This window comes from Lactuca virosa, chromosome 4, assembly GCF_052849685.1.
Source record: "Lactuca virosa cultivar CGN04683 chromosome 4, Lactuca_virosa_CGN04683_v6, whole genome shotgun sequence".
NCBI lineage: Eukaryota > Viridiplantae > Streptophyta > Magnoliopsida > Asterales > Asteraceae > Lactuca > Lactuca virosa.
The window spans coordinates 82,132,147-82,204,235 of NC_136429.1; the positions used below are offsets into that span (position 1 = coordinate 82,132,147).

General features: G+C 37.1%; 2 protein-coding genes and 1 non-coding gene across 3 annotated transcripts; 1 reads left to right on the top strand and 2 right to left on the bottom strand.

The window, feature by feature from the left end:
• Positions 1-30,761: 30,761 nt before the first annotated feature.
• On the bottom strand, positions 30,762-31,265 carry LOC145104687 (uncharacterized). The gene has a single exon (XM_079041884.1). It carries the CDS (start codon positions 31,263-31,265, stop codon positions 30,762-30,764), a length of 504 nt encoding a protein of 167 aa, XP_078898010.1.
• Positions 31,266-37,801: 6,536 nt separating this feature from the next.
• Positions 37,802-37,904, bottom strand: LOC145110121 (small nucleolar RNA R71). Its single transcript, XR_013709501.1, has one exon. It is a non-coding gene; the product is annotated as a small nucleolar RNA R71 (small nucleolar RNA).
• A 4,419-nt stretch (positions 37,905-42,323) lies between these two features.
• Positions 42,324-42,653, top strand: LOC145104688 (uncharacterized). The gene has a single exon (XM_079041885.1). It carries the CDS (start codon positions 42,324-42,326, stop codon positions 42,651-42,653), a length of 330 nt encoding a protein of 109 aa, XP_078898011.1.
• Positions 42,654-72,089: the final 29,436 nt, after the last annotated feature.

The following is a 72,089-nucleotide window of genomic DNA, read 5'->3' on the forward strand; positions in this document are numbered from 1 at the left end:
CCCGCATCATCATTTTATGCCAATGAAAGAAAAGGGAGAGAGAGAGAGAGAGAGAGAGAGAGAGAGAGAGAACGTTGGGGCGGGAGAGAGTTTGGTAAGGATGAAATAGAAAGGTCTTTCAAAGAAACATCAAACCCAAGTCTACCTGATACAAACACACCTATTGCGCCAAGAACAGAAGCTACAACAATTATGTGGGTTAAGCTATTATTTAGGAGATCAGGTAATCCACCATCACTTAGAGAGCTTGTAACTTCGGTAATATTATCATCTTTGTCACAACTATATTAAACAATCAAGTTTTTATGCATTCACATATACAAATCATTAAGAAAATGCAGTTGAATTGTGTTTTAGATGGTTAATTAGGGTTTATCGTCAACTAACTGAAATAACTTCCATATATGATCTTAAAAGTGCTTTGCTTCAATTCACCTAAACTATCAACTCTATAGTTCAATTTGGTTCTAAAATGCTAAAGATGTTTTTAAATCAATTGATGTTCTTCAACAATTACACTTGAATTTCGATGTCAAAACAGTCAAATTCATGATTGAAACAATATCTTATTTACATCAAATATCGAGCAAGTTCTCGTTGGCAATTATCCCTCCCTTTTGGTTTTGTCAGAATTCCAGATGTACAGGGGGTCCGAAGAGGGAGGGGTGACGGAGATGGCTTGGTTTTTGATGAAAAAGTTGAAGATCAGACCTCATTTTTGATGGACACAATGAAGATCAAATATGGGGTTCTTCTTGAAATCTAGGTTTATCAACACACACATGAACTTAAATATAAAATGGGATCTAAAATGGAGGTTGAAGATCGAAGAGCACAAGAATTTGGTGATGAAAATGAATTTATTTCTCATGGAAACTATTTTGTTGAAGTATGATTGCACCATTTTTATAGTTTATAAGAAAAACACAGATTTTGTAAGTTGTAGTTTTACATAGACTTCTAAGACACATTTTTATGAGAGAGAGAGAGAGAGAGAGAAAGGAGGTGTGGGCCCCATATTTATCATTAATAGAACTTTAAAGTAAATAAAAACATAAAATATATATGAGGAGGGAAATTTAGTCCTTTTAGTTTATTGAGGGACTAAAAATCCAACGAAACTAGTTCAAAATGACCACCAATCCCAAGAGTTTACTGGCTTGGATATTTTTCTGAAAACATGCATACCACAAGGACCATTTTTGCAGTTTTGTCTTGTAATATTTATGACTAGAAGTTTACATTCATCGTTTTAGTCATAAAGTTGTCATAGAAAAACAAAGTGCTTTTTATATAATTTTGAGTATATATATATATATATATATATATATATATATATATATATATATATATTCTTCCCATTCTTTCCAAATCTTGAGTTATAAAGCTCACAAGATGGTATGTTAAAAATGTGTGATGTCCATCAGGTTTGAGAAACTTTTCTATCAACTTTCCCGATTCTCTTCGCATTTTTTTGACCTATATGACCTCTTTCCATTCCAAAATTTCTTATCTCTAAGACTTGTATTAGATTAGCTCACTAAAGCTCCAAAGTTGTCACTTTCATCATTGGATGTGATATTCAATTCTTTTTACCATTTTTCACATTGTATTCACAAAACTCATTTGTAATGGACCATGGAGCTTTAAATAACCTAAATAAAGGCCATAACTATCAAAATTTCATATTTTTATCATTTTGAGCAATTTACCCTTTTTCATTTTAATTACATATAAAAAATGATTTTAACTTCATTCATTATCAACAACTTATAACAACATAACTTTTAAAAAAAATTAGTTTGTTAAATAACTTCTCTCTCTCTCTCTATCTCTCTCTCTCTCTCTCTATATATATATATATATATATATATATATATATATATATATATATATATATATATATATATTGTTAAAACCGTTGTCGTGCATGATTTAAACAAATAAAATATAAATAAAATTGTTCTTTTGCACTAACAGGTAGTACTAGTAAGCAGGGTCGGATCCTCAGGGACACGTCCTAAAGTCTTTGCCTATTTGCGTAAGGCACGAACTAAATTTTGACAAGTGAATAAAACATAAAGGGGGGGGGGGGGGAGTTTATTTCTAAAAATTTAAACGAATAAGAATCAAAAAAATGATAAAAGATTAACTGAATTTAAAAGTAGAGAAAATTCAAATAAGAGAAAGCAATTCCAGTTTAGTGGTGACTCCCCTGATCGTATAATTAACCTTCAACACAATATTTGACTGTGCACTTCTTCAAACTGGTACTGAAGTTCATTAACAAGCTCTAATGACCTCTATTACAAAAATTATTTAATCAAAATAAGTTCTCTGAATTAAACCTAACTTTTTACTAAATTAACCAAACAAGCTCTTGATTAACAAAGAAAAGTTGCATTAAACACAATGTAATTTCCCAGTAAAGTCCAATACCTCTCATAAGCTTGGAGGCGTAAAAACTTGTTTGATCAATCCATATTACAGTTAACCCTAAACGCAGAATTAATCTAATATATGTCACTTTTTACCAATTAATCTAGACAATTATGGATCTAAACAATTAGATGACTAGAATGATTCACAAACAATTTAAGTGGCCAACAGAAATTGAAATCAAAATCAAACACTCAATTAAACACAGAATTGATCAAACTAAACAGTAATCACAGTCAAACATAGTGCCTAATGATTAATCATATGAAAAGGTTATGTCTTGCGAAACTGCAATCTGAGTTTTTAGCCTCACATGGCTAAAAACGGATTACAAACAGTAGAAAATAGAGTCTAAACGACAAATCTTACTAAACAATGAAAAGAAATTAAATCGTCTCCTTTAGATTTGCGTTCTTCACTTGAAACCCTCTGAAAATCGCCTTAGAATCGCCAAGAATTTCGCCAAATTAGGGTTACTGGATGAGTATGGGGCTCTATTTATATGTCCAACTGTAAAAATGTCGTACCTGCGATCGCACACACTATACCTGCGATCGCATGTATCACCCAAAACGTGTCACGAGCCTTTTTAATGAAGTACAATACCAATTCGATGCATTTTGGCCAACCTGCGATCGCATGTATCTCTTTTTCACAGCCTGATGAATTTTTGGCACGAAAAAACCACGAAGCGAAGCTGCGAGCCAACCTGCGATCGCATAGGGACAACATGCGATCGCATGTTGTCATTTTCGCGTCTTTTGATCGTCGTTCCTCCTTCCAAGCAGTTCTTGATCATTTCTCGGCATCCTTCCTCGGTCTAGACTCCAGTTAAGCTCCAAAGCATCCACTAACGCATCCCGAACTCGCGCAATCATCCATGTGCTCCAATTACCCTGAAAAGTCATAATAAAAGTGACCAGTACGGGCATTCTACAAAATAATCACGAAACACGAAATACATAAGAATAATCGAGAGTTAGTTAGCTTTTTATAACGAAATACCAAGGAAATTGTGCTTAAAGATGCATATATATATATATATATATATATATATATATATATATATATATATATATATATATATATATATATATATATATATATATATATATCGGATGAGTACGTTTTAAGGTGAGGACTCGTGAGGACATCTTAAAAAAATTGAAAAAAAAAATCTAAAAAAAAATACAAATCATAAAATTGAGCATAGTACTATATCGGAGAGAAAAAAAATTGGAAAATTTTTTTGGGATAATTTAAGCATGATTCATTTTTATGATCCATGATTCAATTTTATGATCCATGATTCAATTTTAATGATCCATGATTTAACTTTTATGATTCATGATCTAAAATGGAAGTTGAAGATCGGAGAGCACAAGAATTTGATGATGAAAATGAATTTATTTCTCATGGAAACTATTTTGTTGAAGTATGATTGCACCATTTTTATAGTTTGTAAGAAAAACACAGATTTTGTAAGTTGTAGTTTTACATAGACTTCTAAGACACATTTTTCTCTGTGTGTGTGTGTGTGAGAGAGAGAGAGAGAGAGAGAGAGAGAGAGAGAGAGAGAGAGAGAGAGAAAGGAGGTGTGGGCTGCATATTTATTATTAATAAAACTTTAAATTAAATAAAAATATAAAATATATATGAGGAGGGAAATTTAGTCTTTTTAGTTTTTTGAGTGAATAAAAATCCAACGAAACTAGTTCAAAAAGACCACCAATCCAAAAGTTTAGTGGTTTGGATATTTTTCTGAAAACATGCATACCACAAGGATCATTTTTTGTAGTTTTGTCTTTTTATTTTTAAGACTAGAAGTTTACATTCATCTTTTTAGTCATAAAAATTGTTTTACAAAAACAAAATGTTGTTTTATATAATTTTGAGTATATATATATATATATATATATATATATATATATATATATATATATATATATATATCATGGTTGTCAAAATCGTCATCCTTATCGTAGGATCGTACGACACTATGATCCTAGGTAGGAAAAACGAGTCGGATCGTGAACGGATCGTATTTGAGGTAGGATCGCAGGTAGGATCGTAAGATTGTAGGTAGGATCGTATGATCGGGATCCGATCCGATCCTACCTGGCCTTTTTTTTTTGCAAATGCATTTTTACCACTTTATCTCTATTACCTTTACCAATTTACCGTTTATCATTCTGTGTTGTGAGTTACAGATAATATTTTGAAGTTTTTGTAATTTATGAACAAAAAATTGAATGATTGAAATATTTTTCATGTTTTAAAATTATAAATTATAAATATGTTTTATTTTGTGGGTTTGCAAGATCCCGATCCCGATCTTACAAACCCAAAAACGATCCTAGGTTGGATCCTGATCTTAACAACCTTTATATATATATATATATATATATATATATATATATATATATATATATATATATATATATATATATATATATATATATATATATATATTGTAAGATCCATAAAAATCATGCCAAATTTAAACTTTTTAAAACATTTCAAAACCAATGATTATTACAAAACTTGTTTTCAAAATAGTATAATGTCAGAGTATCCCAAAATCAAATCATGAAAACATAAGGAGGTGTACGATCACGCCGTCGCCTTCCCGCGATCATCAGAAGTACCTGAAACAAAATCAACAACTGTAAGCCCGAAGCTTAGTGAGTTCCCCCAAAATACCAACGCCATACAATCATAATCATATCATATAAACAAACAGCATGCATAATGAGCCTTCCGCCTGACTGGACTGCCTCGCAGGGCCTTCACCCTATCTGGACCACTCCCGAGACTTCGGCACGTCTGGACCGCCTCACAGGGCCTATAGCCTATCCGGACCGCTCGTCGGGCCTTCGGCCTGACTAGACCGCCTCGCAGGGCCTTTAGTCTATTCGGACCGGCCTGGGTATGTTGGCCTTCAGCATAAAGGAGGACCGCGTCAACCCAACCCCCAATTAAACAATCATGTACACATAAATATCATGCTCTGGCATATATAACAGTCAAACCGATCTAACAGATCACTAATCATAGCAACATCTTATAACCAAGATACAGACCTAACCGGTCACTAACATAGCATCATCCTATATACCAGGATACCGACCTAACCAGGTCACTAAGCATATCACCATCCTAACTACCAGGATGTAAATCAATAAGCATATTATGCAATAACCCAGATACAAATCCGAAAAAGGACCGACATTGGTGCCTTAGACCCTGTTGATATAGTGAAAAGAACTCACCCTTAAAAGTAGCTCGGAGTGATAAAGTCTAACTCCACCAAATACAGCTTCAACTCGAACACCTACATCCACCAATGATCCACTTCCATAAATTCCCAAATTACCAAAATATCCCCAAAAGTCAAACTGGTCAACCGTTGGTCAAAGTCAAAGTCAACGGTCAAGGTCAACAGTCCATGTTGACCCAACTCGTCGAGTGCAGCTAGCAAATTGTCGAGTTCCTTAAGAACTCAGGAAATCATAAAACCCTAATTGACTCGCCGAGTTTCCAGACAACTCCCCGAATCCATGCGGGGTCCAAATGTCGGGAAAACCCTAACTAATTCGTCGAGTCCTCTTACTGACTCGCCGAGTTCATGCAGAACCAATACATGAAATCTTCAACCGACTCGTCGAGTCGGCTATGCGACTCGTTGAGTCCCTTTAGTCCATTCCTTATCCAGATGTTTCTAAGCTACTCAAAGATTCATATTGCAGATCTAACCTCGTAGGACATGGTTTCCACGTAAAGTTGCAAACTTTACGTACATGCATGGTCCTAAATGCCAATACCAAGCTAAGAGAAAGGTTTAACCCAAAGAGAAGGGCCCAAGCTTACTAAATCTGATAACTTTATGGCTATAGTGACTTAGAGAAGTCCAGATCTGAAGTTACAACTTCATATCATGACCAATACCCGAAATCGTTCACATATATGTCAAAATGGCCCTAAACTTAAGCATGGAGAGATCTAGCTAGAGGGAAGTCAAGGTAACGACTTATTACCTTCAAAATGATGGCAAGATGAAGTAGAGTCAGATCCACAAGCTTTTCTTAGCTCCAAGCTCCTTAGACTTCAATCCTTCTTCACAAAAATCACATTCCAAGCTTCTTCACACACATAAATGGATTGTATTCGAGATTAGGGTTTTCTAGACTCAAGGGGGACGGTAAGGGAGGATGAGGGAGGCTAATGACCCTTTAAATAGGGTGAAAAACCCCATAAATTAGGGTTTCATTTTCCAGCTCCTACTCGTCGAGTCAGGGTCCTCCGACTCGCCGAGTAGGTCCAATAATCCACGCGGGCTAACCCGCATCTACACGACGAGTTGGGGCAACCAACTTGTCGAGCTTGTCCATAAACATGTATATAAGGTATTAAAACTTATACCTGGGAGTCGGGTTGTTATAATTCTCCCCCACTTGAACTAGACTTCATCCTCGAAGTCTGTTGCGGCGAACAATTCTGGATAGTGCTCCCGCATCTCTGCCTCCGGCTCCCACGTCCACTCGGATCCCCTCCTGTGCTCCCACTGTACCTTTACCAGAGTTACTTCCTTGTTCCGTAGAACCTTTACCTTCCTCTCAAGAATGGCCACCGGCCTCTCCACGTAATTCAGGCACTCATCAACTTGAATATCATCTAACGACACTACCGCCTCCTCATCCGGTACACACTTTCGCAACTACGAAACGTGAAAAGGGTTGTGAATCTGACTAAGCTCCTCTGGGAGGTCCAGTCTATATGTCACCTTGCCAACCCTGGCTCTGATCCTGAATGGCCCGATGTATCGGGGACCCAAATTCCCCCTCTTCCTGAAGAGAATCACACCCTTCCAGGGTGAGACCTTTAGGAGTACCATGTCACCGACCTGAAACTCCAACTCAGATCAGCGCCGGTCGTCGTAACTCTTCTATCGACTATGTGCGGTCTGCAACCGCTATCTGACCTGTTGAATCATCTCGGTAGTCTGCAGGACTACCTCGGTCCGACCCATCACCCTGTGACCAACCTCGCCCGAACAGACTGGGGTGCGACATATCCGCCCATACAGCAGCTCATATGGTGGAGCACCAATACTGGAATGAAAGTTGTTGTTGTAGGAGAACTCTGCAAGGGGGTAGGTAGGAGTCCCAATTCCCACCGAAGTCAATAATGTGGGCTCTCAGCATATCTACGAGAGTCTATATGGTCCGTTCACTCTGGATGTCCGCCTGTGGATGATAGGTTGTACTGAAGTGCAGCCGCGTGCCCAGTTCCTTATGGAACTTCTGCAAGAAACGGGAGCTGAACCGAACATCGCAGTCTGAGATAATAGAGACCGGCACCCCATGGCGAGCAACGATCTCATAGATATACACATCGGCCAGCTTCTCGGCCGATGAACTCTCCTGTATCGCTAAAAATGGGGCCTCTTGGTCAATCAATCCACGATTACCCAAATAGCTTCGAAGCCCTTCGCCGTCCTCGGCAGCTTGGTGATAAAATCCATCGTTATCTGTTCCCACTTCCACATGGGAACCTCTAGAGGCTGCAGCTTTCCATGCGGCCTCTGGTGCTCGGCCTTGACCATCCTACATGTCAAGCACCTCTCCACGTACCAAGCGATTTCTCGCTTCATGCACGAGCACCAGTAACTCAATCGCAAATCCCGGTACATCTTGGTGGCCCCCGGGTGAATAGAGAAGCGAGACTTATGAGCCTCCTCCAGTATAATCTGTCTGACCCCACCAGACATCGGAACCCAGACCCGACCGCAACGGGTCAATAATCCCCGACTATCCTGCACAAACCGGGTGTTCTCACCCCTAATCCTCTCAAGCTTCCAGTTCTCTTGACGCATACCCTCTGCCTGAGCTTCCCTAATCAAGCTCATAAGTGGAGAATCGACGAATATCCTCATACATGCCACTGGGGTAGAAGATCCAGCTGACTTGCAGCTCATAGCGTCCACAACCGCGATCGCTTTACCTGGGTGGTAAAGGATCTCACAATCGTAGTCCTTGACTACATCCAGCCACCTATGCTGTCTCATGTTCAGGTTCGGCTGATCCATGATGTGTCTCAGGCTCTTGTGGTCCATGTATATGGTACAGTGGACCCCATAGAGGTAATGTCTCCAAACTGTTTATGGATAATTTTATGAGAATTGTATACTTACGATTTATTAATATATTATAAGTTATAATATATTAATATAAAGTCATGTTATTTAATTAGTTTTAATCTTGAATTAATTATGAATTGATTTAGTGATTAAAAGGAAGACTAATTAAATCATGGGCTATTGTATTTATATGGTGTGGGCTAATGCTCATTTGTTAATGGGCTAAGCTTATATGGAAGTCCATGGATGATCCATGGAGCTTTTAACCCATGGATCCTTGGAAGAGGAAAAGACATGGGTTATTAGGGTTTCACCCTAACCATGCACACTATATAAACAAGCTTATGTTGCATGAAAAACACCCTAGTGTGTGTGTAATAGTGGTGGCCGATTTCTAAGTGTTAGTATACTCTCTCATACATTTTCCAAGTTTGTGGTGATTTGTGATTTCCATTTGAGGCATTCACATTATTGGTGCTTGGCTCTCAAACTCCAAGGAATCAACAATCAACAAAAGGTATGTAATTCATCTAGTCCTTTTATGTTTAAAAGTACCCCATGCCATGCTAGATAGGTTATAAACGTTGGAAATTAATATTTTGCATGTACCTTAGACAAACATAGATCCAAGGTTTATTAGGGTTGCATGTACACTTAGGAAGTGTTAGAATGCTCAAAACCCAACAGTGGTATCAGAGACTAGGCTTGTTTGTTTGATACTTGATGCAAAATAGTGATAAAAAGTCGATTTTTTGCTGTCTGACTGATGAACTCGCCGAGTCCATGGGGGGACTCGCCGAGTTCATGTGTAAACTCATCCTACTCGCCGAGTAGGTTCGTGCACTCGGCGAGTAGGAGCCTCAGAATGCAGATTTTCGACTTTTGCTGCTGGAAATGGACTAGAAACATTACCCTAAACTGTTTTGGTGTTTTAAAACTTGTTTTAGTTGGTGTAATGGTAGTTCTAATCCATTTACAATAGCTTATATCAAAATTTCATGCTTTGTATGTGTTCATATAATTCTTGAAACTTTGATGATCATGTTCATGTTCTTATGAATTTAGAAGATGATATGAATTATTTGCTGAATTGTTTAGGATTAATTCTTGATCATTTATGTGTTTTAATGGAGTCCATAATTTGTCCTCAAGTTATGGATATCCAAAGGTCACTTCTTTTAAACACACACTTAAAACACACAAGTTACATAAAATGAAGAGTCTTCATTTTTATGAACCTTTAATTCATAAGTTATGAAATGAAAAGTTTTGGATAGTTACAAAACTTGCCCTCAAGTTTTGGAATGTGTAAAGTTTCACACACTTTAATAAACTTTAATTCCAAACCCTTAGAGTTTTAAAAGTTAAAATTCAACCCTTATACTATTTATAACATTAATGGTTAATTATTATATATATGTATAAGATCAAGTCGTTTTACCGTTAGTAGGCCTCATTCACGAAGCCGGTCTATAAGGGGGGTATAAGGTTGTTGCCTATAAAATGTCAACTTAATGGGTGTCCATTCTCACCCACCGCTTCCTTGATCGGTGGAGGGTCGTTAGCCGAACGGGTAGGACAATGACTTTAAATTCTCATTAAAAGTATAATGAATATTATAAAGTAACTAAACCTTTTATAAATTTCCAATCTTAGTTACTTTAGGAAAATGTGAATATGGTGCTAACCCATGAAATTCACACTTTGTACCTTACCAAGTCGTTGGTGGAGCGTGTGTGGTTAACCGGCACACTAACTTGGACTAGTAAGGATCACGAAGGGTGACTTAATGTTTATCATAGATCGGTGGAGCGTGTGTGGTTAACCGGCACATCGATTAAGTGATAATATTAAGGGTACCAAGTGAGTTTGCATGGTTATTCACACCTTGTTTTGTGATCCTCGGCATCCCAGTCACAAAACCTGAAGGGCACAATCGAGATTGAAACATGCCATTGAAAAGTTCAATGAATCTCAAAAGATCTAGGAGTTTCAAATCCAATTAAAACCTAATAAATTATTTCGTTTTTCATGGTGGAAATTGGTGAATCGTCATTCCCCTACCTTCAAATATTTTATAGCTTGGATTACGGCATCCCTCTTCCAAGTTATAAAATATTGTGTTGGGTCCTAGCCTTAATATTTCATATTGGGTGTTATATTAAGGACTTGAATCAACTAACTTGATTTTCTCCCATTGTAGATGTCTGGTTCAGACAACTATGATCTTCCCAAATCGCTTGAAATAAGCTTTCCTCTTGAAGATGATGTCCCTCAACATCATGCTTCACTCCCCCCACCTCCTCCATTTATTCTCCCTGACCCACAAGCCCGAAGACTTGAAAGGTTCAAGATCACTCAAGCTCTACTAGAAATGAAACATAAAGATGGAAGACATGTGTGCACTCATGTCTTAGGAATGAAGTCACACATAGACAGGTTGAGAATGTTGGGTGTTGTTATTTCAAGGAAGTTCGCTGTTAACTGGGTTCTTCAGTCACTTCCTGAGTCATATAGTGAGTTTATTAAAGACTACCATATGACAGATCCCGACATAACCCTAATAGATCTTTCTTATTTGCTTGTTGCTGCTGAATCAGCAATGATTTGGCGCAATGGTCGAGCAAATATTGATGGAAAATCTATTTCTCAAACTTCCATGGACATGGACAATGGTAACATTGGAAGTCCAGAAAAGCTTTCTCGTCCCAATGGAAGGGGATCGGCCTTGGTCAACCCTGTTGACCAAAAGGTAAAGGGAAAGGCTAAGTCTGTGATTGTCTCGTGTACCATTCCCAAAGAGTCTATATGTTTTTATTGTCATGAGAAGGGACATTGGAAGCGAAGCTGCCCTGAATACCTGAAATATTTGAAAGCAAGTAGAGACAAAATGTTTGACTCGGCTTCAGGTAAGTCCACTATCTAACTTTGTTAAAGTTCCTAATTGTTGATTCTTATTACATGATGTGACTAGGTTGCATCTTGATGTTTAGCAGGATCGAGCAAAAGGAAGGTTAAAATAAGAGTGTGCTGAATCTGATCACGAAGATGGATTTCTATCGCATGGTTCGAGGATCGGATTTTTGAGCTACTACTTAAAAGTTATGATAGATTGCTAGGAAATATGTAATATCATAGTTTTCATTTGAAGATGCATTGTAAGGAATATTTTTTCGCATTTTAATAAAGAAATAAAAGTTTTGTTTAGTTTATTTTATATTATATCCCCTTACAATGGCATTTATGGAAATTGATGTTTGTATGTTTCTAGCAATATTGGAAATATGAGTTTGATTCTCTCATATGTGGTAGTGTCTGAATTTACCAAATGAGGAAAGGTTCTCATCACCCAAGCTTCAGTTAGACAGAAACTTGGAATCACACAAGTTGTATTGTATGATGAATGAGAATTTTCATCTTTGTAAAAGTTGAGACTAATTCATTGATCACATGCATATGTGAGTCAATTGAAGGACTAAGGAATTAGGTACACTGGGTGTGTGCTGGTCAAGGTCCACCACAAAGATCAATTCGTCATGATTTACTAGAGATTAGTAAATATGGTTATACTTATAAGGTTAAGTATAATTCTGTAACATTGGAAAAGTTTCAATGTATGGCAGAACGGATGAGATGAATCAAATTTGGCAGAAAGATAAAAGTTTCTCAAATCTGAAAAGATGGGAGAGTACTTTAGTATCATGTTTTTATGATCATCTTAATGATTATGAAACCATATCACAAATTCATACTCTAAGGACATCTTAGTGCATTGTTATGACTAAGATGAGGGGTCATGAATTGTTGGAATGGTTAAAATCAAGAAGATGGATCATACATGTTTTTATGATCATCTTAATGATTATGTAACCATATCACAAATTCATACTCTAAGGACATCTTAGTGCATTGTTATGACTAAGATGAGGGGTCATGAATTGTTGGAATGGTTAAAATCAAGAAGATGGATCATACTTCGTTCCAAAACAACTCTTAGAGTCATACTCCAAGATTGTAACATTGAGTGACATAAAGTAAGGTTTAAAACACTTATCAAATGTAGTGTAAAATGTTTTCTACTCCTGTACATTTGAAATTGGTAAGTTGTGATGTCTTGGATAAGACAAAGACCAACTAAGACCAATTGTGTGAAGTGTTTATCTTAATAAGAATCTGCACTATCCCTTGAATATTTGTTTTGTCAAGGAATGGTTCTTGACTAGGGAAACTTATATGTCAAGAGGACAGTGGGAGTCTTAAAGATCCTGAAAGGATTTCAAGATTTAATCAAGAGTAAAACCTGAGTTTTATCACTAGCACACGACTTAAGGTTTGCAACCTATTAAGTTGACATAATTCTTGTTTCTGTGTCTGTTCCTATTGAGTTAACTATGCATATGAGTTCTGTTAGTTCTAAACTGTGTGCATAACAGCTTGGAAGCACTGGTGGGCCTTGTGCTACCAGATGACAAGAAATTAAGATTGAACAAGTTCAATCCATGTAAGGCTGAATTTGTTACTAACCTTGTCTTGTGATTATGGTTTTGACAAATTCACATGGATAGGAACTCATACACCATAAAATCTAAGTGTCATAAGGTTTCTCTCCGATTCATGAAAATGATGGTGGGGAAATGCTTTCACTAAGAGGATTTTAAGTAGATAGCAATTGTAATGTTTGCATTCTCAAAGTCGTTAGTGGAGCGTGTGTGGTTAACCGGCACACTAACATGGACTTGTGAGAAATGGCGAAGGTCTAAACAATTAAGACTATGATTACGGCATCCCTTTTCATAGTTCTGGAAATTGTTTAGACACACATGTGAGCTATCTAAGAAAGGGTGTACGAATCTAAATTTCAGAAGTCCAACTGATTTCTGGAAATATGTCAGAGCTAGTGGGAGCATAAGTGTTATGCTGGTAATCATCATGTTAGTGGGAGCATGATTATTATGTTTAGTGTTGCAAGTTAGTAATGTTAATTATAGAAAACAAAAGTGTCAATTCGTAAAGTTGTAGGGGTTGAAAAAGTTGTTTTGCTATAATTAAGGGAGAGGAAATTCTACTTCATTTCAATTCTAAAAGCTTAGATTGAGTTCTTAATCATCTTTAGTCAAGGATATATATATGAATTTTATGTTGGAATGGTTCAACATAAGGAAATTCTATATATATTGCGTTCTCAAATTCGATTATGATCACGGCATCCCTCTTCATAGTCGATTTTTGAAAACATGGAAAATAAAAAAATATTGTAGCAAAAAGACTGATCCAGTATCAGGTCTTTATGTGAGACATCGTGAATCGTGTCCCATATGCTTCGGGTATAGGATCGGTCACATGTGCTATAATATTCATCCTTTCTAAATTTTCCAAATGCTCAGAGCATTAAGAAGGGAAAAGTCTAGAATTGGATAAGACTAAAATGATTAAGCAATTGTCGAGGACTATCTAAGGCTCACCAAAGATTGGTTGCTCAGGGACAGTTGGAAGTATAGTGTTAAATTTTGGAAGGACCATATGGATATATTCTGAAAAGAGGTAGCTCTTGTTCCGATATGATAATCAAAATAGGAATATGGAAATTTTCCATATTGGGAGTTGGATATTAAGAATCTATGAGAAAGTTAGAAACTTTTATGCAAGAAGGATGTTCAAAGCAATGTACTTTGAATATGAGAGTTCGTTTCCATAGAGTTGATCTCCTTTGGAATCCTCTGTAATGACTGATGACAAGGTTTTGGTGACCTTGTGCATAATCATTACGAGAGGATCAGTGCATATAAGTTTAAAATCTAACAGTTTTTTTGGTAAATGGTAGGAATTAGGAATTTTTACATTTACAATAAGGATTTGGGATTGTGAAATGAGCATCATTGGAATCATGTTCAATTGATCTATTTCACAAAGTAAAGATCATAGACAAACATAGTGTGCATACTTGGAGTATGGCATAACTATTGTTTAGAAAAACAAAGTGTACGTGCTAGGAGCATGGGACGACTGTTGTTTTTGTTCAAGTATTAAGTTGATTATTTGAAACATTATACAATGAATAATGTGTAATCAATATGGTGATAAATAAAAGGTGGTTTTATTTATATTCAAAAGGGTTCTGAGACCATATTGGATTCGATTATTATTGTGTTTCACTTTGCATGTTTTGACTTCCAGAATAGCTAGGTTATTCTTTCCGAATGACTAAGTTATTTAAACACTCCACAGTCGTTCATATGTTGGAAGTAGGTATGAATTAAGACTGTCATGAATCGAGTTTGTAGATGGCTAAACGTGTTTAGACATAGCAATGGTTGCTACAACATTCATGAGTACTCATAAGTTATGAGTATTGGAATTAACCCACGCTCACTTGTATCACTTCATGGAATTTATCTCGAGTGATCGTGAGACGGTAATATCATATAAGTCTTCAAACCTAGAGATATGAGTTGTTACCTATGAGTTGGTTGTGCATTGATTGCACGAAAACGCATCAGTAACTTGATGTTATAAAACGTGCCTTTGTGTACAATTCAACAAGTAGTAGAACAAGCATATGAGTCGAAGTTTATATGTTCCTTCTAGAAATAGAAGTGATATCTGGGCCCCTCGATGATTTTGTTTTGACCTATGTACCGGGCCCGGTCAGAACCTAATTGATGTGTTAAATTTAGTTCTTTGTCAAACAAATCGGAAATCGGGAAACAAACTGCTGGACAATAAGTACGACGTTGTTCCATGTATTTGTCCGACTGATATCATGAGAACAGAGGATTATATGATCACTTATCTAAAATGGCGCTTCATAGTTCAACGGAGTTTTCGAGAGCTACGATTGCTGGTTGGTTCCTGAAGTAACATACGCAAATACAGTTATTAGACTTATCCAAGTGGGAGACTGTTGGATAAGGTGCCTAAGTCCATAACTTATTTGGTATATACTTGACCCGCCCCGGCATGGTCCATTTGGGTTGCACTTCACCCAAACTGTTTATGGATAATTTTATGAGAATTGTATACTTACGATTTATTAATATATTATAAGTTATAATATATTAATATAAAGTCATGTAATTTAATTAGTTTTAATCTTGAATTAATTATGAATTGATTTAGTGATTAAAAGGAAGACTAATTAAATCATGGGCTATTGTATTTATATGGTGTGGGCTAATGCTCATTTGTTAATGGGCTAAGCTTATATGGAAGTCCATGGATGATCCATGGAGCTTTTAACCCATGGATCCTTGGAAGAGGAAAAGACATGGGTTATTATGGTTTCACCCTAACCATGCACACTATATAAACAAGCTTATGTTGCATGAAAAACACCCTAGTATGTGTGTAATAGTGGTGACCGATTTCTAAGTGTTAGTATACTCTCTCATACATTTTCCAAGTTTGTGGTGATTTGTGATTTCCATTTGAGGCATTCACATTATTGGTGCTTGGCTCTCAAACTCCAAGGAATCAACAATCAACAAAAGGTATGTAATTCATCTAGTCCTTTTATGTTTAAAAGTACCCCATGCCATGCTAGATAGGTTATAAACCTTGGAAATTAATATTTTGCATGTACCTTAGACAAACATAGATCCAAGGTTTATTAGGGTTGCATGTACACTTAGGAAGTGTTAGAATGCTCAAAACCCAACACCTCATGCTACTCTCGGGTCTTGGAGTACACCAAGATATCATCTATGAATACGATGACCTAGCAATCGAGCATCGGTCTGCAGACCCAATTCATCAGATCCATAAACGTCGTCGGCAAGTTGGTGAGCCCAAACGGCATCACCACGAGCTCGTAATGTCCATAACGAGTCCGGAACGCGGTCTTCTCCATGTCCTGCTCTCTAACCCTGACTTGATGGTACCCGGAGCTCAGGTCTATCTTGGAGAACCAAGATGCTCCCTGCAACTGATCGAAAAGATCATCTATCATCGGGAGTAGATAACGGTTCTTCACCGTCAACTTGTTTAACTCCCGGTAGTCAATGCACATCCGATGTGAACCATCCTTCTTCCTGATGAAGTGAATCGGCGCTCCCCACGGAGAACTGCTCGGACGAATGAACTTCTTGCCCAGCAGTTCCTGCAGCTGTGATGACAGCTCATGCATCTCTGGTGGTGCCAATCGGTACGGTGCCTTGGCGATAGGGGCCGCACCTGGCACTAGGTAGATCCTAAACTCGATCTGTCTCTCCGGAGGCACTCCGAATAACTCCTCCGGGAAAACGTCAGCAAACTCCCTGACTACTGGAACCTCTGAAATTGAAATTTGATCCCTGACCCCGTGTATCCACCACATAGGCTAGATAACCCACACACCCATGCTGAATGTACTGTCGAGCCCTGGCAGCTGAACAAAACCTTGATCCCAATCTGGTGCCCTCACCGTAGACAATCAGTTCTCCCCCACTTGGGGTTCGAACTACCACTCGTTGACCCTCATAGTCAATCATGGAACTGAAGTGACTAAGCCAGTCCATACCCACGATCACACACACATCCCCCATGGGAATCGGAAGCAAGTATATCGGGAAAGATACCCCGAAGATCTCCAACACGCAACCCCGATAGACTGAAGAAGCGGAAACCCCGTGTTCATTGGCGATAGAGGCTCGCAACAGACACTCTGGTTCTCCTACTGGCATTCTGAACTCCCTACTAAATGTATGAGAGACAAACGACCGACTCGCTCCCGAGTCAAATAATACCAAAGCAGATAAGGAGTTCACTAAAAACGTACCTAATCATAGGTACACACATATATGCATAAAATAGATATAATCAGTAAGATAAGGGATAGAAACATACCGGCAACCACGTCCGGTGCTGCCCTGGCATCCTCTGCTGTAAGCTAGAAGGCGCGTCCCTGAGCCCTCGGGGGCGCTGCTCGAACCTGAATCCCGTCAGTAATCCTCAGTGTAACCGGTGCTGGAGCCTGCGCCGGCCTGGCAGCGAGCTGTGGACAGTTGGTCTTCACGTGACCAACCTGATGGCAGTGGTAGCAGATCCTCATATCCTGAATTGGAGCTGTCTGGCGACAATCCTTCGCATAATTCCCCTCCCTGCCGCATTTGCAGCACGCACTGCTCAATCTGCAAACCCCCGAGTGACCCTTCCCGTACTTGCCACAAGTGCGGCCCTGCTGTCCCCCTGACCTGGAATCAGAGGTTTTAGACCACTTTGGCGCCGATTGTGACTGTGTCGGGGCCTGCCGCTGCTCCCTCATCTGCAGCTCAATCTCTAGCTCATGCCGCCTAGCGGCCTCTTGCAAATCCAGAAGCGTATCACAACATTGGGTTGCCACAAACTGTCGGATGTCAGTCTTGAGCATGCTCAGATAACGTATCATCTGAGTCTGCTCAGAAGCAAACTCCAGGCAAAACATTTCCCTCTCCGTAAACATACGGGTGATCTCCATCACCGTCTCCCCATCCTGTCTCAACTCCAAGAACTCCTGAGCTAACTGTTCCCGCTCGACCCATGGAATGTAGCAGGCGCGGAACATATCCCTGAACTGCTCCCAAGTTACTGCAGCTCTCTGATCATCAGAATATGATCCAGTCATCAATCTCCACCAGTCCTTTGCCCCAGACCTCAGCAGGTTCAGGGCACATTTGACCTTCTGGTCAGTAGGACATGAACACGTGAAGAAACACCCCTCTACGTCAGATAGCCACCTCATGGCTTTGATGGGGTCCTTAGTCCCATCAAAAGTAGGGGGCTTCGTGTTGTCGAAGTCCCGGTACTGGAATGCCCGACTAGCTCCTCCCCCTGTCGCCGTTACAATTGTTGTAGCTGCTGCAGCAACCGTCTCAGCAAGGGCTAAATAGCGCTCTTCGAAATACTCAACCATGGCGGTCTTAATAGACCCAAACATCTCCGAAAGCTGTGCCTGGAACAGAGTAGCAACCTCATCATGCAGGATCTCACGAATCCTAGCGTCCAGCTCATCCGCCCTCATCTGACTAACAACCTCTGGCATTGCCGGTACCTCCTAACCACCATCTCCTGATCCTGATCCTGATCCGAATCCAACCACAAAGCATCTCGTAACCACCATACTGAAAATATACCAGGAAAATATCAGATAATCCGTATAAATAACAGGGAACCAACTCCCAACTAAACCCCAGGGGTTGTGACTTCCTTGATACGCGTATGGGTCCTGTGCTTTCAGTATTACGGGCCCATACTACCTTCCACACCTACCCATATTTGTCTCAAGTATCATCACAACGCCCTAACAATATACAAAATCATAGCGAGCGCTCAATCCTTACTCCTAGAGGAATGCTAAATATCTCATACTGACTTACCGACCTCGCACAACCCTCCCATGAAACTTCCACCAACCCTGCAGCACTCGTGTATGCTAGCCATACATAACGCTGGACACTATAGACTTTCGAATACCTGATCCTACCCTAAGCCCTTCATCAAACAAGAACAGGAAATAAGGCCAAACCAAACATTCTTAGGCTATAAGATCTTAATTATGTACGGTCGTGATGCACTAAGCAACTACAGTAATGATGTCAATTTCATATAAGGAAAACCCTAGGCTATCAGGCATCATATAATCAGACAATTCTATCATGCAATTCCTGAAGATCCCTTGCCTAGTACTAGCATGTTGCTCTAACATATCATAAAATCAAATAATCTGTAAGGTATTTTGGGGTCTACTTACTGGCTCCGACTGATCATACACTTGCATCCTCCTTTATATTTTTGAAAACCATTTGAAAAATCATTTTAAAATCTTGTCCTTAGTTTGAGACTGGCGACATACGAGTGATTCCTCCAATTCACTCAAACCAAGGCTCTGATACCAACTTGTAACATCCATCAAAATCATGCCAAATTTAAACTTTTAACACATTTCAAAACCAATGATTATTACAAAACTTGTTTTCGAAATAGTATAATGTCAGAGTATCCTATAATCAAATCATGAAAACATAAGGAGGTGTACGATCACGCCTTCACCTTCCCGCGATCATCAGAAGTACCTGAAACAAAATCAATAACTGTAAGCCCGAATCTTAGTAACTTCCCCCAAAATTCCAATGTCATACAATCATAATCATATCATCTAAACAAACAACATGCATAATGAGCCTTTAGCCTGACTGGACCGCCTCGCAGGGCCTTCAGCCTATCTGGACCGCTCCCGAGCCTTCAGCACGTCTGGACCGGCTCACAGGGCCTACAGAATATCCGGACCGCTCGCCGGGCCTTCGGCCTGACTGGATCTCCTCGTAGGGCCTCCTTCAGTCTATCCGGACCGCCCTGGGTATGTTGGCCTTCAGCACAAAGGAGGACCGCCTAAACCCAAACCCCAATAAAACAATCATGTGCACATAAATATCATATGCTAGCATATATAATAGTCAAACCGATCTAACAGATCACTAATCATAGCAACATCCTATACCCAGGATACAGACCTAACCAATCACTAACATAGCATCATCATATATACCAGGATACCGACCTAACCAGGTCACTAAGAATATCACCATCCTGACTACCAAGATGTAAATCAATAAGCATATCATGCAATAACCCAGATACAAATCTAAAAAAGGGCCGACATTGGTGCCTTAGACCCTGTTGATATAGTGAAAAGAACTCACCTCACAAGTAGCTCAGAGTGATAAAGTCAAACTCCACCAAATACAACTCCAAATCCAACACCTACATCCACCAATGATCCACTTCCAAAAATTCCCAAATTACCAAAATATCCCCAGAAGTCAAAATGGTCAACCCTTGGTCAAAGTCAAAGTCAACGGTCAAGGTCAATAGTCCATGTTGACCCAACTCGTCGAGTGCAGCTAGCAACTCGTCGATTTCCTTAAGAACTCAGGAAATCATAAAACCCTAATTGACTCTCCGAGTTTCCAGACAACTAACCGAGTCCATGCGAGGTCCAAATGTCGGGAAAACCCTAACTAACTCGTCGAGTCCTCTTACTGACTCGCCAAGTTCATGCAGAACTAATACATGCAATCTTAAATCGAATCGTCGAGTCGGCTATGCGACTCATTGAGTCCCTTTAGTCCATTCCTTATCCATAAGTTTTTAAGCTACCCAAAGCTCCATATTGCAGATCTAACCTCCTAGGGCATGGTTTCCACGTAAAGTTGCAAACTTTACATAGATGCATGGTCCTAAATGCCAAAACCAAGCTAAGGGAAAGGTTCACCCCAAAGAGAAGGGCCCAAGCTTACTAAACCTGATAACTTTATGGCTATAGGGACTTAGAGAAGTCCAGATCTGAAGTTACAACTTTAGATCATGACCAATACCCGAAATGGTTCACATATATGTCAAAATGGCCCTAAACTTAAGCATGGAGAGATCTAGCTAGAGGGAAGTCAAACTGATGACTTTTTACCTTCAAAGTGATGCCAAGATGAAGTAGAGTCAGATCCACATGATTTTCTTTGCTCCAAGCTCCTTAGACTTCAAGCATTCTTCATAAAACCACTTTCCAAGCTTCTTCACACACACAAATGGAGGGTATTCGAGATTAGGGTTTTCTAGACTCAAGGGGGACGGTAAGGGGGGCTAATGACCCTTTAAATAGGATGCAAAACCCCGGAAATTAGGGTTTCATTTTCCAGCTCCTACTCGTCGAGTCAGGGTCCTCCGACTCGCCGAGTAGGTCCAATAATCCACACGGGCTAACCCGCCTCTACACGACGAGTTGGGGCAACCAACTCGTCGAGTAGGTCCATAAACATGTATATAAGGTTTTAAAACTTATACCTGGGAGTCGGGGTGTTATATATATATATATATATATATATATATATATATATATATATATATATATATATATATATATGATGTGCATAATCTATCCGTGGACCTCTTTTGTTATAGTATGTGTTGATTTGATGATTTTGTTGTAATGTTTATTTATTCATATCGTATGTAGTAATTAAATAGATTAGTTTCATTTTATTTATTTTTGTAAGTAATATATTAGTTTTAGAAATAGTTTATTTTTCTAAAAATATAACAAGATGAATATGAATATCATTTTGGAGGATCAAGTTTTCACCCCCATGATTTTATAAAGTTTTCATAACTTCTATAAATTATGTAGATTTGGAGCTTGGATTTGTCAAAGAAAGTGGGGGAACACAATACAAAAAGCTGAATATTTTTGGTCCCTTTATGTCCCTTAGGAACGACTTGACATTTTTTGTGGTGGCTCACAAAAATGTCACTAGATGGTTGGTTTATGCACATATGTTTTGCATGCTTGTGTTGTTTACATTTATGTTTATATTGTGTTATTATTGATAAATTAGATTTCACATGTACAAAATATTTTGAATATAAATAACATTACAAGGAGTTTAATTTTAATGAATTTTTTTCATTTAACATAAGATGCTAAAAAGGTTTTAAATATAAAACAAGCTTTATTATTTAAAACAATCTAACGGTAGCAAAACGGTAAATTTTAGGATTAAAATTATATAAGTTTAAAATTGAGATTTTAGAAACTTATCAAACTCCTAACTTTATTTATAAAAGGGAGTTTTATTAAAGGTTTTATAAACATTATTTAGCGCGCAAACAGTAATACTTAATATTAGTTATTTAACTTAAAATTTGATCGCATCAAATATATAAGATTTGGATTTTATAAAAGACATTTCTTAAAATGTTGTTTTAAATAAAATTGTTAAAATTTGATTTTGAATAAAAAATATACCATGGTTTATTGTGTGCATGTAATAACCATGATATATTATGTTTTTTTTAACTAAAATTATAAAAACATCAAAGACCCTTTATAAAACTTGAATCAATGTGTTGGTGCATGGAAATGCTCCACGAATAATGAGTGTTTATTAGGTTGTATTTTCCCTTTATTGTATTTTGTGGTGTAAATACTCTCCCTCCTATATAAAGGGAGAGTTGGTCATTTATTACTTTAGCTAGCTCATTTCTTTTCTTAGATTAGAGAATACACTTCTCACAATGTAATCTCTAGAGAGAGAGAAAGTTGGTGGGTTCTCCCACCCAGGGAGAGTTTCTCTCCCACCATGTTCTTCATGAAATATATTATTCTCTCTTTGTTCTTAGTCTTTTCTTATGAACTCATAATATGTTCTTCGTGTTCATGCTTCCAAAAACACGATTAATATCGAGATATCCTTCTTCCGCACTCACCGTTCGTTATAAAAATGGGTCTCAACAATTGGTATCAGAGCCGTACCTTGAAGATCTCACGATTATTTCAAGGGAACGACTCCCGTTCGGTGATTATCTTGTGATTTTTCCGTGTTTCTGCAAGAAAAAAAATTTCGGGTTGCAAACCGGAATTTTTTTTATGATGTTCTTTCTTATTTCTATCTTCCGGGTGATTCTATCTTAGCAAAAATAAAAGTTGCTGCTGCTGATCGTTCTATTATTGCTGGAAAAAGATGTTCTTACAAGTTTATTATTTTGCTGTTGAAGAAATGAAGAAAAATGGGAAGAGAAATTAATTTTGTGGTCTCTTAAAAGTTGAAGATTTGCTCCAGGAGTTTCTTTTTCTTGGATGAGAAGACACAAAAATTAGGGGCTTAATTATTGATAAAGTTGAAACATTCTTTTCTGAAGACATTTCCCAGCAACTTTTGTCATCCAAAAGGTATGAACTTCTCTTGTTCATAAACAAATTGTTGCTGTAGATCTTTATGAAGAATGTATGGACGTAATTCTTTGGTTTGCATAAAGCCACTTGTCCTTGTTACTCTTTTTGGTGAAGAGTATTCAACTTTTATTTTCCTTCCCAAGATAAAACCATGTGACTATGACAAATCCCATCACCTTTTGTCCTCTAAAACCCCCTGCACACTCTTCCTTTTTGCCTTCCCAAGACCACATGTTGACTTAAAATGCTTTATAAAAAGATTTCCTCATTAAAATATGAATAAATGGCCTTTGCGGTACCATTTTTCATGAAAAAATAGCATTTTTCGTCACCTGTTCAGCCCTTTCCGGACCCCAGAACCGCAGTCAAAAACTGCCTACCGGAGTCTCCTTAGAAGCCTACCCGCAGCCACTTCTTAGCCATGATCTGCGGTCCTCTCAGGTCCCTATCCGCAGCCGAGAGACTGCAGTCATTTGCTTATTCCGGACCGAAGCCATCAGCAGCGTCGGACCGTAGCCTCGTCCGCAGGCACTCGCTGAATTACTGTCGGACCGCAGGCGCTCCACTGCAGTCTCGAACCGCGGCTAGCTTACCTCCCTTGCACCGCATCGCCTACTGCAGCCAGCCCCATCCGCACCTAGCTCACCATCCGCGCCCAACCCTTCTTCGACCGCAACTACCTCCCACCCTAGCCACCCTCTTCCATCCGCACCCAAGAACCCCACCTTCCCCTCTGATCTGCAGTCACCTCCTACCGCAACCACCTCCCACCCAAATCACCTCTCTCACCCGCAGTCACCTCCTACCGCAACCAGCCCCATCCAAATCACCTCTCTCACCCGCAGTCACCTCTTACCGCAATCACCTCCCACCCAAACCACCTCCTCTCATCCGCAAGCTACTAGACCCGCAACCACCCTCCATTAGCACCCTCCTCCTTCCTTCGACCAGACCTTCCCCCTCTCCTTCCACCCCCCTTCTTCCTTCTCCTTCCTTATTCCTCCCCCCTCCTCCCCTCCTTTTTTTTTTCAAAACCTTTTTTTTTCTAGACTTTATTTTTTTTATTATTCAGATTTTTTTTTCTGCATTAATTTTTTTGATTAAATTTTTTTTCTCAACCAATTTTTTTTAGTCATTTATTTTTTTTAACACCAATTATTTAATTTAGCCATTATTTTTTTAAAAACCAATTTTTTTATTAAACCAATTATTTTATTTAACACCAATTTTTGCCACAACCGCACCCTTAGATTGTCACATTGGTTCATTTCATGCCGGTTATTATTATTGGAAGAATATTCCTACCGCAGTCGGACTTCATATTATTTTTTGTGATGCTTGCACTTCAACGGCGATTGATCAACAAAGTTGTTTCGCATTCTTCACTTTATGGGATGTTATGACTTGTCGCTCTTGATTTTTGGTTGACGAATCATGTATCTTGAGCATGTGGACTTTATTCTCTATTGAAGACCACTTTAAGTGTTCTGGCACCGCAGTTTGGATATTTGGATATATTTTTGGCACAACAGATTATTCTCAACACAGTTTCAGCAACTATGTCACCCGCCTCCTCATGACCGCAAGAGTATCTCTTTTACTCTGTCTCGTTTCTTATCGAGACCCTTCATACATCTAGGGAGAGCTTCTCTATTAGCTCTTGGTATCCGACACTCTCCATCCGATGATTTGTTGATTTTTGATATCCGGTCATTGGTTATCAAAAATAGGGAGAGAATATCATCCGGATTTGGTTATTATGATTGTTTTGAGTTTGGATTTTGAAGACTTCTGAAGGCGATTATTTATTTAGTGATGTGATGTGACACTTCTTTTTGGTCTTTACGGATCAAATTTTTGGCATTACTCGATGTTTTCCGATTCAGATTATTTATTATTTGGACTCTACCACAGGATGATTTTGTGTTCGCATCCGGTTCAGATCTTATGGTTTCACGAGTTTGGATTTGTGATATGTTGAAGACGAAGATTATTTTGGTAATGTGACGTGGCACTTATTTTTGGTCCTTGGATCAAATTTTCGGCATTGCTAGACCATGTTTTTGGACTCACATTATTTTTATCCGGACTTCATTTTATGGATGCTTCACATTATTAGCAGGTTATTCTTTGAAGAATTTCGGTGTATTATGATTCGAGAACTCGAGATGTTTTTCAGATTTTTGAAGACGAAGTGTTTCTTTTATTGGATCTTCTACTTGCTCATGGTGACCTCCTTCTTCGGGTGATTATGACTGGTTTGAAGATTTGGATCTTATTTTTTCTGCTTCATTGGTTGTGCTTTGAAGCCGAAGACCTTCATTTCAGAGATTCATGACCAGTTTCAGACTTCACAGACACTTCAGAGTTTCAGAGACATTTCAGCACTTGATTTCATTTTATTACCACACTTGCTAGTCGGATTACTGTATTATAGCCTTGTATCACTTATTGAATCTCTCATCATTTGTAAGCATTTAGGGAGAGAATGTTGGTGCATGGAAATGCTCCACAAATAATGAGTGTTTATTAGGTTGTATTTTCCCTTTATTGTATTTTGTGGTGTAAATACTCTCCCTCCTATATAAAGGGAGAGTTGGTCATTTATTACTTTAGCTAGCTCATTTCTTTTCTTAGATTAGAGAATACACTTCTCACAATGTAATCTCTAGAGAGAGAGAAAGTTGGTGGGTTCTCCCACCCAGGGAGAGTTTCTCTCCCACCATGTTCTTCATGAAATATATTATTCTCTCTTTGTTCTTAGTCTTTTCTTATGAACTCATAATATGTTCTTCGTGTTCATGCTTCCAAAAACACGATTAATCTCGAGATATCCTTCTTCCGCACTCACCGTTCGTTATAAAAATGGGTCTCAACACAATGAAATCATATTTGAATAGTATTCACACGTCTCTTGTATACACTACAGGCTAATCGTAACCTAACCGCTTACTGTTATCTTTGGATGGCCAAGGTGTATTCGCGATTTCTATAACTAAGTTATAGGTCGATTACACAAGTTCTTCAAACTAGATGACTTGATCGTAAATATGTTGTGATAAAGGTCACCGGCCTAATCAATAAAGATATAAGGTGTAGATGGGATCAAATGCATCTATTTAAACTATATTATTAGCGATCTCATAAATCTAGGAATTATATACTAGTATATAATTGATAATCGATATATACCTTGTTGGATTCAATGAATGGAATAAAGGATCCCTAACAATTTATTTGTGTTTCAACTTGGATCCTAGACAATTTAATAAATCAGTCTCTCTCTCCAAAAGCATTCCAATCAATTACTAGGTTTGAGGGCAACCCAACAGGACTTTGTTAATAATTCAAGATTATACTAATTTACTTATTGGATTAGACACCTAATCCCGCATTCTCCCATTTGGATAATTCTAAAACTAAATTACAGGTACAACTTCTAAATCAAACAACAAAGTGTGCTTTCCAAAGCAACTGTCAAACTCTGATCCGATCAGATATTGGTCCTTAGATTAGTGATCGAATATTCTCTATTCTTCAAGATATAATGTGGACATGAGACATGGATCATAATCAATCTCATTGTCCAAAAAAAATTTCCCGATTTCCGATTTGTGATGACATCATAATACTTCTAATTGAACACATCAATTTAGTCATAGTTGAGCCCAACACTATAATTCAACCCCAAATCACCAAGGGGCCCAAAGATATCACTTTTCTCACCAGGGAAAAAGGAACGAATAAACTTTGACTCATATGCTTGTATCCTTTACTCACCAAATTGTACATGGCACTATGTTTTATAACATCAAGTTACTGATTCATTTTCGCAAAACCAATGTACAACCAAATTTTAAATTACAACTCATATATCTCCATTTTAAGAATATAAGATATTATCGTCTCAAAATTACTCGTGATATAATCATTGAAGTAATTCTCTGAGTGGGTGTGTCCAATACTCAAATCTCCATTTTCTAAGTACTCATGAACATTGTAGCAACACAATTGATATGTCTAAACTCCTTAGACAATCTACAATCCAATTCATGATAGTCTTCATTCACTACTTACTTCCTAAAGTATGAACAACTGTGGAGCTTCGAATAATCAAATTATTCAGGAAGTAAAACATGCAAAACGAAACACAATAATAAATAATTGACAAAGGCATTAAACAAAATCATAAATAATCTCTATTATTTAATCACCAAAAAATCAATTACATTTATTTTGTTACAGGTTTCAAACTAATCATCTAACTACTAAAACTAATCTCGTCTCTCAAACCAATGATCCTAGCATGTTGACTATGTTTAACCCTACTCACAGCCTTTATGTGAGGATCTATAGGATTCTCTTCTGACGAAACTCTCTTTACTATGATATGACCTTCTTCAATTCTATGTCTGATATAATGGTACTTTTTGTCGGTATGTCTTGATTTACCATGATATCTCGGTTCTTTGGTCAAAGCAACTGCTCATTCATTATCGCAAAAAAGTTCCATTGGCTCCTGAATGGTCGGAACTACTCCAAGATCACCGATGAAATTCTTTAGGCAAGCCGCTTCCTTTGATGCTTCACCCGCTGCTATGTACTCTAATTCACAAGTAGAATCAGCCACCGTGTCCCTCTAGGAGCTTTTCCAAGTGACTGATCCTATATTTAACAGAAACACCCAGCCAGATTGAGAACTAAGATTGTCTCTGTCTGTTTGAAAGTTGGCGTCATTGCCACCAAGGACTAGAATCAGATCCTTTGTCCTTTGCAGATACCTGAGAATATTATTTACTACTGTCCAATGAGCATTACCAGGATTTCCCTGAAAAATGATTGACCATGCTTAAAGCAAATGAAACGTCAGGTCGAGTACATTTCATAGCGTACATGATTGATCCTACAGCCGAAGCATATGGGAGTCGCCTCATTTCCTCTATCTCTTCATTTGTAATAGGGCTTTGAGTCTTACTCAACTTGGCATTACTCTGAATAGGTAGCTCTCCTTTCTTGGAATTTTCGATACAAAAATGTTTTAATACCTTATCCCAGTATGTACTTTGACTAAGACCAATTGGTATTTTCTTTCTATCCCTTAAGATTCATATCCCAAGAATATATGATGCCTCTCTTAGATCCTTCATAGCAACACTTTCCAAGCCAAGACTTTACTTCTTGGAAATTTGGAATGTCGTTTCCTATAAGGAGCATGTAATCAACATACAATACTAGAAAGGTTACTATACTCTCAGTAGCCTTGACATACACAAAAGACTCATCTTCACTCCTAGAGAAACCAAATTCTTTGATTTTCTCATGGAGAAAAAGATTCCAGCTATGAGATGCTTGTTTCAATCCATAAATGGATTTCTCAAGCTTACACACTCTATTAGGAAACTTTTCATCTACAAAACGCTCTGCTTAACTCATGTAAACATCTTCAGCCAACTTCCCGTTAAGGAAAACGGTTTTGACATCCATCTGCCATATTTCATAATCATGAAAGGCAGCTATGGCAAGAATTATCCTAATACACTTTATATTGGCCACTGGTGAGAAGGTCTCATCATAGTCAATCCCTAGGAGTTTGAGTAAATCCCTACGCAACTAGTCATACCTAGAATGTGTGTACCTTTCCATCCATGTTGGTCTTCTTCTTGATGATCCATTTGCAACCAACTGTCTTTCGGCCAGGTTCTTGATCAACCAAATTCCAAACTTGATTATCATACATGGACTTGATATCGCTATCCATTGCCTCTTTCCACTTGGTAGCTTCAGGGCCTGTTATTTATTCCTTGTAGTTAACTGGTTCATCCAAATTTTCGAGTGTATGATCACTGACAAACATGTCACCCTCTATTGTTATATGGAAACCATAGAAATCAGGTGGCATGCTAACTCTACTAGATCGGCGAAGAGGTTATGATTTTTCAATGGGTTCAACAGGAGTCTCATCCTCTGGTTGAGCGCTAGTATCTTCTAAGGTTCCTTCATTGGTTTACTCTTTAATCTCTACAAGGTCAATGGTACTCCCACTATCCTCTTTACATACGAGCTCTCTATTGTGAAAGACTCCTCTTTGTGCTATAAAGACCACGTTCTCACTAGATCTGTAGAACGAATATCCAAAAGACTTTTATGGGTAGCCAATGAAAATATATCTCTCACTTCTAGTTTCTATCTTGCCATGAGCCTCTCGTCTAATGAAAGCTTCACAACCCTAGACCTTGATATGCGCCAACGAGGGAAGCTTCCATGTCTATATCTCGTGATTTGTTTTGCAACCTTCTTGGTAGGGACAAGATTGAGGATATGGGCAACTGTCTCTAAGGCATACCCCCAGAAAGAAATGGGAAGAGAAGCTTGACTCATCATGGAACAAACCATGTCTAACAAGGTCCGATTACACCTCTCCGCCACACGATTAAGATGTGGTGCCTAGGAGGAGTCAATTGTGAAACAATTCCACATTACTTGAGATAGTCATGGAACTCGATACTAAGATACTCTCCACCTCTGTCAGATCGGAGCATCTTTATCTTCCTGCCTAATTGATTCTCGACTTCATGTTTAAATTCTTTGAACTTCTCAAAGGTTTCTGATTATGCATGATTAAGTAGATATAACCATATCTGTTATAATCATATGTAAATGTCACATAAAATCGATTAGCATCCCTTGTGTTAGATCTTAAGGAGCCACACACATCTGTATGTATGAGCTCCAACAAACCCTCACCTCCTTCACATTGAAAGGTGATTTTGTCATCTTCCCCAAAAGACAAGATTTACATTCATCATCTGGCCTTTAAGTCAAATGATTTCAACACTCCATCCTTTTGGAGTTAGGCGATACGTTTCTTGTTAATGTGCCCAAGACAACAATGACACAAGCATGCCTTGTCTAAACCATTAGACGAATCAATATGAAATACACTATTACCTAAGCTATCAACACAAATCACAGTTTCATACACACCATTACAAGGAAAAGCTTCAAACATAAAAATGCCAATTTTATAAAACCAAATCAATTTATTCATCTCATTAAATGAATATCGAAAACCTTGTCTAAAAAGTGCATGAAAAGAAATAATGTTTTGTGTCATTTCTGATGAATAGCAACAATTAACTAAATCTAATCTAACATCAGTACTATACATAAGACTATAAGTTCCAATCTTGGTAACAGGAGAAGATCGCCTATTGTCCATGATAAGATTCATACTTCCATGCTTCACCTATTCACTTTCTCTTAGTCCCTGCAAATCAGAACAAATGTGAAAATCACATCCTGTATCAAGGACCCAAGAACGAGTAGGTTGTGATTTATTAGTTTGAATAGTGTAAATACCTGTCGACGATGGCTTCAATTTGTCATCCTTGATGTTCTGCATGTACTTGGGGAAGCTTCGTTTCCAATGCCCCTTATCATTGCAATAGAATCAAATGGCCTCTTTGGGATCACTAACAGAAGTAATATCAGAACTGGGCTTTGCTTTTAGGCCATTGCTAGACGCCCAACATGGGCCATGCCCTTCCTGTTCTGCTTAGGAGCACCTTTCCTTTTCTTTCCTTTGTTTTTTCCAATGGAAAGGACAAGAGCATTAGTAGAGGTAGGAGCTTGATTCTTCTTCATTGCTGACTCAGCCATTCGTAATAGGTTGTGGAGTTGGGCCAATGTCATTTCTGTGTTGTTCAAATGATAACCCAAAATGAACTGATCATAACAACGTGGAAAAGAGTTAAGGATCATGTATATATCCAACTCCTCGTCGAAACTCACATTTAGTCTTTCAAGACACTCAATGTATCTTTGCATTCTTTGCACATGGTTGCATACAGATTCTCCTTCCTTCAATTTGAAAACCATTAGAGATTTAACGACCTCATACTTTTCTTGATGAGCTCTCTTGTGAAACTTTTCCACAAGATCCAAGTTCATCTCATATGGCCAATAGTCCTCATAGAAATTTTGCAACTCAGAAATCATGGTGGCAACCATGATGCAAGCAGCCTTAGTCACGTTGGCATAGTGTTTCTTATAGGAGGCTATTTCTTCATGAGTAGCAGTGGCCTCATCGATCTCAACGAGTTGTTTCTCAAGGACATACTATTTTCCCAGGAGTATACATCCACTGTCACATTGGACACGATCAAGAGGAGTGAAAAGTAGTGGTGAGATTTTTGAGAATCAGAAGCATCACTAGGAGTAGACATCTATAGAGAAAAAGAAGTTTTAGTTAGATAATACAAATCCTTAATATTTTAACCCATAATTAATATTTAAGGCTAGGATCCAATATAAAAATTCACAACTAAGAAGAGCGATGTCGTAATCTTATTGAGAATTTATGAAAGGTAGGTAACAACAATTCACCAATTTCAAACTCTGAAATTCCTACATCTTTTGAGATTCATTGAATCTTATTAATGGCATGTTTAATCTCATATTATGCTCTTCTATTTGTGATTGTGATGCCAAGGATCACAAACAAGATATGAATAACCATAAAAATATGTTTGGCACTGTCGACGTCATATATCATCTCCAATTAATGTGCCAGTTAACCACACGCGCTCCATTAACAATGATAGTTTTCGAGATACCCATTATTACTCTTTATAGTAACTATTAGTGTGTCGGTTAACCATACACGCTCTACTAACTACATATAAAGCATAATGTGCAATTTTATGGATTAGCAAACTTTTCACATTTTTCCTAAAGTAGCTGAGAGTGGGATTTTAAAAACTAGTTTAGTTACTTTATATCATCATACTTATTAATGAGATTATGTCCTATCAAATATGTTCGAAAAATGGCACTCCAACATACAAAAGAGCAGTGTGTAAGAGTGGATACCCAATGTCGGTCATTTTATAGGTTGCTTCCTTAAACTCCCCTTATAGTATGACTTCGTGAATGAGGCGTACTGGCGATTTGACTGACTAGTCTTATACATATAATTTATTAATATTTTAATTATATATAGTATAAGGTGTATTTTAAAACTTTTCTAAAATACTAGGTTTAAATTTAAATTTTCGAAATTACTAAATATTAATTTAATTTAAAAATAAACCAATTTTGATTTAATCTTCATCTTGTAATTAAACAATTAATTAAATTATTTAATTCGTTATGGATTAAATAATTATTTAGAATTAGCCAATTAATAAAATAATTCAAATTTAATCCTAGTCCTAAGCCTTCTAATTTTCGAAAATAAGCTAGGGTTTATTAGGTTTTAATTGTTCAAATTTTAAGGCTTTTAAAATAACAAATAGGGAAACAAGGTAAACCCTAAAAGGAACACCTCAATTTTCGAAAATGGAAAAAGCAAGATAGGATTTCTAAAATCCTTGCTAAAATCGAAAATATAAGGGTGGAAGCTAGGGTTTCGAGAACCCTAGTAAATTTCAAAAATTGCCTCCTTAGGGTTTAGTTTGCGTAAACCCTATTTTTGATCTATTCAGCTTTGTGCAAGATCAATGAGAACAATGGCTCTAATACCACTGATGAATTTTATAGGTTACAAAATCTTATTTTGGCAGAAAACTTAAGCCCTAAGTTCACATTCAACCTAAATGATCTATATTCTCACTATGATTTGCAACAAACAACTGAATATCAAGAACCCTAAAAGTACATTGCTATTTTAGAAATTAAGAAAACATTTATAGAAATGTACCTTTTATTTATTATAACAAATAATTAAATATTCCTTCTTCATTGGTCTTTATAAATAAAGTACAAAAAGTCTTGTGCCTTTAATGGCTCACACCCAAACCCTAGCAAATTGGAAGTTAAAGATGAGAGAGGAGAGAGGAGGAATTTTTGACTCTAAGCTATTAGAGGAGGTATGGCCAAATATATGAATCCCATAAGGGGTTTATATAGGTGAGTAAGGAAGCTAGGATAAGGTAGGTTTCCTTGGATAACCCTTATATCTTTTCTTGCTCCCTAAGACATTCTAAGCTTCCTTAAAGCCCAAGAAAAGCTCTAGAATCCTCCTCTAGAACCGTCCCCTCTATGGGAAGGTTTTGGAATTTATCAATGCTCAACTTTTAAACATTGTCACATTTAGTCCTTCCACTTTTAATTAATCGAATTAATCCCAAAATTAATTCAAATTAATTTCTGATTAATTTTTAATTAAACAATACTATTTCTAATTAATATATTGTTCTCATAATATATTAATAAATTATTTATTTTGATTTATAATTAATTTATTAATCAAATAATAAATTAATAAATCAGTCTCTCACTCCAAAAGCATTCCAGTCGATTACTAAGTTTGAGGGCAACCCAAAAGGACTTTGCTAATGATTCAAGATTATACTAATTTATTTATTGGCTTAGACACCTAATCCAAAAATTATGACTACGAGATTTTGTACTATCCTGGGAAGGCCAATTTGGCGGCTGGTTCCTTGAGTCGCCAGGTAGCGAGTGCACCCATCAAATATCTGTGTTGAAGGATGGTTATTGTTTCACCACTATTGGATTTGATCAAGAAAGCTCAAGTACATGGGTTGAAGAGGGAAAATTGGAAAGAAGAGAGGATCAGGGGTCAGATTTCCATTGATTGTTAGAGATAGTCATGGATTATTAACCTTGTGCGGCAGAGTATGGGTCCCGGTTGCCAGTGGGGTTAGGTAGACGTTATTGGAGGAAGCTCATAAATCAAAATTTTCAATCCATCCGGGGGCCACAATGATATATAGAGACATGAGATTGATCTACGGGTGGCTCTGCATGAATAAGGAGATAGAATTATTTGTGGGGAGGTGCTTGACTTGCCGAAAAAGTCAAGGCCGAACATCAGACACCACGGTAAAATGCAGCTGTTAACCATTCCCATGTGGAAGTGGGAAGAGATTGCCATGGATTTTATTACGAAGTTGCCGAAGACGACGTGTGGGGCTGATTCTATCTAGGTCATTGTTAATAGATTGACCAAGAGTGCCCATTTCATCGCTATTATTCAGAGTATTTTCCCTGAGAAATTGGATGACGTCTACATCAGGGAGGTAGTCGTTTGGTACGAGGTTCCAGTTTCAGTGGTTTCTGATCGGTATGTTCATTTTACCTCCAAATTTTGGAGAAAGTTCAATGAGGAGTTGGGTATTAAGCTAATTTTAGCACCGCATACCACCCTCAAACTGACGGGCAGATCGAGTGGAATATTTAGATGCTGGAGGATATGCTTAGGGCATGTGTGTCAGATTTTGGCAGGAGCTGGGATACTTAACGTCCATCGGTCGAGTTCTCCTACAACAACATTTATCATGCCAGTATCGATTGAACTCCCTTCGAGATTCTTTACATAATGAAATGTCGGACCCTGATTTGTTGGGTAACGGTCAGGCATCGATTTATGGGGAGTGATAAGGTAGTACTCAAGACCACTGAGTTGATACATCAGATGCATAATTGATCGTAGACCGCGTATATTCGCCAGAAGCGTCATGCTGACCGGAATGGTTCGAACCTCGAGTTTTAGGTCAGAGATTTGTACTTCTGAAAGTGTCACCTTGGAAAGGTGTTATCTTGTTCCTGAAGCGGGGCAACTTAGGCCCCAGGTATATTGGTCCCTACAGGATTATCGTCGGAGTAGGCAACGTTGCGTATCGGTTGGACCTGTTTGATGAGCTTAGTCCGATCCACAACACTTTCCATGTCATTCAACTATGGAATTTTTTTCTGATGATTCTATAGTGGTGCCCTTGGACGAAATTTAGGTCGATGATCACCTAAATTATGTAGAGAGTCCGATTGTGATTCTCGATAAAAAGACGTTGACCTTGCACAACAAGGTGGTGGGTTTGGTAAAGGTTCAATGGCAGCACTGGAAGGGTTCCGAGTGGACTTGGGAACCCGAGGATGAGATAGGAAGCATTACCTCGACTTGTTTGTGGCAGCGGACTTTAAGGACAAAGTTTGATTCTGTAATGACCTATTTCTTGTTAGTAGTTCAGAAAACGGTTTATAATTAATAAGAATAATCATAAAATTAAGGAGAAATATTCTAAAGGATAATATCGGCGAATGAAACGAATAAAAAGTATTAAATAAATTTAAATGATTAAATTATAAATAAAGATGAAATAATAATTAAACAAATAAGTTTAACAATAATTAATAATGAAATTATTAAAGCAATGAGTATTTTAGGGGATTGTAATCTTTTTCTAGAAAAGGGTTGAATGTGTTAAGTTATAAAGTTTCTTTTGTAAAGAATTTTGTTGTTGGGGTAGGAACCGTTGATATGTGCATATTTAGTCATGTATTTTGTACATATTTCTAATACTTTTAGCTACAATTATATTTATTTTAGGACATAAGGTACTTATTATGTTTGAAATATGTTTTGTAGTAGCAAAAGCATGCTCGGAATGAAAAGGAAGAAAATGAGGAACTGGAAACAGGAAAATATGGGCTAAGTCAGAAAGAAGAAAAAGAAGACTTGAAGATAGAAGACCACGACATGGTGACCATCCACCACGACATGGCGAATGGAAGATTCTCGCCCAATGAGCTGACTTGGAGAATATGGGATATCCATGAAGACCATGACATGGTGCCTTTTATCCACGTCATGGTGATTAGATATACGGAAACTATATATATCTGATCATTAGGTCGAATGTAGGGACTTCCAACCGATTTTCTGAGAAGGATTATGACAAAAACCCCCAGGAAACCATGGAGAAGATCATGAATCGATTAAAGCTCTCGAGTTGAAGATATATAGAAGAATTATACATAGATCTAATCTATTTGATAACATACTCATGTCTAGTTTTATTTGCATCGATTTCGTCTGTTTTTATGTTATTATGAGAGGCTAAAAACCTTATACTTCTGTTTGGTAAAGACGGACCTAATCGTTATGTGTTAATTTCGATTTATGGATGATATATGTTGATTTTACTTGTGTTTGATAATTAAACCCTAGCATGTTTTAGTTCTAGTTTATATTGCTATTTAATCAAGTTATGTGTGTTAGTTGATCATTCTAATTGCATGAATTTGTCACCTAATTATTTATGATCATTAAATAATTAGAGTTAGGATTAATCACATCTTAGATAAAGTAATCAAAGTTAGTAACTTTAATTGTGTTAGAGAGCATAATTAATCTTAATTTGAGCTTGGTTACTTAGCTTGATCATAGGAAAGAAAAAACTATCATTCATCGTCCAAGTTGTGCTCATTATCAATTTGGTGTTTAACTTGTGCTTGATCATTGCATGGTAATTCATAAATTATTATGTCCAGATATTTGATCATACTAGATAGTTAACAAATTGGTAATCAATATATTCAATCCACTAGAAATAAACCATAGGAGAAGGGGAAATCGGAACTGAACAGAAGTACGCTTTAATCTTGAAGTAAATTCGTTTTTATTTGCTTGCTTAGTTGGTAATTTGGTAGTGATATGAATTAAGTTCTTCTGATCTTGAAAAATCAGTAAAAACCCCCAATTTGAGTTTGTTTTCGTATTTTAATTAGAAGTAGTTATATTAATTAATGAAATTTTGTTTCATGTGTTCGACACCCGACTAACTCAAGCTATTCTATAATTCGACGAGGTACACCGCCTATAGGTACATATATTAGTTAAGTTAGTTAGGTTATAAATTTAAAACAAGTAGGTACTTTTGTGCACATCAAGTTTTTTGGCGTCGTTGTCGGGGTACGACTTATTTGATTTTTAGTTTAATTGCTTTTAGTTTTTCGATCATTTTTGTGAGGTAAAAACCGCAAAAAATTATTTGTGTGTCTAAGCAACAACCACGTCGTGATAATCTTAGCCACGTCATGGTCATCTTAGCCACGTCGTGGTTACGTTTCAGTCAATCATTAGTTTTTTATTCATTTTATGCGTTTTGTTTTATTTTATTTTTGTTTCAGTGATTTATGACTCGAGGATCCAACACTCCAATAATTCCACCATTGAAAAATCCAAAATCAGCTTTCCACAAGAAGAAAGACAAAAAGGTCGGCGAGTCTAGCAACATTTTTCAATCTAAAAATTTGAACTTTTCGAAAAGACTCCAAGCAAGAAAGAACAAGGATACGAGACAGAAACATCTACCGAAGGAAGTTCAGAAGATGAGATAAAAATTGAGGTTAAAGAGATAGCAGATTTCACAAAAATAACTATGGGAGATTACAAGAAGCAGATTCCTGAAGATAATGGACCAGGTCTTGTGCCGCCCGAGATTCCATATAAAAGAGGTTTTGAGCTCAAGGGGCACATTCTATCAATGCTTAAGGACATACCTTTTTCTGTGAAAGAATACGAAGACGCATTCAAACACATCGATGAAATAAAGGACATTAGAAACTACTTCAATGTTCCAAACATGACACGAGACTCAGTATTACTTAGGATGCTTCCGGTGACACTTACCAGTGAAGCTAATGTTTGGTTGAAATCACTCGCGCCCGAATCCATTACTACTTGGGCCCATCTTCGTGAAGCCTTCATTGAGCAATTCATCTCGCCTTCAAAGATATCCAAACTCAAAAAGAAGATTGCTAATTTCCAACAAAACGATAATCCTTATATGAAGTATGGGAGAGATACAAAGGGTTGCTTGGGAGTTGTCCTCAACATGATCTAAATGTCCAACAAGAAGTGTATATTTTCTATGATGGGGTGAATGTTATAACGAGACAATTTCTTGACTCTCAAAGACCAATGACAAAGAATGAACTGGCCACCATTAAAGAGTTAATTGAGGAATTTGCAAATCACTCACGTGAATATCATAACCCTTGAGAAGATGTTACTAGAGGTAAATGAGATGAAGGGAAGGAGAACATGGCTGTTGTTGAGACCCATTTTAAACGATCGGTGGATGCGGAAAAATAATATCTCGAGATTTAACGGATATAAAAATGAAGAACATGAAGAATATATGATGAGAAATTCCATAGATTATAAAAGAGAGATAAAATATTACAATACAAGAACATTGGTGGGAGAGAAGACTCTCCCTTGGTGGGAGAGATCCCACCACTTTCTCTCTCTCTAGAAAACTATATTGTGCACTCTTACTAATAAAAATGACCAACTCTCTCTTTATATAGGAGAGAGAAAAATACCAACAATACAATAAAGAGAAATAAATAACCTAACTATCACTCATTATTTGTAGAGCATTTCCATGCTCCAACATTCTCTCCCTAAATGCTTACAAATAGTGGGGGATACAAATGAAGTGATAAAAGGCTAAAATACAGTAACCGGCTAGCAAGTGTGGTAATAAAATGAAACATAATGAGAACCAAATGCTGAAATGTCTCTGAAACTCGGAAGTGTCTGTGATGTCTGAAACTGGCCATGAATCTCTAAACAGTGAAGGTCTTCGGCTTCAAAGCACCACCAATGAAGCAGAAAAAAAAAGATCCAAATATTTAAACTAGTCATAGGCACCATGAGCAAGTAGAAGATCCAATAAAAGAAACACTTCGTCTTCAAAAAATTTGAAAAACATCTCGAGTTCTCGAATCATAATACACCCAAAATTATTCAAAGAATAACCTGCTAAAAATGTGAAGCATCCATGAGTGAAGTCCGAATAATAAATAACGTGAATCCAAAGACACGGTCTAGCAATGCCAAAAATTTGATCAAAAATATCAAAAATAGTGCCACATCGCATCACTAAATAAATCATCATCTTCAGAAGTCTTCAAAAATCCAAACTCAAACAATCATAAAAACCATATCCGGATGATATCATAATATTCTCTCCCTATTTTTGATAACGAATGACCGGATATCAAAAATAAAAATATATCATCGGGATGGAGAGTGTCGGATACCAAGAGCTAAGGAAGGCTCTCCCTAGATGTATGAAGGGTCTCGATAAGATACGAGAATGAGAGTAAAATAAATACTCTGCGGTCATATGTAGCTGGCGGATTCAGCCGCTGAAAACTTCTCAAACAAATACCGTAGAAACGAGAACAACTCTGCATGAAAAAATAATCTATGATATGCCGAAAAGATACCGATATACCCAAACTGGGGTGTCGGAACTCTCGAACTGGTCTTCAATAGAAAATAAAGTCCACATGCTCAAGATACATGATTTGTCAACCGAAGATCAAGGGCGGCAAGTCATAAAAATCCCATAAAGCGAAGAATGCGAAACAACTTTGTTGATCAGGCACCGTTGCGGTGCAAACGTCATAAAGAATAATATGAAGTCCGACTACAGTATGGAGTAATCTTCATGTAAAAAATTCTTCCAATATAATCGACATGAAGTGAACCAATGTGACTATCCAAGGTTGGGTTGTGGCAAAAATTGGTTGTAAAAAAATAATTGGGTACACAGAAATAATTGGTTTTAATAAAAAAAAATTGCTAAATAAAAAAATTGGCTGAAAAAATAGTTTAAAAAAGATGACTAAATAAATAAATAAATAAAAACTGAAAAGAAAAAGAAAAAAATTGTTGTAAAAAAAATGGTGTTAAAAAAAATAAATGGAGTTAAAAAAAAGGCTTAAAAAAGGGGGAGGGGCTGATGAGAGGGAAGGAAGGAAGGAAGGAAGGAAGGAAGGAATGAATGAGGGGGGAGGAAGGAAGGAGGAATAAGGAGGACTGAAGGCTGAAGGAGGAATAAGGAGGGCTGAAGGAGGAAGGAGGAAGAAAAGAGAAGGTAGAGGAAGGGGGACGGCAGTGAGAAGAAGTGATTGCGGGGCTGAGAAGGGTTACAGATTAGGAGGGGAAGTACCGCAATGAGAGGGGTCAGTTGCGGATGGAGGTAGTAGCTGCGGGTGAGAGGAGTAGGTACCGAAGTGAAGAGTCTGCAAGGGGGTTGCGGTCAAGAGAAAAGAAGATGGCTGCGGTGCACGGGTAACTGCGGATTGCATCTGCGGTGCGAAGGGCAGAAGGGATTGCGATTCGAGCAGGATCCGAGACTTCGGTCAGAAGCAAGAAGAGAGGCTGCGGTCCGAGAAGACTAAGAAAAGAAGGTTGCGGTCTCTCGGATAAGACTCAGAAGGTTGCGGTACTAGGCTGAGAGGGGTTGCGGTACTAAGGCTGAGAGGGGTACCGGGGAGGCTTCTTAGGAGGCTCCGATAGGCAGTTTTTGGTTGCGGTTCAGGGAGCCGAGAAGGGGTATTTTGATGACGAAAAATGCTATTTTTCATGAAGAAAATGATACCAAAAAGGCCATTTATTCATCTTTTAATTAGGGGAATCTTTTTTAAAACATTTTGGGTCAAAAAGAGGTCTTGGGAAGGCAAAATGTGGAGTGTGCAAGAGGTTTTAAGGGACAAAAGTTGATGGGATGGGTCAAAGTCACATGCTTTTTACTTGGGAAGGCAAATAAATGTTGAAGGCTCTTTCCAGATAGAGTAAAAAGGACAAGTGACTTTATAAAAACACTATATTACATCCAACCTCTACACAATTAAGATTCACAGCAACATTGTTTTGAAGGATGTGAATATCATACCCATTTATGAAGACCAAGAGAAGTTGATGGGAAATGAAATCTTCACAAGAATCTCCACTTTCTTCAATAATAAGCCCAAGATATTTTGTGTCTCCTTTCCAAGAACATAAACTCCCTGGAGCAAATTCTTCACAGTTTTAGAGACCACAAAAATCTTTTTCTTCCTTTTTCTTCTTCTTTTCTTCAACAACAACATAAAATACTTTTATGAACTTGATTTTCCACCAGAAGATTTGGACGAACATCAGCAACTATTTTTTATTCTTCTAAGCACGAATCAACACCAAAAAAAAACTCATCATAAAAATTTCCGGTTTGAACCCGAAAAATCTTCAAGATAATCACCGAATGGGAGTCGTTCCCTTGAACTAGTCGCTTGAACCTTCAAGGTACGGCTCTGATACCAATTGTTGAGACCCATTCTAAACGATCGGTGGATGCGGAAGAATAATATCTCGAGATTTAACAGATATAAAAATGAACATATGATGAGAAATTCCATAGAATAGAAAAGAGAGATAAAATATTACAATACAAGAACATTGGTGGGAGAGAAGACTCTCCCTTGGTGGGAGAGATCCCACCACTTTCTCTCTCTTTAGAAAACTACATTGTGCACTCTTACTAATAAAAATGACCAACTCTCTCTTTATATAGGAGAGAGAAAAATACCAACAATACAATAAAGGGAAATAAATAACCTAACTATCACTCATTATTAGTAGAGCATTTCCATGCTCCAACAGCTGCAATCAATTCTAAAATAGAGAATATGGACAGGCGAATGACGAAATTGGATCAATCTATACACGACATAAGAGTTAAATGTGACAATCACCATGGGTCACATTTAACGAAGGATTGCGATTTAGCTGAGCACGGGAATAAGAAAGCGGAAGTGTTTTACACTAGTGTTGACAAATATGATGAAGATTGGAGAAATTCGAAAAAGGATTGGTTGCCTTATTATGAGTACAATAAGCAATGGGACGAGAAATATAGATAAACCGGTCGAGACTACTACCAAAAAGAACAACCACCACCCGAGAAGAAATTGGCTTTTGAGTCAATACTTAATAGGTTTATGGAAGCCTCTAAAAAAAGACAAGATACTACTAATGCTAATGTGAGAAATCTTCAATCTTCCATCAAGAACATTGAGACTCAGCTAGACCAATTAACGACACTTGTTAACGATAGGTTACCTCCTAGAAATCCTGACCCAAAATCACAACCTCATGTAATGGTGATTTACACTAAAGAAGAAGTTCCTTATGAGCCATTAATGATCCATCATACAACTACTAAGAAGCCTAATTCATATTTGGAAGAAGAGAAGCCCGAACAACAAAAAGAAAAATCCGACTCGAGTTCTGATGATTCACCACGTCGTGGTGACCTTGCCACGTCGTGGTTACTAGAGAATCAAAATTATTCTCCTTTAAAATCGTACCAGTCTCCTTTACCATTCCCATCTTGAGCTATTCAGCATAATCTGGATCCAGAACAGAAGAAGTTCATGGAACAAGTAATATCTCTCTCAATTAACGCTCCCTTCCTTAAATCCATGGCAAAGCTTCCTAAGTTTTCTAAAAATGTTATGACTAATAGAAAAGAGTTGGAGAAAGCAGCCACAATCGTGCTAAATGAGTTATGTTCAGATGCAATGATCAATGGGTTGCCAATCAAAATGGGAGATCTGGGCCAGCTAACTTTGCCTTGTGAATTTGGCAATTCTACCTCCATAAATGCTTTAGCCGATTCAGGGGCAAGCATCAATCTTATGCCATATTCTTTCTATAGGAAGTTCGGTCTACCAAGACTCCAAAAAACAAATATGAAACTTCGAATGGTGGATCACTCAATCACTAACCCACGTGGAATCATTGAGGATTAGTTCGTGAAAGTGGGGAAATTTATTTTTCGAGTTGACTTGATGGTATTGGACATGAAAGAAGATGAAAACCTTCCCATAATTTTGGGAAGACCGCTCTTGAGTATCGAAAGAGCCCTAGTTGACATTCATAACTCAAAGCTCACACTTCGAGTAGAAGATGAATAAATCACTTTTGAAATGAATCCAAAAGTGAGTTATAACGAGTCAAGAAATAAAGTGCTAAGGATGAATAATTTGGAAAGAGAAAATCTTAATGAGTTAAAAGAGATGAAAAACTTATGGAAGAAACGTTGAAAGTTTTGGAGAAACCTCATGTGGCAAAATTAAAATGTTCCAATGTAACACCCCATTTATTTAATAAATAAATAAGTAAATTAATGAATCTATAGTGGCCCTAAAAGCGGAATAATGTAGCAAGGAGTAGGTTTAAGGGGTTAACAATATAATTTTCGGATTAGTTTATAAAGGATTTTGAAGTTAGGGGCTAAAGCGTAAATTCTGGACTTCATTTGAAGATAAATATAGAGGGAGGAGTTACTTGGTAAAAATTGGATTTAATTTGTAAAGGTTTTCAAGAGGCAGGGTTTAAATGGTAATTTATGGGCTCCCTTTTGAAAGAATATGGGAAGGGAGGGACTAAAGGCGATATTATGGAAGAAGATGAAATGGGACGGGGGTATATAGCTATCACCACCCGTCTAACCCTAACCCCAACACAAGCAACTGCAGCCGCCACATCCTTCTTCACTTTCGGTAGCCACCGCCACCTTTGAAGCTCCTCAGCCACCGTTTGTGTCACCGACCCCCGACAGCCCGGTTCCGCCTGCTGCCTCGTCGACGAACACCGTCGTCCCGCCACCTGATGCCGCCTGGAGAGCTGTGAATGACCGGGAACTTCACCAAGAATGAAGATGAAGCTGTGAATGGAAAACGCGAGTCGTGCGCGATCGGAATGGTCACGGTGAGGCCATCTCTCATTTCTTTCATCCCTTTTAGTTGTTCGGGACTGTAATCATCGTGTTAGGGGCGTAACCGCCGTTGTTCGCCATTTCTATGGCGTTCCGACGATGTCCGCCACCCTGTAGGTGGTTGAATGCGTACGTGTCTGCCTTTATGGGCTGCTTATGGTGCTAACAGTGGTGTATGGGTGTTATTTTGTGCAGAGAAGCAAGATTACCCGTCACCACCACCGTAGGGTGGTGGTTGTCATCTTCAACCACCATGTGCCGCCACAAGTTCGCCGATCGAGTACATAAACTGGTGGTGTCGTGTTCCTGGAGTGAGTGTGTGTGTTGTTGCTGATCAGAAAAGCTCAAGGAGAAACCACCATGGTGGCCGCCGCCACTCGCCACCGCCGGCCACCGCAAGGTGGCTGTTCGTGCATTTTACTGTTGATATGTTATTTTGAGTTAAGCATTGTAAAATTGTAATAGTGGCTAGAATAATGAAATGAAAACTCAAAACCACCACCGTAGGGTGGTGGCTGCCGCCACCGGCCGCCGTGTCGGGTAGCGGTGTGCTTAGTTGTGTTGGGATTGCTTGTTAGATGTTTGGACAATGGACTAAAACCCTAATGGGCCCAGTGAAGCCCTAATGGACCCAAAAGCCCAAACATGTGACTAATGGGCGTAATAAACCCTAATTGACCTAAGGAAAACCCTAATGGGCTTAAGGACTTGGTTTTGGGCCTATTAGGCTAAGATGGGATTGGAAATCCTAATTAGGGTTTAGAAAACCCTAATATTGGATTTATGGGCTTGGACTTGTCGGGACCCACATTTGGGCCATTAGAACGGAATTGTCTATTAAGCCCAATCACACCATGAGTTATTTAGAAGAGTGATGGACTTAATGGATTAAGTCCTTAATGGGTTAAGTGAGAAACACTTAACCCTAATCGTCATTTTATGAGAAACCCTAATTTCAGTTGGGTTTATTGTTGGGACTTTCTATTGGGCCTTGATGATTGGATTATTAATGGGCCATCCAAGATCAAGCAAATGGACTAGAATAATTAATGGTCTTTGAAGTAAGGACCATATGAGGAGTTGGGCCCAATTTGGAAAATTGGGCCATAGATGGGCCATAGTTTGGGCCTTTATGATTATGTGATATTGGGCCATTAGAATGTTGAATGTTGGACTGGACTAAATGGTTGGGCCTTATGGTAAGACCTTGTAAAGGTTTGGGCCCAATTTGGAAAATTGGGCCATATGTTGAGCTTTGACTCGTAGTTGACTGTTGGGCCTTTGGATTGGGCATTGGGCTTGAATCAAGCTAAGATAGGGGTAAAGCAGTCTTTTACCCCAAGCATGGATTTATGATTTTTGTGTTGGAACCCAATTATTAATTGGGTGTTATTTTGGTGTTGACAGTTCGGGAATCTGTCATCCAGCAGCTGGGATTGAGTCTGCAGGACTTCAGTAGTGTGGGGTTGAGTCTGCGAGACTTCAACAGTGTGAGGTGAGTTACCTTCCACTAGGGGTGGGTCTAAGGCACCAATGCCGGCCCACCAGTAGGTGATTATGTTTGAGATGATTGTCTTTGTGATAATTATCTGGTTGCCATTATTTGATATGCTTATTATGCTGGGATGCCATGAGATATGTGTTAGTAGTAGTAGGGGTGCAATAGTCCCCAGTTACCGGTTGAAAGATACCGAAGACGGTTACCAGTTGAAAGATAACGAAGGGGTGGACAGAATCCATGCATGCCTAGCAGTATGTTTATGATATGTTATTATGTTACCAGTATGGTTATGATATGCCATTATGTGAGCAGTATGTTTATGATATGTTATTAAGTGACCAGTATGTTTATGATATGCCATTATGTGATTCAGTATGTTTATGCTATGTTATCATGGAACCAATATGTTTATGACATGTTATTATGTGAAAGTGATAGAGGGTGAAATAGTCCCCGGATATCGGTTGAAAGATACCGAGGGGGAGGTTAGCTCCCGGTTACCGGTTGAAAGATACCGAAGGGGAGGTTAGTTCCCGAGTACCGGTTGAAAGATACCGAAGGGGAGTCCAGCTCCCAGTTATGCCAGACAGATACCGGTTGAAAGATACCGATGGATAGGCATTATGTGGTATGTGGTATGATGGGGGAACTCACTAAGCTTCGTGCTTACGGTTTACAGTTTTGGTTTCAGGTATTTCGTTTCAATGGAAAGGATCCGGCTTGGTCGCAGCGCATCACACTATGGTTTTCCGCTCATGAGATCCTTGGGATTACACTCTGATATTGTTTATGATAACATGTTTGATTATTTCTACATTGGTTTTGACATGACATGATATTATGAATGTTTTCTTATACTGTTGGTTTTATAATAACTTATTTAAAAATGAAAATTTTGGCCTTGAGTTTTTGGGATGTTACATCCAAACCAAGAGCTTCAATTCCTATAACATTTGAGGTGTCCGTGTTCACTACACCCAAGTCTCAAGTAGAAGAGGTAGGTGACGAAGAAGAAGACGATTCAGGTAATAATGGTGAGATAAATGATGAAGAAATTGGTGAAGATTTAAAGGAGCTATTAATTATAAAGATGGAGTTAGACAAAGAAGATCATAAAGAAGATGAGAAGAAGAATATGAAGATGAAAGGGAAAAGCAAGGGAATGAAACGTAAACATGAAGAAAGAACTGATCAAAAAGAAGAAAGAAAACTCGAAGAAAGCATACATTCGACGGGTTCAAGGATAAAAGCGCAGGTGCAAAGAGCAAAAGGACAAAATGGAGATCCCACTCCCAACCACAACAACATAGAGTGGGAAGGAGTCCAGCTCACGACTCCTCGAAAAGAAGCGCTTATCGGGAGGCAACTCGATTTTTGAGAGTTTGCATTTTCTTTTCTTTTTTATTTCTTTTTAATTTTTCTTTTTATTTTTTATTTTTATTTTAGTTTAACCGAATGATCATGTGTTTCTCGAGTCTTTGATCTTATTTTGTAGTGTTCAATGAAAGTGAAGAAGTGAAGGAGCTTAATTGATGCAAAAACCATGCAATTTTTTGTTGGGTTTTGAGCATTCTAACACTCCTATGGTGTACATGCAACCCTATAAACCTTGGATCTATGTTTTCTCTATTAGACATGCAAATAATCAATATTCCAAGGTTTCATCCTAACTAGCATATTATGAAGCAACTATACTACAAAGTTCTAGTTAGATGACATACCTTTGATGTTGCTTGAAGTCTTGAACTTTAAGAGCTTAGCCCCAATAGTGTGGAAGCCTCAAGTGGAATCACAAATCACCAAAACACCTTGGAAGAACTTGAGAGAATATGTATGCTCACTAAAATCGGCCCACACTTTTTTCACACACTTGTTCCAATTTTGTGAGCCAAGGACACCTTTATATATTATGGAGGATTAGGGTTACATCCATGTAAACCCTAATACCCATGACCTTTCATTTACATAGGATCCATGGGTTAAAAGCTCCATGGACCATCCATGAAAGCTTAGCCCAATCTAAATGAACTTGGCCCATTCCATATATATAAAAGTCCATATTTAATTAGTTCTTTTTGATCACTTAATTAATTCTAAATTAATTCTTGATCAATACTAATTAAATAATATTATTCCATATTAATATATTAGAACTTATAATATATTAATATAAATCATAAATATACTATTCTCAAAAGACTATCCATATAAATTGTGCCGGTGAAGTGCAACCCAAATGGACCATGCCGGGTCGGGTCAAGTACATACCAAATATAGTTATGGACTTAGACATTAATTCAACAGTCTCCCACTTGGATAAGTCTAAAACTATTATTGAGTATGACTTCAAAACCTAACTGGCAATCGTAGCTCTTAAAGCCGCTGTCGAACTCTGACCTTGCCGATGAACTCTGACCTTTGTCAATGACTTGTCCATTAGATAAGGGATCATATATTCCTCCATTCTAGATATCATATGGACTGAGACATGGATTATAATCATTCTCTCTGTCCATTTGTTGTTTCCCGATTTTCGATTTATGATAACTGACTGATTGAACAAATCAAATCAGTCCTGGCTTGGCCAAGCACTCACATGTGTCATCGCTAAATCATCGAGGGGCCCACATATATCACTTTTATCCCGAAGGTAAAAGGAATGGATAAACTTCGACTCATATGGCTTGTTCTACTACTTGTTGAATCATACACAAAGGCATGTTTTATAACATCGAGTTACCAAATGCGTTTTTGTGCAATCAATGTATAACCAACTCATAGTAACAACTCATATCTCTAGGATTGAAGAATATAAGATATTATCGTCTCATGATCACTCGTGATAAAATCCATGAAGTGATTCAAATGAGCGCGGGTTGAATCCAATACTCAGAACTTATGAGCACTCATGAGTGTTGTAGCACCACTTTGTCCACCAACTTGGACCTCTACAAACCAACCCATGACAGTCTTGATTCATATCTACTTCCAACATATGAACGACTGTGGATGGTTTGAATAACTTAATCATTCAGGAAGAGCGGCTTAGTTATTCTGGAAGTCAAAACATGCAAAGTGAAACACAAGAATAAATGAATCAAATATGGTATCAAACCCTATGAATATAAATAAACACTTTTATTTATTACCATACTGATTATTCATTATTCATTGTTTCGGTTTTATCAACTTTATACTTGAATTAAAAACACTAGTTGTCCCATGCTCCAAGCATGTACACTATGTTTTTCGTAAAAAATAGCTTTGCCATACACCAAGTATGCACTCTATGTTTGTCTATGATCCTTACTTTGTGAAATAAACCAATTGAACATAATTTCAATGATTCTAATTTCACACTCCCAAATCCTTATCGAAAAATGTGAGAATTTCAAATTCCTATCATTTATCGAAATCTGTTTAGATTTTAAACTTATATGCACTGACCCTCCTGTAATGAATATGTACAAAGTCACAAAGGCTTGTCAACGGTCATTATAAGGTATTCCAATGGAGATCAACTCCATGGAAACTAAGTCTCATATTCAAAGTACATTGCTTTGGACATGCTTCTTGCATTAAGTTTTCTAATCTTACACAGATAACTTCCACCTATGGAGACAACTCCATATTCTCATTTTGACTATCACTTCTGAACAAGAGATGCCTCTTTTCAGAATATGTCAATATGGTCCTTCCAAAATTAGCACTATACTTCCAACTGTCCCTGAGCAACCAATCTTTGGTAAACCTCAGATTGTCCTCGACAATTGCTTAATCATTTTAGTCATATCCAATTCTAGACCTTTTCCCTTCTTAATGCCTCTGGGCATTTGGAAAAATTTAGAAATGACAAATATTATAGCACATGCAATTGATCCTGTACCCAAAGCAAATGGTACACGATTCATGATGTCTCACATAAAGACATGATTCTAGACCAGTCTTTTGCTACAATATTTTTATTTGCCATGTTTTCAAAATTTGACTATGAAGAGGGATGCCGTAATCATAATCGAATTTTGAGAACGCAATATATAGAATTTCCTTAAGTTGAACCAATCCAACATGAAATTCATATATATATTCTTGACTAAAGATGATTAAGGTCTCAATCTAAGCCTTTAGAACTGAAATGAAGTATATCCTCTCCCTTAATTATATCAAAACAACTTTTTCAATCCCTGCAGCCTCACGAATTGAAACTTTTGTTTTCTATAATTAACATTGCTAACATGCAACACTAACAATAATTATCATGCTCCCACTAACATGATGATTATTAGCATAACACTTATGCTCCCACTAGCTTTGACATGTACTCAGAAATGAGCTGGACTTCTAGAAATCAATACTTTATTAACTTTCTTACAAAAGTTCAGATTTCTGATACGAGATGCTTTGATAAAACTTTATCAAAACCATACACCTTTCCTTAGATAGCATGCATGTGTGTCTAAACAATTTCAGAACTATGAAAAGGGATGCCGTAATCATAGTCTCAATTGTTTAGACCTTTTGCCATCTGCTTCAAATCTACTTGGTGGAAGTGTTTCCTCACCATCATTTTCATGAATCGGAGAGAAACCTTATGACCCTTAGATTTTATGGTGTATGTGTTCTTATCCATGTGAATCGTCAAAACCATAGTCACAAGACAAGGATAATGACAAATCCAAACTCATATGGACTGAACTTATGCAATCTTAACTTCTTGCCACCTGGCAGTACAGGGCCTGCCATTGCTTCCAAGTTGTTATGCAACCAATTGAGAACTTTCAGAACTCCTATGCAAAGCCAACTTTAACTGGAATGGGCACAGAATATGTCAACACGATAGGTTATAAACCTCAAGTCGTGTGCTAGTGAAGAACCTCAGGTTTTATTCTTGATTAGTTCTTGAAATTCTTTTTAGGATCTTTAAGACTCCCATTATCCTCTTAACATATAAGACTATCTTGCCAAATATTCAAGAGATAGTGCAGATTCTTTATCAAGACAAACACTTCACACACTTGGCCTTAGTTGGTCTTTGTTTTATCCAAAACATCACAACTTACCAATTTCAAATGTACAAGAGTAGGACACTTTTACTCTTACATTTGACAAGTGTTTTAAACCTTTCTTTAAGATATGTCACTCAAGTTACAATCTTGGAGTATGACTCTAAGAATTGTTTTGGAACGAAGTATGACTCATCTTCCTGATCTAACCATTTCAACAATTCATGACTCCTCTTCTTAGTCATAACATTGCACTAAGATGACCTTTATAGGACTAATTGTGATATGATTTCTAAATCATTAAGATGATCACAAACATGATACTAAAGTACTCTCCCATCTTTTCAGATCTGAGAAACTTTTATCTTTCTGCCTACTTTGATTCTTCCCATTCGTTCTGCCATACATTGAGACTTTTCCAATGTTTCAGAATTATACTTAAACTTGTAAGTATAACCATATTTACTAAACTTTAGTAAATCAAATAGTTTTACGAGCTTTGTGGTGGACATGACCAGTGCACAAGAATGTGTACTCGATCCCTTTAGTCCTTCACTTGACTCACATATCCATGTGAACAAGTAATTAGTCTTGATTTTCCAATGCTTGAAAGTTCTCATTCATCATACTATTCAACTTGCATGATTCCAAGTTTCGGTCCAATTGAAACTTGGGTGATGAGGAACTTTCCTGATTTGGTAAATTTAGACACTACCACAAATGAAAGAATCAAATCCATTTTCCAATATTGCTGTCAGTGGAATCATATAAGCAACAATTTTCCACAAATGCCATTGTAAGGATACTTCAAATAAATAAAATTAAACAATTTTCTTTTAAAACTTTGCGGAAAAACTTATCCTTACAATCCACATGGAAAATTATTGTTATCTATTCCTTAGCAATATATCATAACTTCTTAAGCAACTGCTCAAAATTCTGATGCGATCGAAATCCACCTTCGCGATCAGAATCAGCATATACTTCCTTTAAGATTTCTCTCTATTCTTTGATTCTTAAAACATCAACATGTGACCCAGTCACATCATGTAATGAGGATCTCAGAATAGAACTTAACAGAGTTAGATAATGGGCTCTACCTGATGTAGAGTCAAACTTATTGACTTTAACATCCTTAGGTAAATTTGGCAGCTTTGCAATCAACGCCCCTTCCTTTGGTAAAATAAACATATGAACCCTTTGGTAATGGGACTATCTCATACTTAGCCTTTCTCTTTACCATTTGGTCAACCGGGTTGAGTATGGCCAATCCCTTTCCATTGGGAAGAGAATGCTTTTTCTGGATTTCCAGTGTCACCATTGTCACTGTCCATAAAGTTTTTGGGAAGTTGATCTTCTAATCAAATTTGCTTTACTATCGTTCCAAATCATTGCTGATTCAGCAGCACCAAGCAAATAGATATGATCATTAAGGTTCATGTCATAGTCTGTTTCATAGTAGTCCTAAAGGAACTCACTATGTGACTTAGAAAGTGATTGAACATCCAACTTTCTCAAGACTTTGACACCCAACTCTCCTGGCTTGTCAATATGTGACTTCATCTCTAAGATGTGATCACACATAGACCTTACTTGCCATTAGGGCTTGAGTGACCTTGAACTTGTGGGTTAGGGAGAATAATTGGAAGAGGTGGAGGAAGAGAAGTATGACTTCCATGAGCCAAACTCGGGAAGTCATATTCATTAGGAAAGCTTGGTTTGGGAAGATCATTGTTGTCTAAACCAGACATCAACAATGGGAGAAATTCACGTAAAGTTGATTTAAGTCCTTAATATAACACCCAATATGATATATTAAGGCTAGGACCCAACAAACTATTTTATAACTTGGAAGAGGGATGCCGTAATCCAAGCTATAAAATATTTGAAGGTAGGTGAATGACGATTCACCAATTTCCACCAAGATAAACGAAATGTATTATTAAGTTTTAATTGGTTTTGAAACTCCTAGATTCTTTTGAGATTCATTGAACTTTTCAATGGCATGTTTCAATCTCGAGTGTGCCCTTCAGGTTTTGTGACTGGGATGCCGAGGATCACAAAACAAGGTGTGAAGTAACCATGCAAATATACTTGGTACCCTTAATATTTACCCCTCAATCGATGTGTCGGTTAACCACACACGCTCCAACGATACTATGATAAACATTAAGTTACCCTTTGCCTACCTTGTTAAGTCCAGGTTAGTGTGCCGGTTAACCACACACGCTCCACTAACAGCTTAAACAAAGTGCAAAGTGTAATTTCATGGATTAGCACCTCATTCACATTTTCCTAAGTAACTAAGATTGAGAATTTATAAGTGTTTAGTTACTTAGTATTTATCATTATACTTATAATGAAGGGAGAATTATAGTCCTTGTCCTACCTGTTCGGCTAACGACCCTCCACCAGTCAAGGAAGCGGTGGGTGAGAGTGGACACCCATTAAACTACCATTTTATAGGCAATAACCTTATACCCCCCTTATAGACCGGCTTCTTGAATGAGGTCTACTAATGGTAAGACGACTTGCTCTTATACATATAATATATTAAACTTTTAATATTATAATAGTATAAGGGTGTATTTTAGACATTTAAAATACTTGGTGGTTTAATCTATTAATTAAACTATACTCTTAATTTAATTAAATTTAAACCATGTCATTATGGAATTATTAATTCTCTTTTAATTAAACACTTTAATTATCTATTAATAAAGTCCATAAGAGTTAATTGAATTATTCAATAAAAACATCATAATTCCAATTATTAAATTCAAAATTAAAACAATTTAATTAATTGTTTAAGTTATGAACCCAAGAGTTTTAGAATTCAATTCTTTTTTTTTATCATAAAAAACTTTTTCCAAATTCCAAAACTTGAGGGCAAGTTTTGTAACTCTTGAAAACTTTTGGATTCCATAACTTATGGAGTTAAATACTTGTTTTATGATGAAACTTTTCATGTTCCATAACTTAAGAACAAGTTATGGAATTCTTTAAAACATTAAGACCAAGTTTTGTAACTCCATAAAAAACTTTGAATCAATCTTTTTTAAAAACATTTTCATATCCATAACTTATGGAGGTTTCATAAAACTCTTTAGATCAAACTTTTAAAACTAATAAAATAATTATATCATTTTATCTTTTACTAAATTTGACCTAATTCAACTCATATAGCAAATGATTCAAATTTTACAAATAATTAGTTTTACACAAAAACAAGTAATTATCTTAAAATTTGACAAACGTCATGTTTTTTTTTTCCTTTTTTTTCAACTTTGAAAATAAAACATTTGCATCAATATAACAGAAAACAACTCATGGCTCTGATACCATTGTTGGGTTTTGAGCATTCTAACACTCCTATGGTGTACATGCAACCCTATAAACCTTGGATCTATGTTTTCTCTATTATACATGCAAATAATCAATATTCCAAGGTTTCATCCTAAATAGCATATTATGAAGCAACTATACTACAAAGTTCTATTTAGATGACATACCTTTGATGTTGCTTGAAGTCTTGAACTTTAAGAGCTTAGCCCCAATAGTGTGGAAGCCTCAAGTGGAATCACAAATCACCAAAACACCTTGGAAGAACTTGAGAGAATATGTATGCTCACTAAAATCGGCCCACACTTTTTTTCACACACTTGTTCCAATTTTGTGAGCCAAGGACCCCTTTATATATTATGGAGGATTAGGGTTACATCCATGTAAACCCTAATACCCATGACCTTTCATTTACATAGGATCCATGGGTTAAAAGCTCCATGGACCATCCATGAAAGCTTAGCCCAACCTAAATGAACTTGGCCCATTCTATATATATAAGAGTCCATATTTAATTAGTTCTTTTTGATCACTTAATTAATTCTAAATTAATTCTTGATTAATACTAATTAAATAATATGATTCCATATTAATATATTAGAACTTATAATATATTAATATAAATCATAAATATACTATTCTCAAAAGACTATCCATATAAATTGTGCCGGTGAAGTGCAACCCAAATGGACCATGCCGGGTCGGGTCAAGTACATACCAAATATAGTTATGGACTAAGACATTAATCCAACATTTTTAGTAGATTATAATTGAAGACCATATTTTTGAATACGTGTGGGGTCCTCACTAGGTGAAGAGAAGAGATTTGAAGGAATTTTATAGAAAGAAAAGGTTTGGGAATGGTCCTAAGCCATTAAGAAGAAACGATGAATAATTTTGGCTCTTATTGATGTTCTGAGAATTACCATGATGTGGCCATCATCTCCATGTCGTGTCATTTGTTTTTATCACGACTGAATTCCATCAGACCTATGCCTATGACGTGGCATCACTAGACCACGTCGTGGTGTTCTTATTTTTCACGAGCATGACACCTTCTTACTCGATACCACGACATGGCATTGCTTTCCCATGTCATGGCTAAGGCTTGACACACTTTTCAAAGATGGTTCTTTGGTTTATTTTGACTTGGCACATTTACATTCACATGAAAATAGTTCATAAGTTCTGTTTCCAACCATTATACGAGATGTCCAGCACACAAGTTTCAGAATTCGATCTCGCCAGTACTATCCCAGGGGAGTCTGTTCCAGTTCCTCCTTTTATTTTTATGTTCTTTAATTGTTTAAGTATGAAATGGGGACATTGCATCATTTAAGTGTGGGTTAGGGGGTCGAATATAGGAATGTAAGAAAACTGATAAAAAAAATGAAAAATGAGTAGGATTTAAAAAATTATTAGAAATATTTGAAATAATAATATAAAATTGAATCTAGTTAAAAAAATTTGTATTGTTGTGTTGAGATCTAGGTTGCTAGTGTTGTGTGGGACGATCCGATGCAAGTTTCGATGTTTATTTGAGCCAATATATGTTATAATGTATTTGTGGCTTCCCACTCCTAGTGAACTCATGGAACAAAAACACAACCTTGCTTAGTTTGAGGGACATAATATGTTTAGCATCGTGTACCAGAAATGTATCCAGGAAAGATTATGTAGTCATTGCACCTTAGACTAATACCTCTAACCAATAAGGGTTGAAGTTAAGTTCCCTTGATTAAGCATATGTTTTTATTTTTAGCATTTTTAGTTTTGAGTGAAAGAAAAGAAAAATATAGAAAAGTAAAAAAAAAATGCAAAAGTTTGACAGAATAAGAGTCTACAAAGCTATTAAGATCAAGAAATATGAAGAAAAGTTCAGAAATCGGAGACTCAAGAATAAGGAAATTTGCCAAGTTATTATTACTTATTGTAATTTTTCTTTCTGGGTTATTTTTCCATATGTGTGCTTGGGAGTTTAACCAAAAATAACTTGAGGTTAAGAAAGATTTATGTGGATGTATTCGAAGGGATGCATAAAATAAATGTTGTTCAAAAGAAGTGGGGAAGTGTTTATGAAGATTGTGAATATTTAAGATTGGGGAAGTTCTAAGGAAAATTTAGACACAATACATGCATTGCGGTCTTGATGTAATGGAGAGGCTCAAAATGGACAGTCTTGTTCGATGTTGGTAGCTAGGGTTTTGATGTGATAATAATAAAATCAGTTTTGCTTGAAGGCAAACAAAAACCAAGTGTGGGGTATTTTGATATGTGCATATTTAGTCATGTATTTTTTTCATATTTCTAATACTTTTATCTACAATTATGTTTATTTTGGGACATAATGTACTTATTATGTTTGAAACTTGTTTTGTAGTAACAAAGACATGATCGAAATAAAAAGGGAACAAACGACGAGCTGGAAGCAGGAAAATATAGGATAAGTCAGAAAGAAGAAAAAAAAGGCTTGAAGATAGAAGACGACGACGTGGTGATCATCCACCACGACGTGACGAATGGAAGATTCTCGACCACTGAGCTGACTTGGAGAATAGATGATATACATGAAGACCACAATGTGGTTCCTTTTAACCATGTCACGGTGATTAGATATATGGAAACTATATATATATATATATATATATATATATATATATATATATATATATATATATATATATATATATGTATATATATATATATATATATATATATATATATATATATATATATATAGATCCGATCATTAGGTCGAATGGAGGGACTTCCAGCTGATTTTCTAAGAAGGATTATGACAAAAACTCTCTAGAAACCTTGGAGAAGAACAGGAATCGATTGGAGCTCAAGAGCTGAAGAGATAGAAGAATTCTACATAAATCTAATCAGTTTGCTAACATACTCATGTCTAGTTTTATTTTCATGGATTTGTGTGTTTTTCTGCTATTATGAGAGACTAAAAACCTTATACTTTAGTTTGGTGAAGATGAACCTAATCCTTATGTGTTGATTTCGATTTATGGATGATATATTTTGATTTTACTTGTGCTTGATAATTAAACCCTAGCTTGTTTTAGTTCCAGTTTATATTGCTATTTAATCAAGTTTTGTGTGATAGTTGATCATTCTAATTGCATGAATTTGTCACGTAATTATTTATGATCATTAAATAATTATAGACAGGCTTAATAACATCTTAAAGAAAGTAATTAAAGCCAGTAACTTTAATTGTGTTAGAAAGCGTAATTAATCTTAATTTGATCTTGGTTGCTTAACTTGATCATAGGAAAGTAACTACTGTCATTCATAGTCCAATTTGTGCTCATTATCAATTTGGTGTTTAACTTGTGCTTGATCATTTCATGGTAATTCATAAATTGGTATGTCTAGATATTTGATCATAAAAGCTAGTTAAATAATTGGTAATCAATATATCCGATCCACTAAATATCAACCATAAGAGAAGGGGGAAATCGGAACTGAACAGAAGTACTCTTTAATCTTGAAGTAAATTTGTTTTTATTTGCTTTCTTAATTGGTAATTTGGTAGTGATTTGAATTAAGTTCTTATGATCTTGAAAAATCAGTAAAAACCACTCATTTGAGTTTGTTTTCTTAGTATAATTAGAAGTAGTTATATTAATTATTTAAATTTTGTTTCCTGTGTTAGACACCCGACATACTCAAGTTATTCTATAATCTGACTTGGTACACTGCCTATAGGTACATATATTAGTTAAGTTATTTAGGTTATAAATTTTAAAAAGGTAGGTACTTTTGTGCACATCGACTGTCATTATGGGAAATCTGAGGGTAAAAAGTGTAAATTATGAAATAAACACCCCTTAAATCGACAGGAATTAAAATGGGTTTGGAATTCCTTCGCTTGCATCCCATGATCATTCATACAACTTTGTAGTAGCCCTAATTCTCCCATCCTAATGTTATGTGGTGCCAAGAGAGTGAATTAAGGAAGACAAAAGGGATATTGGTGGAGGAAGGGTGGTCACCGAAGACTTTGCCACCATGGTTTCGGGAAGGAGTGTTACAATCTTATTTCAGCCATTAGGTAACAGGTTTCTTTCGTTTTTGTTTTCTCCTTTCTCTTCACTACTGAGGATCACCACTATCACCATAGCTAACAACCAAAACTGTCAGCGTGCCTCTTTCTACTACAACAGACCACCAAAAGGTGGTTGTGGATGGGTGTATTTGTGTGTAGCAGTTTGTGTGTGTGTGTATGTGTTCGTTTCTAGATTTTCGAGTGTGTGGGTGTGTAGTTGTTGTCAATCTGTCGTGAACCACCATAGGATCACCAGCAGCAGCCTCCTTCTGTCGGTGTGTGACAACACCTACCCCCACAGGCCACCATTGGTGGGTGGTTGTGGGTTGCTTGTTCATAAAAACCCTAGGATTAAAGTTCATGAAAAGAAATCATATAAATTGTCTTTTTTATATACCCTTAATAGCATTATACTTATGTTTTTGGGAGGTTTGACCAGCATTGACGATCACAACACCATCACTAGATCACCAACAAATGGTGGTGCTATAAAAGGTCTCATTTTTCAGTTATGGTTCCATAAATAGTTTAATGGGTTAAGATGGAAGCTTAACCCTAAAATATGGAAAAGTGTATAATTCATGGTTAAGCCTTAATTTCATACTTCCATTAAGTCACGCATTGAGAATTTGAGTAAAGATGATTAATACACTTTGTAAACCTCATATGTAACCAATTATTACGTCAAAAGTGCTAAGGATAAATCTTAACCATTAAGTCCTTAATGGGACACCAAAAGTGACTTAAACGCTATTATGATCAATCTTTCCAATTCTGCCCTTCAACTTCTAAAATTCGTACAAGGAAATCTGAATACTTAAAAATCATGAGACTTAGTTTTCTAGAAATTTCCTTGGGGGTTATAATTGGAAATCTTCTCCGGTCTGTGATATCGCAGATTTCATGCATTGTCTTCTAAAAATCATAAAAAATTTATTAGGACTCCAAATTCCAAAAATACCAAATCCTGTAGTTAGATATGGATGTCTAGTTTCCTCCATATCAAGGACTTGACGAAATTCCTTGTGAATTGGTACAAATTATTCTAAGAGTGTTGAGTGGTCCTGAAAGTGACAGCTTAAAGTTACTAACTTGTGAAATCAATATAAAATCAACCAAAAATATTAGAACGAGATCCTTATATTTATGAAAAGCTAAAAGATGAAAATTTACCAATATAATTTTGTTAGAATTTAATAATGGGTTGAAAGGTAATAAAACAGATCCCGAACAGAACATAACAATCAAAGAGAAAATAAGGAAATATGTACGTAAGTTTTATAAGAGTAATACAAAATAGCACAAGATAAATAATGTATAATTGTTGTGTAGGTTCTTATATGGGAAAGGATCAATCTAGTTCCTGCTAGTTAAGTTTCAACTTCAAGGAGGTGAGGTACACTAACTCTTCTACTATGTAGGCATTGCTTGATTGCATGTTATTGTTCACAGATACCCTAATACGATAAAGTAAATAAGGAAAGGCAGAATGTAGTTTGATCTCTAGTGAGACAAACTACACCCTTATATCTTATCTCCATATTAGGGGGCAAGGAGTAGTTCCCAGAAGGGGGAACAATGTTATGGTTGGCACCAACAATATGTGTTAGGAATGTTTATGTCTATGTTATGTTTTTCTATGAAATGTGTTATGTGTATTATGTGTAAGCAAGTGATCTATATAATGGTAAAGTAATGTATATGATCACTAAGCATTTCACTTATCCATTTTTATTTAACATTTTTCAGGATCATTAGGTACTAATAATGGAAAGAGACTGGTGTGACTGCAGACAACATTCTTTTGAAGCCTTTTTTTTTGTAAATTACAATGTTATGTTTTTTTAAACCTGAAATATTTTCTTCTTCAACAATGTTTTTAAAAATATTATTTTATAAATGTGGTTAAATGATTTTTGAAAACTTTAATTATATTTTTAAAAGGGTAAAGACTGGCTTTACTTTGTTTTATTATGTTTTAAAAAATTTTGGTCATTACAGATTCAAGTAGGGAGAGTTCTAACATCCAGATCCTTGAGGCATGGAATTTTCAGTAAATATGAGTTTTGGGATGGGTCACAACATGAGGGAAGCACTGTCACGTCGTCACATGGCCGCAAAAAGTCGGGGGTCTCATTTAAGTTTCACGACGTGACACTATGATGGTCACGACGTGACACCTGATCTGAGGCAAAACCCTAATTTTGACTTGGGCCCTATTTGAAGGAAGTTAGGGGCTAGGGTTTCCTTCACCCTCATCCTCCATCACCTCCAAAACTTGTTGAAGAAACCCTAATCCCTCTCCTCTATTGTTGAGCTCATTTTGGTTCTTTTGGTTATTTTGAAGAAAAAAAAAGGCTTCGTGTGACAAGTTGGATAAAACGCCACCAACCACCGTTAGAATATAACGCTATCAACAACATGTAATAGGGAAACAATGTAATCATTCGGCATATAATGGACTATATTTGATGTTTGTCCTTAATTACGTTAACATATAGACTCAACAATAGGTGCGTGAAAAGTCATGTCGCCATGAAAGCAGGTTTATATTTCTAGAATGTACGCGTTGACGCGATTCCAGAAATATAAATTTCGTAAAAATCCGATTTAGTTTGGAAGATTTATGATTTTTATAGTAAATAAAAATCTACCGCACATAAGATCTTACAACGTCAAAAACTACAAGAAGAACGGTTGACTTTTGGCAAAAGTCGCCAAAAGGACAATCGTGGTACTACTCAAAGTAGGAATTATGAGACAAAGAACACCTAAAACAGAAAACTATATGAGATAGTTATGATTTTTATAAAATCATAACAACTATAAAATATAGGCGAAAAACAAAAGTTAAAATTAGCCAAAACGACCAAAAGGAAAGTTGTAGTGTACGTCGATACCTACACGGATATATAAGTCGTTGAAAATGGAGTTCGTATGAGAGAGATACAGAATTTCAAAGTTTGATTTTCAACCTCGCATGCACCCACGCATAGCACACACTTGCATGCGGCGCGCACCTGAAAACTGGATTCGTCAAGATACAGATGACGTGGCACGAGGAGAGGGCGACATGTGGCAGCTCCCTATGACTCATGTGCACTTGCACGGCGTGCAATCCAAAACTTGCTATGAATAGCAAGTCCCAGCAGTCCCATTCCTCGCACCTTCACACATATCTCCATCTCTCTTGATTTGCGTGTCACTACCCCCGAAACGCTCCCGAGCTCCGGACTCTCGAATTCTACCCTACATCAGCGGTTTTCGCTGTAAGAGTGAGTTCACAGCCCCACTTTACTATTTTAAAACCTTTTACGGGGGAATACATGTTATAACAACATAATTTTCATAAGTAATACTAACTATATAGCCTTAATGATATAATTAGGCATAGTTCATTAGGATATTATTATGCCCGGTAGATAGCCTGCCCAACTTTTTATAGATAATATTATGCCTAGTAGTTATGCTAACTCACATTGATAGAAAACATTATACCGAGTCTTTATGCTGACAAAATGCCAAGAGAAAACATCTACATAGTTATTACGTTGGCTATTTGCCGGGCAACTTTGATACTTAACCGATACTCTATCCAACCTTTGGATAAGCATAGTACCGAGTAGTTACACTGCCCAAATACCCGGATACACGAAATACTTAAACTTAGTTATATATGTATTATAAGATTATATATATATATATATATATATATATATATATATACACACACACACAATAAGTATCTCATATAGTTACAATGTAAAGAGGAACATTTGTTAAATGAGTGATCTAATCATCAACATAGCTAAATAACCTTTAGCTAAAAGTCCCAGACCTATAATCGTTAAATTTTAAGTGAGCAGGAAGGATATGTATAGATTTATATGGGATTGACACCCCCACCTACGGTTATTAGCTACAACCTAACGGCAGTGAGCAGGAAATAACTTTTTGATTTTATGATGACGTCTGATGGAGCATCAACATTCTTGGTGGATAACAGTAACAGTCATAGTGTTGATTATAGGAACTCCTTTCAACATGATTTAACAAAATTATATAATAACTACCCATAGTAACTAACATAAGAAAGCAGTGATATAACCAAAACCATTGAATAGTTGTTTACAACCAACATTAACTGAATGAAAACCTTCTAAACCATTTAAAACATCAAACCTATGAACTCACCAACATTATGTTGACTATCAAACCACATGTATTCCCAGGAGAATGAGTCTTGAGGATGACAGACATGACCCCAGTGATGTAGCTAGAAGTCTGTGTGTTTATTTGCTTTACTTTGCCTTTGTATCGTACTTATACCTGGTACAAGTTTGTAACATATTTCACCTAATGAATAAAAAATAACTTTTATGTAAAACTTTCATGCGTACGGTTCAATATATTATGTATGACCTGAGATCCAACATCCTAACGTCGCACAGCCCGACGTTTCTGTCATCGGCCAGGGGTATGACACTTAGGTAGTTTTTTGTGCATATTGCCAATCTTGGGACTTCGTTTTAGGCATCCTTGGACCTTTGTAAGTGTTCAAGATCTAAACTTTATCATTCTAATTTGCTAGATCTAAGGTTTTTTCCCATATTCTTCAAGTTTGAGCTAATTGGAATGGTAATATTCCATAAAGTTGGCACGTTTATGAATCCTTGAGGTCATTGGATTGTTATATGGTCCATATTTGGAGTTTGTTAGTGTATTGGACCGATGAATGAAACCTTTAGTGATATTTCTACATTTTGACCTAGTTTGAGCCTTAGACTCACAATGATCATGCATGGCTAAAAAGCATCGACCTTTAGGAGATAATGAACGTTAGGAAGCCTTCTGGAAGGACTGGCTAGGTAGATTAATGGATTGATAGCTGAATCCATTAAGTTGAGAAAACTCAGTGTTACGACGCGACAGTCTCTTGGCCATGACATGACGATTGGGGATTTCCCTGATTAATTTGGACTGATTCTGTCACAACATGATGACATATACATCACGACGTGATGATAGTTTGGATCAAGACTAAGTTGGACTGAGTTGAATCGTGACCGAGTTGGAGATCAGGCCGAGTGCGTTTCTCACGACATAACCATGAGTTGGTCAAGACGTGAGGGTCAACTAATGGAAATGTTGACCATTGACCTGGATTGAATTTTTGGTCAAATTGCTAGTTCTAGAGTATAGAATAAGGTTGGACCTTGTTTGATTCGATAGCTGTGTTGTAGCACCAAATGTGTGGCATTGAGTTGTGTTTTACTTGACCTCATGAGACAGGTGAGTCTTCTCATTATACTGTATAGGATGTTAGTTGTATTTGTGACCCTTGCATTAGTATTTTGGGAAGAGCCCGTTTGTATGTTGGGTTGGTCTCGTTGGTATGATGGGAAGAGCCCGATATAAGGGCGAGGCCTAATATGTGGGTGGGGACCAATATGTACGTTATGTGGTATTTTGGGCAACTCATTAGGCTTTGTGCTTACAGTTTTGTGGTTTAACATTTTTAGGTACTTCTAGTCCCAACGGGAAGGGCCCGGCTTGACTGCACAACATCCCCCTGACGGTTTTCCACATTGATAATTGTTATTTTACTCTGATGATTGTGATACATTTACAATGATGGACATTGCAACAATTATGGTGTGATTTGATGTTTGAAAACAAAAAAAAATATCGGTATTTTTAATATGTTACAATATCAAAATGAAGATAACATATGTGTTTACTAAGAACTAGTGGGAGCATTAGTGATATTCCTAATCTTGTATGAAAAATGCATACTTAATCATGAGAAACTACATTCTGACTATGCAAGGCTCTTTCTGCCTTCATTCAGAAAGTGTTTCTCAGATGAAAGACTTGGGACAGACAAGATATATTCTTGGAATGTAAAATCTGTAGAGATAGATAAAGATGAATGCTAAAGTTTTAAATCTTTATGCATATGTTGCCAATATTTTGAAATATATCAAGATACAAGAATCCTTTTGATGACTATTGGAATTGCCACAAGGCACCATTTTGAGCTTGAATTAAATAACATATTCCATAAGTTTGAGCTAGATAAATGATTAATATTATATTTTTTTGGTAAATGAATCTTTCATTTATGTTGTATTATGCATAAGACCATGTATATGATCATGTTGTAAACATATCATAAGATACCAATTGGATACATGGGTAAGTCACTGGATGACTATAAGGACATTCTAAGATTACTTAAGAAGAACTAAGAGAATGTATACGAGATAACTAGTTTAGAAGAAGATCTTTATGTAAATGAGTTATATAAGATACTAACTTCAAAAACAAATAGATGTAATCATGAACTATAATCAGATTATGACTTCATTATGGAATGAAGAGTAAGTTTTGTTGGAATGAGGTCCAAGTAAAACAAAATAGCACAATCTGCTATAGAATTAGAATACACTGCTACTTTAGAAGTAAGAATCAAATATGATTGGATAAATGAGTTTATTGAACAACTATGTTGATTTCTACCGTTCAAGGATTACATAGAAATCTTTTGTGAGTTCATGAGTATACTTAATCAAGATAAGAAACTCTATGTTACATCAGAGCACCAATATTCTCCAAGATATTTAACCATACTTAGAGTAAAGTCAAATATGGAGATGATAGTATTCTCAAAATTCATACAAATTAAATTTAGTCAGACCTAATAATAAAGTCCTTCTTTTAATCTAAGTATAAATTGTAACAACCCATTATTTCACGTCAAACATGACTTTTTGATAAAGGATTATTTAGAATAAATAACCTTATTTAAGTTGTAGTATATGTCACAAGGTTTCCGTACATATAAAGAACGCTGAAATCCAAGTTATAACGAAGAAGTTATGACCAATCGAAGACCCGCGACAGAACCGGCACAATGTTGTGTGACGTAAAAAGTGAGTTTACAATCGAATGTTTTTTAGCCTTAACATTCAAAATGAAAGTCGTAGAATACGTTAAACCGAGAGTTTACATAAAAAGAACGTCCAAATCTGACTTCGTATGAGGAAGTTATGATTTTTCTAAGAATCGGCATAGCAGTACACAGCCCGAAACTCGAAATAAAGATCGAGTGATTTTTAGCCAAAACAACCTAAAAGAGAATTGAAGATATTGTCATTTGTACTTCAACAGTAAAAAGACAGACGAACACGGATATCAGATGAAGAAGTTATGAATTTTTAACGGACTTTTCCTGTCCCGGCCTGTTAAAAATATAACTTTAAAAATAAAGTCAAAATTTGCTGACAGTCTAAACGAAAGTTGTAGAGCTTAATTTCACTTATGCGTGGATATAAAGACCATCGAAAACGGAGGTCTTATGCGAAAGTTATGAATATTAGAAGTTCAAGGCACAAATTACGAGGTTGGTCCAAAGGAGTACGCCCAGCGTACGAGTTTACGCCCCGCATACTCGGAGACTAGGCCTCGGATCATCCACGTCGCCCCTTCATTCGTATGTAACACGTATTACGCGCAGATTGACACGTCCGAAGACATGCAGCACCGAACACGCAGCGTACTAAGGTACGCCCAGCGTACCAAAGTTACTTCCAACGTACTCCGAGGTTTCAGCCAACTATAAATAAGATGCGAGGTCTCCGGTTTTGTGTTACAAAACTCAACTCTCTTTCATTCTAAACTTAATTATAAGCCCCTCTACACTACCCCGACACCCCGATATCATATCCAAGTCCTAAAGAAAGCCCGGAGCCCCGAAGTCCTCGAGAAAATAATCTTTTCATGTCGAAACTCTGCCCGCGTAAAGCCCGGTTTTCATCAAAAACTCACGGTTTCATCAAGAAAAATCAATTATAGAAACGAAACGCTGCCCGAATCACCACCTATCAAGTGAGTTTATACCCCTATAATCTACCTTTTAAATGATTTTAAATTCTTTTTAGGGGGGGGGATACAAGTTGAACACAATCTAATTGTGTTAGTAAATACATGTGATATCAATCATATAAAAGATTTCCTTATTCTTTGAATCTTTATTTTTACAATAAAGGATTACCCAATACTTCCATAATGACTTAAAGTCATGTGAACTCTTTTCAAAATCATATAAACTCTTTTAAGATACCGTTAAACTCTTTAAAATGTATTTATAATTCTTTTAATTTATAATTCTCAAAATCATGTTCATATATGTATAAGTATATAAATAAGTCTTAAAGGGCTTAGGACTAATGCGTTGCCTTATTTCCTTTTCCTTGTTTGGATGTGGGCTTAAGGTGGGGTTATTTGTCTGAAGGCCGTTTCCTTCTTAATTATATATATTATACATATGGGAATATAAAAGGTTACTTCAGTCGATATCGTTACCTTTGTATCATGCTGAGCAAAGGGGGACATTCAGGAGAGATCATGCTAATCAGATAGGACGTATAAATTATAATAAGTATAATTTATGAGACAAACGAGAAATCTATTTTCTAGATAAGTATACGAGGTCTAAACTACTTTGTCAAGAAAAGGATATAATTCGATCTTTACTCAAACTAAAATGTGATAGTACATATTCAGGACATAGCAATACTTGCTATGTTACATTCTTGTAACCAGAGTCTCCTGGAGGGAGAGCGGGCATTGTGTGTATAGATCTATACGGGACCGACAATCCCACATCCCGACTGCTAGCTACAGTCTAGCAGACCAGCCATGGGGTGACAAATGTCACATATTCAGTTTCGACACTAGTAGGTCGTCGTGTTCATTCTAGTCCAGCATGGTTACAACTTTATCACATTTTAAACCTAATTAACCAGGTTAATATTAGGGTAGTTATTCTTCAGTAGTTTATTTTTAAGAAATACTACTATATTAATCACTTTTCACAAACAAAACGGAACGGTTTTATGGGGATTTAAAACTACTTTACAGAACGGTTTTATGGGGATTTAAAACTACTTTACAGAACGGTTTTATGGGGATTTAAAACCACTTTTCACCATCAAAACGGAAAACATTCTTCTCATAATTTTATGGATAGTTAAAATTACGTTAAACCTTATTATAAGTACAATAATACTTAAATGGAACAGTTTTATGCAATTAAAACTACTTATCAGTTATAAAGCAGAAAATAAAGGATTTCTGGAACGTCATCAGTCATTTTCTTAAAACTAGTATAACATAAAAGACCTTAAATGGTTAATTCTATAATTCCTTAGTTTATACACCAGAGTTATACATAATTAATATCCGACTGGCAGTGGAATGTGTGACTTCCGCTTTACTTCCCGTTCCTTGTTTGGTTGTGGGCTTAGGCAGATTCACACATTTAACTGTCAGTTCCATATTAGGTTATATATAACTATTATAAACTAAGTGATTGCAGAATGAACTATTGTGGTTATGATTTTATCACATCAGAAAATATAGGATTTTCTGGAGAAACCGACGAACTTTTCCAAGAACTTAGAGAATACATTATATAACTAAAATACTTATGAACTCACCAGCTTAAATGCTGATCTACTCTTTCAAAATAACTTGTATTCTCATGAATCCAGTAGACAGGTACACTCCCGGAGCTTTTGAGAAGACAGCCTAGTACCGTGCTGCATCTTTTGTCTTTTACCATATCTACTTTGATGTTTGAATATGTAATGTTTAAACACTTATGTAAAACTTACACTTATTAATGCAATGGTTGTTTGTACTTTGATTACTATAATACGTGTGTTGTGATACTTGACATGACGTCCTCCACCCCCGAACGTTTCCGCCGTTCTGGTTTGGGGGTGTGACATGAATGGTCACACTTCAACTATAGGACTTCATTATTCTAGAAATGGGATTTTAATTTGAATTTAGTATGTTGATATTGGAACATAAAACAACAACTATTATATTTTTATGATATATTAGGGTATGATCATCACATCAATACTTATTGTTTTCTATATTAAAATATTTAATCCATGAATAATCATATTATTATAAAAAGTTCATCTTCGGTTATAATTGTGGGTGCAATTATGAAGTAAGACTAATATGAATTGGATTAGTTGACTCTCACTAGATGAAAGTGGGCAAGTGGTTGTAACCAATATTTGTAGGTACTTGTTAGTGAACTAGTACTGAACAGACCTGCATCAAGGTCACATCATAGATCGACGTTTTGAGAGACACTTGATGAAAAGGTACTATCTTTGTATCATTAACACCTGAGATACATAGTGGGGATTAAGTGTAGGGATTGTCATGCTTTGATATGGTCAAATGTTGTTCCTTAACCAGGAAGTTATAAAAGCCATTTTCAGGTATAGTGTGAACTATGCAAGAGGCTTATGTAGTCAACATGGGATTTGTTCCTCTTATATGTTGAGAGTTAGAAATCTAACGCGCGTAACCCAAAGTTGAACACCAAATGAGATTGCTTGTGATCCAAGTCTCATGTTCAACAAGATGTCTGTAACAAAAGGGTAACTGATAAACTTACCTTATACATCAATTTTAGCTTTAAGCTTTTGGTAATTGGATGTTGATGAATGACATTCTTCGTCGCATGTTATATAGGGAAATGATGATTCTTGTGCAAGTGGGAGATTAAATGATCTCTATACCCAATAGTCATTATAGAATGATATTGTTAATGACACATGATCCTATAGGGCTACACCTTATAGCAAGTTACTACTAATCGATTATTTATTAGAGTAATTTTGATTATTAAAAAATATCAACACTTGTATTTAATTGAAAAAACATTATTTTATGAAAATAATATTTTACCAGTATATTGGGAATTATTGTTTCTAGGAAATAATAATAAGGGGAACAAAGCTAGTGAAATATCATATGGTATGATTTTTAATGTTGTGAACAAACCTTTTGTAACGTCCCAAAAATAATGACATACAATTTTTGTTTTTAGTTCAATAAATCATTAATACATATCATTTCCATAAAACCAAGGTAAACAAGATTTATCAAAACATCATTAAATCGGAGTAAATCACAGAATGCGGAAACATGTGGTGTGTGCTCTGCAATCATCTCGAACTCTTCCATTTGAAAATCGAAGTACCTGAAACATAAACTGAAAACCGTAAGCACAAAGCTTAGTGAGTTCCCCAATCTACCACATACCATACATACACAAGTAAACACATAATGGGCCCCGCCCTGTCATCGGGCCCGGCCCGACATTAGGCCCCACCCAGCATCGAGCCCCTCTCAGTATACAGATCTGTCAATCACCACGCCACGTTTGACATTGGGCCCCGTCTGGTACACATAATCATATAACCATATAATCATATAAACATATAACCCTACTATCACATGCAATAATCACAAATACTACAGCATACCCTACAATCATCGAGCCCCGCCCGTCATCGGGCCTCACCCAGTAAGCATAAATCAGATACTAATAACTAGCATACAATCTACTCATCAGGCCCCGCCTGGCATCGGGCCTTGCCCGATAAGCATACCAATACATACCCATCCAAGAGTCACGCAGACAACTAGCATCCTAACATAAGAAACCATGGGCCGGAATTGGTGCCTTCGACCCGCTAAACCTAGTAAGGAAACTCACCTTACGCTGCCAAATCGTACAGAAAAATCCATGGCTGTTGGCTGACAGATCCCCGAACTGTCAATATCAGAACTACACCTAATCAACATATGGATCCCTATCCATAACCATAAGTTCAACAGTCCATTCTTGGGGTAAAAGACCATTTTACCCTTCACCTAGTTTGGCCCAAGACTAATGCCCAAACTCAAAATCTAAAAGGCCTAAAACCAAGTGATCATTCAAGGCCCATACTTGGCCTAATTTTCCAAATTGGGCCCAAGCCCCTTACATGGGCCTTACCCTAAAGCCCAACATATCCCATGGTCAACCCTAGCCAAACTTCCGGTCAAGGTCAAAGTCAACAACCCATGTTGACCAAACACGTCGTGTTGACTTGCAAACACGCTGTGTTTCACCATGATCCAAATAATTGGGAAAACCACAGCCAACACGCCGTGTTGACTTGAAAACACGTCGTGTTTGTTTGAGTTTCAACAGCTAAATACATTATGTTGTTTTCACCGATTCCAAGAGCTCCAAAGCTCGGATCTAATCCATAACATGGTCCAGAAGGATAAAGTTACCAACTTTATCCTTTGGGACTACCCAAAAGGTTCAAAACTCAATCCATAAAGCTTAATAGTGTAAGGGCTTAAAAATAAGCACTTAATCCTTGAAGACATAACCCCAAAACATAAATCTGACTTCCTTCATCTAAAAAATCACGTAAAGTTGCCAACTTTACATTTATGCATGTCAAAATGAAGCTCTTAATCTTAAAAGGGACCAAAAGAACAACAAAGCATAATATGGAGAGATCTAAACATCTATAAGCCAAGATGCAAACTTGATACTTTAGAAAGCTTTCCCACAAGATGATGATTTTGGATCCAAAGCCTTTCCACCAAGAAAAACAACTTCTAGATCTCCTCTTCCTTCACAAAGGCCAAAAATGAGCACCGAGAACTTCTTACTAGCTCAAAAGTATTACCAAGACACTTAGGGATCGATTCTAGGGTTTTAGTGACAATGGAGGCTGATAAGGAGGCCAACCATGAGGACTTAATGCCTTTAAATAGGGTGCAACACCCTAAAAATTAGGGTTTCCTTCCCAGCTGCCAACACGCCGTGTTGGTCCATTAAACTTCGCGTTTCTTCAAGTCTAGACACGCCATGTTGGTTCCTCCAACACGTTGTGTCCAACCGTGTTGGTCCATTAAACTTCGCGTTTCTTCAAGTCTAGACACGCCATGTTGGTTCCTCCAACACGTTGTGTCCAACCCTCAAAAGGGGATTTACTCCCAACAATTGCTCCTCAAAATTTCGGGCGTTAAAACTCTCCCCCACTTAGATTAGATTTCATCCTCGAAATCATTCCTTACCGTCCCAGGAACGCCAGACAGACTGAAGAAAGCAACCATAACCCCAAGCATACAACAGCCTTTCCAAGGTTACCGAACCCAACCTTCGCAGAACTTTCCCGACCTGAAGATGAACGAATCCTTAACCCTTCTTGCAGAAAACCACTTCTACTTTACCCGAAACCTGAAATTTGATGTCTCGAGATAGTCTGACTCCCTAACAGACCGCCCATACCGATCCATTGCTAAATCCATTCCATTTATCTCCCAACTAACTACGCAACCTCTGATAATTTGAGGTTCCCACTAGAAAACAGAATCACATACAATTTATTGCTGTAGAACACTTATACTTGACAGAAGGCTTAGATAATCCTTCAAGTAGAAGACTCATCCCTACAACGGTTAGACTCAGACGAGAGCTGCGCAACAGGGTCAAATCATTTACTCTAAGATTATTTAATCCAAACTGCAAGTGACCTAACATATCCTCCAAATAACAAGCGACTCCACACACGAGTTCCAAATCAATAATACCGCCTTGACTTATCTTGATGCCCTTCACAAATAGCAACAACCCAAGACACGATCACGAGAGCTTGATCGGCCATCAAAAATGAATTCATTCCTTACCCTTGAACCCTTTGATCGATGCCCTCAGCATGTAATTACCCCAATTCTTATTCCACAGAAAGAAAATCATGCACATAAACACTCACGATTCCCAACTCGAGATTTCCCCCAAAAACCAACCTGATACTCAACTCATAACCCAAGATCCACAGATCTACACTTGCATTTCATCCAAAACCTTCTGATTCACAACAACCCCTCACTAGACCGGGATATAAAGGTTCTCAAACCATCGCTGAGACTACCAGTCTCGCACCTGGTCCAACCACCAGGTTCCCAAGATTCCAAATAACAAGGCTACCCAGCCTATAACCCTTCTGCATTACACACTGACCACCCACTTAATCCTACAACTCAAGATCCAATACCTTGACCCAACGGTCTCTACCAGGTCCCACTTACATTTCCATAATCACATGGGCCTCGCCCACGGGTCCCAAGCTATACCACGGAGCGGCCTCGCCCACGTGTCCCACCCATCTAGAGCTACATAGGCCCGACTCCGCCTCGGACTGCAATGGTCCTCAACCTAAAACAGAGCAATACTGCTCGGCAATCCTGACTGGCGTGCCCAAGGCAGGAACTGGTTTTCCCCTTTATGCTCATGAATACCCCCAACGATAGTCAATCCTAGAACCAGTGAATGCTATGATCCCATACACAGTCTTACAACACTTCTAACCAACCATGGTTACCACCCAGGATCTTACCACACACAAACCATCACAACCCCACTCATCATGAGTCAAAATCCTCATCCAACTACATCCAATCAGGTGTTCGGTTCATACTTTGAATTCCCAAGTCCTCAACCCTGACTTAACCACAAGCCTGCTATTCATAATAAAGGAGACGCTGACCAACGGTTGGAAGTTTCCTGAACTCCCACTTACACAACCTCACTCTAAACAACCACTTGGGTCGTCTCCCTCCTGACCAGGTTGTGAAACTTGCCCTAGTTCCACACGAATCCAACTCCCGAAATTC

Bases quoted from the DNA above. Each gene is read 5' to 3' on its own strand.
- LOC145104687 (XM_079041884.1), bottom strand. From the start codon at position 31,265: ATGGTTGCCACCATGATTTCTGAGTTGCAAAATTTCTATGAGGACTAT.
- LOC145104688 (XM_079041885.1), top strand. From the start codon at position 42,324: ATGGCAAAGCTTCCTAAGTTTTCTAAAAATGTTATGACTAATAGAAAA.